This window comes from Cupressus sempervirens, chromosome 9 (assembly GCF_028749045.1).
Source record: "Cupressus sempervirens isolate cs-2001-9-10 chromosome 9, ASM2874904v1, whole genome shotgun sequence".
Lineage (NCBI taxonomy): Eukaryota > Viridiplantae > Streptophyta > Pinopsida > Cupressales > Cupressaceae > Cupressus > Cupressus sempervirens.
Window position 1 is genome coordinate 738,299,453 of NC_143126.1, and position 72,089 is coordinate 738,371,541.

General features: G+C 32.9%; 1 pseudogene; it reads right to left on the reverse strand.

The window, feature by feature from the left end:
- Positions 1-24,960: 24,960 nt before the first annotated feature.
- LOC149540836 (transcriptional activator hap3 pseudogene) lies at positions 24,961-25,548 on the reverse strand (annotated as a pseudogene).
- Between the last annotated feature and the right edge of the window lie 46,541 nt (positions 25,549-72,089).

Here is a 72,089-nt window from a genome sequence, read left to right on the forward strand (position 1 = left end):
TTGGTGTCATTCCAATCAAGCGAAAAATGTAGATGGGCATTGAAGAACTAGCCCTGGTGGTGTGTCATGGACAAACAAAACTATTAGGAAGTACTGTGGGGGGAATATGATTTTCTCAAATTTGAAAGCTGATTGTCGATGAAGGTCTCCTCTTTGAAATGGATGGTCCAGATGCTACAAGAAATCTGCCAAAGGAGATATTAAAATGTAGTTATCAATGCAGATCCTCCTTATTTCTAGTGGATGACTAAGATCTAGCAAAGAGACCCTAAGATGTACTAGATCTAATAGTTGTTGTGTCATTTTGGGCTTTGGAGTCTTGCAAAGACTCGACACTATAAATAATCTCTAGAATAGTTCTTGGGCTTTGGAGTCTTGTAGAGACACCACAATATGAAGGATCATTGGAATAGTGACATGTCGGAGGATCTCACAAACTTTTGTTTGACAAAATGAATGACAATCTTTTAATATTTCAATAAAATTCCACCATCAATTTGTGCATGTACATTGGGCCAATTTAAGTGCCAAAAATGGGACCTTGTACCACATGGCCTAATTCTAGACTATGGAGCCTCATGGAGGTATTGTCGCATGAGGAATCTCCAGAATGGAGATACATTATAGTATCACATGCTTTTGAGAAAATGAGTAGGTAGCTTACAAAAATATGGGAACCATCAAATCCAAATGCTAGTTAACCCAACCAAGAACAAATTGAACTAACATGAAATGTTAGCCAGTGACCTAGCATGATATTAACCCAAAACAAAGAATCTGGACTGCTAAATATCTATCAAGTTGGTTATTAATATCAGGATAGAAACTACAAATGGACACTTGATTAGTTGGAATTTGAGAAGGTAAATTAATTATTTAAATCATGTTTCAAGAGGAGAAGATAGTAATGGTTAAGTCTTTGAAGTGTGAGCAAAGACAAATCAAATGCATAGGATTGACTAAGAAACATAGAAGAAGACTAAAGAAATTTGAAATACATACCAAGTGATGCTAGTCTTAGTTGAGCCAATGTAAGTGATGAGAAAAATAAGTGTTGACTAAGAATCAATATTGATTGAGTGATAGTGTATGTGTTGAGAAAGAAATTGAATAGAGACCAAGTAACCCAATGATGACTGAGTGTAAGAACATAGTGTTGGTTGAGGAACAAAATTTCAACTCTTTGTGAGGCATCATAATTTCTAGTAGACTAAATATATTTCTTGGAATATGGAAAGCATGATGAAGATAGTGATCAATGATTTGGATCATTTAAAATCAAGAGGGGATTAGGTAAATGACCTAAGAGATGGATTCTGAGAGAATTTTCTAGAAAGGAAGAGAGAAATAGAATGGCATCACATACATTATATTTGATGGATCAAATCAGAAACCCTAAGATCTATAGTGGTTTTTAAGGAGAAAATGATCAAAACAACCTATTTAAGGAGGTAGAAGCGAAAATGTTGTATGGGTATAGAGGTTATGTGTGTATGAAGGCGTTCTAGAGAGTTGGAGTAGTTACTATTGTTATTCATTTGATAATCTAAGTAGAAGGCTGAAATTAGTTGAGAAGAAGAGGAGTGATTTCTTGAAGGGTTTCCAAGTGAATCAAACACGGAGAGATCACAATTAAAGCCTGCTAGTGAATCAACTCACAAACTAAACATGAAAAGTGAGTTTTACTTGACATATCAAAACCCTTTTGTTACATTCTAAGCATTGTGAGTAGTATTTGAAATCCTTTGATCAAGGTTGACCTAATAGTCATATTGACCAAAAATTCATATGTAAACCCTTTAACTGGTGAAATTCTAATAGAATGTTCAAAAGTCCTCTAACAAGGATACTTTAGATAGGGTGATTAAATCCTTAATAGGGTCACATTCTAAAATCCTTAAGAATAAATCCTTAAATCCTTGTTACATTCTAAGCATTGTGAGTAGTATTTGAAATCCTTTGATCAAGGTTGACCTAATAGTAATATTGACCAAACATTCATATGTAAACCCTTTAACTGGTGAAATTCTAATAGAATGTTCAAAAGTCCTCTAACAAGGATACTTTAGATAGGATGATTAAATCCTTAATAGGGTCACATTTAATAGTTTGTTTTGTAACCTTTAATAGGGTTGGCTCCTAACAGAGATGACATCAAAAGAGTGAAAATTTGTGACATGTTTCTCATGGTTTTTTTCAAATTGGATTTCCATGTTAAATCCTAGTGTAAAACTTTTGTGCATGTTACTATGGTGTTTTACTGATTAATGTTTATATTCTACAAGTCTATTATTTTCGAGTAGTGGATAATTAGCTAATGTTATTGAAAGTTCACAATAGAGATCAAGTAATCAAATGATGAAATTTGAAGTTATTTAAGTGTTTTTATTTTTTATTGGTATATTTGAACCTTGGATAACTAATTCAATCCCTCTGCCCCCCACTGCCCCCGCCCTCTTAGTTTTTCTAAATACTCTAACAATTTCATCATTATTCTATGTCATCAACCATTGATTTTGTCCCTACATTACTTTGTATTCAGTTCAACATTTTGATCATGTCTAATCTCATTAGTTTTAATCATTAATGATTAATTAATTCATCCTTCCATGGGTACATAATCTTTGATATATCCCCTATTCCTATGTCAAAAGTATCCCCTATTCCATTTTCTCTAAGTTTCATAATTAATTAATATAGCATTAATTATTTGGCTAATTCTTAATTTATGAAGTTCTTTTAATTTCATAATCTTAGTTTCTTTATTTCTAGGAAGAAATGAATTTTCAAATTCAAAAATTTCTTCCCTTTTCCAAATGGTATGTTATCACTTAATTTGTTCTTCACTTTCTCTTTTCTATGAACTAATGAAAATTTTCTTCACTTTCATAAATTTTCATAGCTAATGAAAATTTCCTTGTTTATTCCTTCATAATATTCATAGTTTATGACAATTTTCCTTCTTCTTTTTTCGTCACATTTTTCATAGACTGTGATAATTATTTTTTAAATCTTCTATTTGCAAATGTGAATTCATCTTGTCATATGTTTTCAATTATTATGAATAATTTCATCTTTCAAATATCTCAATTTCCATAGTTAATAATTTTTTTTTTGCACTTAATTGCTAATTTGGAATTACTTTTACAAATTCTATAGATCAAAACCATCTTTGTCATTTTTTCTAATCATAATTTTTTGTATCTTCTATTCATTATTGCTAGTTTCTTTTACATTCATGAAATAGGTTCATTTTTTACAATAGGAGCGATAGAAAGATACTATAAGAAAAAACTAAAGACTTGGAATTCAAGCTAAGGGGGTGTCTTTAATCATTTTCTACTTTTGTGTACTTTGTCTCATTTTCTTAATCTTTAAGATAGGATTACTTGTGCACTCCTTTATAGTTTTAAAGATTACCTTACATGTAATATTTTCCCCATTTAACTCTCCTTTGTAAACTTAATCAATAATGACTATCACATGCTTAAAATTTGATATAGGAGAAATAATTTTTAATGATACTTTAAAGAATTTGAAGAAGAGATGCATAATAGGTACATAATTCATAGGGATATTGTTAAAATATAAAGACATAATTTTCTTAATACAATAAATTTACAACTATTAGTTGGCAATAGTTGAGTCAAGGGCATCATGGGTCATGCCAATGAGATGTATTGTATTATATATCATGTTCTTCTTCAAATATATGTAAATTTGGAAAACTTGAATGATCCTAATGAGAAGAGGTTAAATACATACAAATGTGTATTAAAGTTCATCTCAGGGTTACAAAAATTGCAAGGACTAGAAACTCATAAGATAAGTGGAACAAATGCGTTAGGTAATAAGATACAAAATTTAAATAATGAAAAAAAAGGGAGGAAACATCAAGAGGAATATAATTGGCATGTTCATCTCAAAAAGATTATGAATTGAGGAGTTTGAATATCAGGCAAAATAAATAATCATATGCCAATTCAGAGGATTGTGATCTTAAAAAAAAATTAATAGATTTATGGAAGATTACAAAATACAAAAAGGTGTCCAAGAATTTGTTTTGTTTTGTGAGATTTTAAAACATATGAGAAAATGAGCCTAACCATAGAAATATGTTTACTACAAGGAGACAATGGTAATTATTTATTACATGTTGGTCTTTATTTTTCTACTAGAATGAGATTGAGATTTATGACTTGAAATGGTGGTAGGTAACACAAATACATGCATATTGAAATAGGTTGGTGACCTATAAAACTTGTGAGGAATATAATAGTGATTGGTATATTTTATAGATGAAGGTTGATACTATAAGACATAGTATTGTGTGTTGTTGATAACATCACCAATAGTTTACTACATAAGGCTCCAACAGGATGAGTATATAAGTCTTGAAAAGTTTCATGTTATTCTTTAGGCTCATGTCACTACCAATCTATCCATTACATAAATAAAAATTGAAGGAACTCTATTTGTACTTATTCTATCACCATTTGATTGATCTCTTCTCATTAATTAAATGTTTTAATCTACTTAGGTATTGTTTATTTTAATTTTTTTGGTTACTAATTTTAATTTATTTTTATTACTAGAGTATGGATCGTATTAAATATAAACAAGTACATTCTATAATGTGTGCAATTTAAATTATAAATTTTTAATTTTTGAAATTTCTCAAATTGAAGAAATTTCTGCATTTTAAATGGGTCAAAGGTATTGTACTTGAATTCATTTTTCTGTTGATTTCCTTGAAGATACAATCGAGATGCAGTTTATTAAAAAATACAAAGATTGAGTGGTTGACAATGTGTAAAAACTAATAAAACATTTCAAAGTTTTAGTTGAATCAAGTATCCAAGTCAATGTATACTATAACTCTAATGGGAAGGTTCAAAAGTTAGATGCAACAAAGGAAATAAAAATAAAATAAAATGAAAAACAACAAATTTTTGAACCTACTTTTTTAGATATTTTATTACTTCTATTGGTAATATTTTCGAATGAAAGATTCAATTAAACATTTGAGATTTAGAGAATGGAAATTACAGTATGTTGGAGGAAATGGATGCACAAGGGAACCTACTCTCTCAAGCTAACTTAATTCTTAGAGATCATTATTGCATAAAAGAAAACTATTTTTGTCCTTGTAAAGCTTGGGCTTGGTAGATTTGTCCCTTAAAAGAAGAAAGAGTTAGACACCATGATTGTCCTTTTAAGGAGAAAGGGGGAATGAGTTTTTTTGTGATATGTTGGGCACTAGAGGAGGCATTATACATGCTTAGTAGAAATGTGGAGTTTCGTAGGGAAAATATCCTAGGAAATAACATATTGTTGTTTGCTATTTCCACAATAGTAGAGGAGATGTTAGAAAAACTCACAAGAGATGTGGAATGTTAGAGGAAAGGCATTTGAAATAATGGAGCATAAATTTGACACACTTAAAGGATATACTGAAATTTAGAGAGAATGTTTCTTATTGTGTAGAGAGGATAGGAGAACTCATATAATGAAGATAAATTCAAATTATGTATTTGAGACATAAACTAATTTGGTTAGTTTAGTGTTTCTTGAGTAAGAATAAAGGATTTGTGAAGGCACTTCATCAAAGTCTATAGAAGGTCCATGGTTTAGGTTTAGGTTGATTGTCTAGTGAATAAATAATAAGTTATTTTTATGTTAGTTTATGGGAAGTTACATCCTTCTTGATGGTTATTCATATGAATAATTACTTATAAGGCCAATAATATGCATTGTTAAAGACATCACATTCAATCAAATACAAATCAATGAATCACACATTTTCCCCTTATTTTATCTTAATTTTTAGCAAGAATATATATGTAATTTTAAGTTCAATACATTTATACCGATATAAAAGAGATAATTATTAAAATGTGAAAGTATAGGTATGATCATTTGTAATTTTAATAATATGATTCATTAATAATTTATACAAAAATATTTTCCCTTCATATAATTACATAAAGGGATGTTGAATTATTTATAAATTAGGATCATATCCTTTAATTCTTTAAATTAGTTCATTCTTTTCATTACATGAAGAAAGCTATACTACAAAATATCCATTTTTAATAGAATTTTACTTAATTATCGTGTTGCGAGATTTGTCTAAGTACAATACCAATTATTGAGTGTATTGTCCTATACAAATGTGGTTATTTAAAAAAATAAATTGCAAAATAAAGTTTAACTAAGCTGATAACCTATCACATTTACTTATCTTGGAGAACCAACATTGCAAATTCCTTTACATTTTAAATAAGTGCCACTGGTGGTGAGTACTTTATGTTATAGTTTTGTTTTATAATACTACATTAATAATAATGATAATTATTCACAATAAATAATTTGTAATATAATTTTAGTTTTATTTTATAATAATAGATTAGTTATAATAATAATAAATATTCATTCATTATTATGCTACCTCTTAATATAATATTTAAAATCAAGCATTCTAATATCTTTAAATATAGAATATAAATAATGAGAAATAATTTATTTTATGTGTAGAACTTATTGTAAAGATTAAGTAAATAAAATTTAGAAGTAAAGAATAATAATATTATAAGTTTACAATAATATTTAACTCTGCCAAAGTAAGGTTTTGGATTTTGTTTCCCTTTTGTTTTTCTTGTTTGAATATTTTGTATTTTAAAAAGGATTAGGGTTTTTATTTAGAATTCAAAATATAGCACAACATAATTAGTAGAAGTTGTTATATAATTTAGGATGACAAATCTAAGAGTACTCTATAGATGGTGAAAATATTAAATTATAAAATCTAAATAGAATTAGTGTTTCGTAAAGGTTATAATCTAGTGAAAAATTAATAATCGTATTAATTCAATATCCTATTTGATTCTGGGTAAAATACCAACTTCACAATTTGTATTAGAGATAAATTAAAATTTATACATCCATTCAATAAGTTCCAAGTAACTCAATTTTACCCTAATTTTAGCTGAAAATATTGGAATATGGAAAACCTCCTAAAAAAGGGCTCCTATAATGCAAAAGCAATTCAACCAATCATATATTTTCTATAAAATATAATAAAATTAAATGAATAGTAAGGATTTGCAAATATTTTAATAATTCAAAAATCATTATTTGGATTTGTGTTTTGATGCTAAACTAATTGAATAATACAACACATTATTTAGAATCCATTCATTGATTTAAATCCCCATATACTTGTGTAGAAAGACTTCTCATTAACTAAAAACCCTCATAATGGAAGCTTTCTACAGTGTTCTTTAATTCTTGAAAGACTTATATAATTTAGAGTAAGTAAAAACATGTGTACTTAAAAAGGGCATAGATACACTCAATAATGTAGGAAGAAATAAAGATAGGTTTAAGAGGGAAAATTAGGATAAATCTTATATTAGTTATTGGAAATAATTGATTGAAAAATAACACAAAAAATATTAGAATCCACATCAAATTAGACTTAAACTAAAGTATAGTTTTATCTCAATCCAATATCACAAGTAAAAAAATAAAACGCTACATTTTCCTAGAAACAAGTCATCACCCTCGTTTCAATATACATTATCTAGTGCTAATGATAATAATAAATTAAAACATATAATGAGTATGGAATTCAACTTGAAGAAAATGATCATCCTGATTGATAAATAAATTAGAATGTAATTGTAATTCTAGAAGTTGGTCCACATATTATAATAGTTTTTTGTCCCTCAACTCTATTCTAAGGATGTTATTTTGAGGGTCGAAACATGACATATCAATTATAGCTATCTAATTTCTAATCATTGAAAAGATTAATGACATTGGGATCATGTAAGTGATGGCAATGTAGGAGGATCCAATGGTGTTAGTGTAATTTTTCTTCCCCCAAAATATGGCTAATAATAGTCTCTCTTTTATATGTTTTTAGTTATAGATATCCATTTGGGTAAAGTAGAGAATCCAACTATCATATTTCTAAAGCTTCTTTTTGGGGTGAGATTTCAAAATTTTAGGTTGATATTCATAATGTATAAAAAATAAACTATTTTTTAGGATGGAAATATTAATAAATAATTGGAAGGTCTAACCTTAAGAGAATTTTCTAATTAAAATAGTAAACACTTGAGAAAAATATATGGGTCAAATTATAGACCTCTATTCTGGCTTGTACTTTATCCTTCTTGATTGAATATAGCTTTTCTGCTCCACAAGGATATTTTTATCACCCTTCAATTTTTCTTCCTCTTTTCATTATTAAATCTTCAATAACATTTTCATACTTGTATATCTACTCACACTTTGAAATCACAACTTGACATTGTACTTATATCCTTCATATTGTCAAGTCAGCTCAAATACAACTTAGAATAAGTAATATTCATCATCTTAGTTAGCTGGAATCAATAGATAAATCAATTGAGCTTAATATGCCAAATAAGAAAATTCTTCATTAGCCGACCTAGCTCAGTAGAAACTAACTCAAAAATGATTTCCTTTGTTAACCAATAGAAGCTTAGTTAACACTACAAGCTTGCAAAAATCCTCTGGCAACCAATTGACCTTAGTTAGCACTAGTTCCATCTAACTTTCCTTCATTAACCAAATGAGCTTAGTTAACACTCATCTTCTACATACTTTCCTTCGACGCCTGAGTGAACTTGATAGACACTACCTTCTAAATTAGGCAATCACAAGAACACTTGGTAGACATAGAAAACTGTCTTCGCTCCTTGAGTGAGCCCAACATATACTGATTGATAATAATGTGACATTTGTGTAACATCAAAGATAATACACAAGTAATCAATTGTATCCAATAATCTCCCTTTTTGGCATTGATGGTGACACAACATATCATAGCTCAATAAAATTATGGTTTTAGACTTGAGAACTCCCTCTATCAATATGAGATCTTCCTTTCATTAGATTCTTGTTCTATCTACAACAACTTTTGCCAAGTTCATTTAGAACTTTCTCCATCTTAGAGCAAGCTTCTCCTTCTTTGGAAAACTTATCCCTCTTTAGTTCCTTACTTTATTTTGGTTCCAAAAATTTATCAAAGATATGACAGTAAACTTCTCCCTCTTCGACAACACATGCCAGAGGAAACAATTCTATTAATACCAGTGTACCTTATGTTGGAAATATAGAAGGAGTAATTGAGGGGGGAGGAGAGGTGAATCAATTACCACTAAAATAAATCCCAAATCCCTTAGATGTCAATAATAAAATTTAGACTAAGAAAACTAATTACTGTTGTTACTTAATAAATACATAGAAAATGTTGTAACTTGGTAAATGTAGAGTGTGAATTCCTTTTAGCAGATCTTAAAATATTAATATTAATTAATTTGCAAGCATAAGAGAAATAACATGAACATATGAGACACTAGGATTTAACATGGAAACCCAATTTGGGAAAAACCACCAATGTAATTAGTTACTATTTGTCACTCTTCTGAAATGAGCCCTATTAGGAGCCAACCTTGTTAGAGGTTACAAAAGATATTGTTAGGTGTGACCTTGTTAGAGGATTTAATCACCCTACTAAGAGTGGTCTCGCAAGAGGTCTTAGAAAAATTCAATGGAGTTTCCACCTAGTTAGAGGATTTACAATTGGCTATTAAACCAACTTTGTTAAGAGATTTTACATTAGTACTACAATGGTTAAAGAGTAACAAAAAAATGACTTAATTGTGATGCAACTAAATTGCTGAATCTAGATCTGTTTTCTACTTAAACTTGATTCTTCTTGATCGAATATTAATTTTCTACTCCACAAGGATACCTACTTATCCTTCAAGTTTGCTTCTTCTCTTTTCTTCTCAATTCAATCAACACACTTGCACACACAAGAATTCTCAACTTGACCTTTCATTTATACCTTCTAGATTGTCATGTCAACCCAAATTAAAATTACAATCACCAATATTTATTATCATAGTCAGCTAGAAACAATACATAGAGTAATTAAGCTTCATATGCCAAAACAAGAAAAATCCTTTGAGAGCCAACCTTGCTCAGTAGAAACTAACTTTAGAATGAATCTTTGTGTTAACCAATAGAGGCTCAGTTAACACTACAAACTTGTAGAAATCCTTTGGAAACTGAGTGAACTTGGTGGACACTGACTCTATCCAAATTTCTCTTCATTAACTGAGTGAGCTCGGTCAACACTCTTTTTTGTCTCAATTCCTTCGATGCCCAAGTGAGCTCAGTAGACATTGTCATCTATTCAAAGTAAACTTGTTAATGCTTCGTAGATAAGGAAAACTATCTTCACTGATCAAGTGAGATTGGTAAACATTGTCTATCAACTAATATGACATTTTTGTAGCATCAAAGACAACACACAATTAATCAATTGTATCCAACAATCTCCCTCTTTGGCATTGATGGCAACACAGCATATCATAGAACAATTAAATTTTGAGAACAAGACTCCCTTTGAAAAAAAGTTTCTCCCTTTTTGGTTTTACACAAGAACTTCTTCTTTAAGCTATATTATCCCTTTGCATAACTTCTTTTCAAACTTCTTCTTCTACAAAATTTCAGAAAGATAAATAGTAAACTTCTCTTTCTTTGACAACACATGCCAAAGAAAACACATGCGAAATTTGTATTAATGTACCTTGAGTACTGTTTCATATGCAATATTTTGTTGGTTATGCTACCTCAAATGATTGATTTTTAACTTGGTTCTTGTTGATGCATCACTAAAATTTATTTAGTGAGCTTTAGATAGGGGAATGACCCCTAGCTTGCATCTTAGATACAAGGATGCATCCTTAAGCAATGGATTGGTGAATATGTCTATAATTTGTTCATTTATATGGACGTATTCTAATCTGATTTCTTTGTCCTATGCTAGTTCTTTGACAAAGTGATATTTTATAGCAATGTGCTTTATTTTGGAATGCATCACTGGGTTCTTTGATATGTTAATTGCCCTGGTGTTATCACTATACATGACTACTAGCTCTTTGATTTCAACCTTAATTCCTTCCATCAATTGTTTGAACCAAACAATGTTAGAACAATTTACTACTGTTGCTACATACTTTCCTTCTACTATAGATTGGGATGTGCAGTTTTGCTTCTTATTTGTTCAAGATACCAACCGTTTACCAAGAAAAAAGTTCCACTACTTGTACTTTTTGTCATCAAGATTTCCTGCCCAATCAGCATTAGTGAATACCTTTAGGTCTAGGTTTCCTCCAAATTTGTAACATAAGCCATAGTCCTAAGTACCTTTCAGATATCTCAAAATTCTCTTAATTGTCATCATATGATTTTCTCTAGGTTTAGGTAAGAATCCTTCCACTATCCCAACTATTAAAGCAATAACAGGTCTTGTGTGAACTAAATACTGCAATTTTCCAATCATTGATCTGTATAAGGTCTAATCTACTTCTTTGGAGTCATCAACTTTGGTATGCTTGAGTCTAGTACACATGGGGGTACCAACTGGTTTAGAATCTTCCATACCAAACTTCTAGAGTATCTCTTATACATACTTGGATTGGGTGATATAGATACCATTCTTATTCTATTGTATTTGCAATTCAACAAAGAATTTTATTTCACCAAACAAGGACATCTCAAACTCTTTGTTCATTTGTTCTGAAAATTCTTTGCATATATCATCATTTCCTATAAATAGAGTATCATCTAAAAATATCTCTGTTAACACAATTTTGTTATCTAGTCCTTCCTTGATGTACACACTGCTATTATCCTTTGTTCTCTAAAAACCAATCTGTATCAAGTAGCTATGTAGTTTTTCATACTAGGCTCTAGAAGCTTGTTTGAGACCATATAGTGCTTTGTCTAATTTACAGACCATGTCCCTTTTTTTCAAAATCAACAAAACCTTCTAGCTATTCAATGTAGACTTCTTCATCAATAATTCCATTCAAAAATGTAGATTTAACATCTATTTGATATACTTTGAATCCTTCATGAGCTGCATATACAAGTAGGGTCCTAACACCTTCTAATCTTGCAACAGGAGCAAAAGTCTCACCATAATCAATTCCTTCTTCTTGAGAATAGCCTTTAAATACTAATCTAGATGTGCCTTTTGATACTTGTCCATCTTCATTCAACTTATTTCTGAAGACCCATTTTGTTCCAATCACATTTTTATCTTTAGGCCTAGGAACAAGACTCCAAGTTTTGTTGTTTTCTATATGTTCTATTTATTTGTTCATTGCCTCAATCCAACTTCAATTTTCTATAGCATCCTTAATACTTCTAGATTCAAAATCAACAAGTAAACATGTACCTTTCAATTTTATTCTTTTCATAGTACCTTCTGATTTATCTCCAATAATCTAATCAGGTGCATGATGCCTTCTAACATATTTGGCCAATACAGTTCCTTTTCCTTTTGAATGAATTGCACTATCTTCATTTTGAATTTCAACTTTAGGCTCAAGTTGTTCAAATTTTGTAGGCATTGTCTCAATAGCTTCAGAATGTGACTCAGTTTGTACTTCTTGAAACTCGGTAGCTATGGAGGACTTGAGAGGTGAAGTCTTCTTATTTTTCGATGTACATGGAAATGTATCAAGTTCAAAGTAAACAAGTCTTTTGTAATCTTCTGGTTCCCTTTTGCTTTCTTCTTCAGTCTTTTCTACAAACTTATCAATTCTCACATGTGCACTTTCTATGAATTTATGAGTAGACAAATTCAAGCATTTATATGTTGTACTTCTATAGGAATATCCTAAGAATATACCATCATCACCTTTCACATCAAACTTTCCTTTTCTAGACTCTTTTAAGATATAACATTTACTGCAAAATACTTTCAAGTAAATTGCATTAGGTTTGTAGCCATACCATAATTCATAGGAAGTTTTATGTGAGTCCTTCTTCAACTAAACTCAGTTCAAAGTATGAAAAATAGTGCTGATGGCTTACTTCTAGTATTTGATAGTAACATTCTTTTCAATCATTAGATTCTTTGCACAATTTATGATGGATCTATTTCTTCTTTTAGCTATTCCATTCTACTCAAGAGTACTAGGGGTTGATACTTGCCTTTTGATTCATCTTTCAATGCAAAAATTATTGAATTCATTTCTTAAGCATTTCAATCTTTTTACTATTTCTTTTTCTACTCTTGCTAGATACCATTTGAATTTCTCAAATGCTTCTAACTTTTGTCTAAGATACATAACACTCATCATTCTAGAGTAGTCATCAAAAAAAAGAATAAATAATTTTTCTCCACTATAACTTTCTATTTCAATGGGTCCACATAGGTCAGTATGCATAATTTCCAAGACATCTTTAGATTGATAGTTTTTGCTTTTAAAATTAGTCTTTCCCATTTTGCCAATCTCACAATTTCTTGCATAATCCAACATCTAATTTCTTCAAACTAAGGATACCTCTTACTTTTTTGAATTTTCTTATCTTGACCATATTATCAATGTTTACATGACATAGTCATCTGTGTCATAATCAGCTTTCTTCCATTTGAGCAATAAAACATGAGCAATCACCAAGATCAAGATACAATAGGTTACCTCTTGCTTGTTTTCCTAATCCAATTAGATTCCATTTGTCATCTAGCAGTCTTGCCTTGCCATGCATGAATTCTACCTTGAATTCAATGTTGATTAGTTGTGCTACACTTAGTAGGTTATGTTATAGTCCTTCAACCCAATAGGCATTGTCACATACAAGTTCATTGGTTAATGATATGTGACCTTTCCCTTTTATGCAACAAGGTTCATTGTTTCCAAACCTTACAATACCTCCATCATAGTGTTCAAAGTGTTTAAATTTTGTTTTGTCTCCAATCATATGATGTAAACATCAACTATCTATGATACATGTGTCATTTTAATTAACATGTGAGATTGGTGCTATCTTATCTTCCTCTTCATCAAATTCATCTTTTACAATAATGTATACTATCTCATCTTTACTATTATTAGAATCTTTAGCCATAAAACAAGTCTTCTTACCTTTTTTTTTGAAGGATTTGCGACTTTTGGATTCCTTCATGCCTTTGTACTTGTGGCTATTCTTCTCATCCTTTCTTTCTCTATTTGGCCACTTGGTAGCAATATGACCAATCTCTTCACATGAAAAGTAGATTAAAGGAAGCTTAGCTTTGTACTTTCCTCTTCCTCTATAATATTTCTTTTTAAGTAAAGATTTAACAACTTCAAGATAACTATCAAAACTGTCCTCTATTTCCTCTTAACTTTGTGACTGAATGTCCTTTGTTTTCTTGCCTTTTTCTTTGAATGAAAGCTTAGCTTCAAATGCAGACTCATCATTTTTGGAAGCTAAAACATAATTGTCAAAGTTGTGTAGCTCAAAAGCTATCAATCTTCCTACTAAGGCATCCAAATTTAATTTTTGATTTGGATCACATCTCTTTTCTTGAATAGCAAATACTCTAACTTCATAGATAGGAAGCAATATTCTAAGAGCTTTACTTACAACAATTTCTTCCTTGATTTCTCCTCTAGAAGCTTTGATTTCATTGACACTAGCTTTGATTCTTTCCACATATTTGGTAACATTTTCATCTTCTCTCATTCTCATATGATCAAACTGTCCTCTAAGGATTTCTGCTTTGGCTCTCCTTACATTTTCATCACCACCATAGATGTCCTTTAGCTTGTTCCACATATCAAAAGTAGTTTTATAGTCTTTGATCTTATCAAATTCATCATAGTTAAAAGCAGATGCAATATCAATCATCATGATGTTATGGTTCTTTTTCTTAGGAAAATCTCAAATAGATAATGTACAAGCAGGAGTTTTGTATTCTTTATCAAGGTATTTGCAGCCCGAATCACCAATGGTGGCCATATGAAGTCTTATGAGTCCCTGCCATGCTGAAAAGTTGTCTTTGTTTAACTTTGGAATCTCTCTCTTGTAAGACATCTTGATCTTTAACTCAGGTCCTTGAAACCTTTCCTACAAGCACCGATATCTCTGATACCAATTGATAGAAATATAGGAGTAACTAAAGGGGGGCTACTAAATCAATTACCACTAAAATAAATCCCAGATCCCTTAAATGTCAACAATAAAATTTAAACTGAGAAAACTAGTTGTTGCTGTTACTCAGTAAACACACAAAAAAATGTTGCAACTTGGTAAATGCAGAGTGTGAGTTACTTTTAGTAGATCTTAAAATATTAATGGTAATTAATTTGCAAGCATAAGATAAATAACATGAATATATGAGAGACTAGGATTTAACATGAAAATCCAATTTGGGAAAATCCACCAATGTAACTACTTACTGTTTTTCATTCTTTTGAAGTAAGCCATGTTAGGAGTCAACCTTATTAAAGGTTAAAAAACACACTATTAGGTGTCACCTTATTAGAGGATTTAATCACCCTGCTAGGAGTGGCCTTTCAAGAGGTCTTAAAACAATTCAATGGAATTACCACCTTATTAGAGGATTTACAAATGGTTGTTAAACCAACTCTATTAATAGATTTTAGATCACTGCAACAATGGTTGGATAGTAACAATGAAATGACCTAATTGTGATGCAACTAAATTCTTGAATCTAGATCTCTTTTCTACATAAACTTGATCCTTCCTAATCGAATATTACTTTTCTGCTCAACAGGGATACCTACTTATCCTTCAATTTTTCTTCCTCCCTTTTCTTCTCAACTCAATCAACACACTTGCACACATCAGAAATCTCAACTTGACTTTTCATTTATACCTTCCAAATTGTTACGTCAACCCAAATTCAAATTACAATCACCAATATTCATTACCATAGTTGGCTAGAAACAATACATAAAGAAATTAATCTTCATATGCCAAATCAAGAAAAATCCTTCAAGAACCGACCCTACTTAGTAGAAACTAACTTTAGAGTGATTCTCTGTGTTAACCAATAGAGGCTTAGTTAACACTGCAAACTTGTAGAAATCCATTGGCAATCAAGTGAACTTGGCTAACACTTACTCTGTCCAACTTTCCATTTTTTAACCAAGTGAGCTTAGTTAAAAATCTTCTCTACCTCAGTTCCTTCAATGCTCGAGTGAGCTCAGTAGACACTATCATCTAATCAGAGTAAACTTGTGAATGCTCAGTAGATAAGGAAAACTATCTTAACTAACCACATGAGCTCAGTAAGCACTATCTCTCACTAATATGACATTTGTGTAACATCAAAGGCAAGACACAATTAATCAATTGTATCCAAAACCTTAAGTACTAATTCATTTTCAATATGCCCTTGCCAATTCTACACCAACTAATTGATCTTCAACTTAGTTCTTGTTGATGCATCAATAAACTTTATTTAGTGAGTTTCAGATAGGGGAATGAGCCCTAGCATACCTCTTAGATACATAAATGTATTGTTAGGTAATGACTTGGTGAATATGTCTGTAATCTATTCCTTTGGATTAACATATTCCAATATGACTTCTTTTTCTTGTACTAACTCTCTTAAGAAGTGATATTTTATAGCAATTTACTTTGTTTCAGTGTGCATTATTGAATTGTTTAATATGTTGATTGCACTGGTGTTATGATAGTATATGACTATTGGATCCTTGATTTCTATCTTCATTCCTTCCAACAATTGTTTGAACCAAATAATGTTAGAACAATTAACTGCTACTGCTACATATTCTGCCTTTGCTATAGATTGAGATGTATAATTCTACTTCTTTCTTGTCCAAGGCACTAGTCTTTTACCAAGAAAGAATGCTCCACCAATAGTGTTTTTTCTGTCATCAATAATTCCTACCCAATTAGCATCAGTAAATACTTTCAAATCCAAATTTCCACCAAGTTTGTATCATAAGCCACAGTCTTCAGTACCTTTTAGATTTCTCATGATTCTCTTGATTTCCATCATTGATTTTTCTTAGAATCTACTGAAAATCTCGCCACTATTCCAACTGCTAGAGTAATATCAAGCCTTGTATATACTACATACTATAATTTTCCAATCATTGATTTGTATATGGTTTGATCTACTTCTTTGGAATCATCATTTTTTGAGAGCTTATGTCCTATAGACATAGGGGTTCCAACTAGTGTTGAATCTTCCATTCCAAACTTCTTCAATATTTCCTTGATATACTTAGATTGAGTGATGTAGATACCATTTTTGTTCTATTGTATCTAAAATCTAGCAAAGAATTTTATCTCACCAAACATGGACATCTCAAATTCCTTACTCATTTCTTCTAAAAATGCTTTGCACAAGTCATCATTTTCTATAAATAGAATATTATCAATAAATATTTCTACCAACACAATCTTTTGGTCTGGTGCTTCCTTGATATACAAACTACTATTATCATTTGTCCTTTGAAAGCTAATTTGTACCAATGAATTATGAAGTCTATCATACCAAGCTCTGGGAGCTTGTTTGAGACAACATAATGCTTTGTGTGATTTGCAAGCAATGTCTCTTTTTCTAGGATCTATAAAACCTTCTAGTTGTTCAATGTAGACTTCCTCATCAAGAATTCCATTCAAGAATATATATTTAACATCTATTTGATACACTTTAAATCCTCTATGTACTGCATATGCTAGTAAAGTTATAACACCTTCTAGTCCTGCCACAAGAGCAAAAGTCTCACCATAACCAATACCTTCTTCATGAGAATAGCCTTTGCACACCAATCTTGTTTTATTTCTTGAAACTTTTCCATCTTCATTCAGCTTATTTCTAAATACCCACTTTGTACCAATTACATTTTTATCCTTGGGTCTAGGAACAAGAGTCCAAGTTTTGTTCTTTTTTATTTTCTCTATCTCTTCATTCATTGCTTCAATCCAACTTTCATTTTCTAGAGCATCTTTAACATTTCTAGATTGAAATTCAGCAAGTAAACATGTATCATTTAATTTGCTTCTTGTCATTGTTCCATTAGATTTGTCTCTAATGATCTAATTAGGTGCATGATGTCTTCTGACATATTTTGCTAACACAGGCTCTTTAGGCTTTGAATGAGTTCCACCATCTTAATCATGAATTTTAGTTTCAAGCTCGAGTCCATTTGTCTATGACTCGGGTCCTTCATACTTGGTTTGAACTAGTTAAGTAGCCTCTATCTACGACTCGAGTCCTTTACACTGTGACTCGAGTTGCACTATCTACCACTTGGTAACTATTGGGGATTTTGAAGACTTGGGAGATAAAGCTTTCTTTCTTTTAGATAGATTTTGTAGGTACCAAGTTCATAGTAAACAAATCTTCTATAATCCTCTAGCTCTTTGCTACTTTCTTCTTCACTCTTTTCTACAAACTCATCAATTCTAACACGTACAATTTCTTATTATTTTATGAGTAGACAAATTCTAACATTTGTATGCTTTACTTCTATAGGTGTATCCTAGAAATATGCTTTCATCACCTTTTATATCAAATTTTCCTTTTCTAGATTCTTTCAAGATATAACATTTGCTGCCAAATACTTTTAATTAACTTATATTAAGTTTGTAGCTATACCATAGTTGATAAGGAGTTTCTCTTGAATCTTTCTTCAATTGTACTTTGTTCAAGGTATGAACTAAAGTGTTGATAGCTTCCTTCCAGTGTTTGAGAGAAACATTCTTTTCAATCATCACAATTTTTGCATGATCCATGATATATTTGTTTCTTCTTTCAGCTATACCATTATGTTGTGGTGTACCGAGTACTGATACTTGTCTTTTGATTCCTCTTTCAATGAAAAAATTATTGAATTCATTGGAGATGAATTCACCACCTCTATCTAATCTTGAGCATTTCAACCTCTTTCTAGTTTCTTTTTCTACTCTTGCTAGATATGACTTGAATTTTTGAAAGGCTTCTGATTTTCCTTTTAGATACATTACAACCATTATTCTAGAATTGTCATCAATGAAAAGAATGAAAAAAATTTCTCCACTATAACTCTTTATTCCAATGGGTCCACATAAGTCTATATGAACAATTTCCAAGATTTGTTCTGACTAATAATTTTTTCTTTTGAAACTAGTCTTTCCCTTCTTACCAATTTGGCATTTCTTGCATAGTCCCATATCAAGTTTTTTCAAATTAGGAATATCTCTTACTCTTTTATGTTTTCTTATCTTAACGATATTATCAAAGTTTACATGATATAGACTTTTGTGCCATTACCAAATTTCTTCTTCTTAAGCAATAAAACATGAAAAATTACTAAGATCAAGATAAAAAAAAATACCTTTTGTTTGCTTGCCAAGTCCAACTAGATTTTCCTTTCCATTCAGTTGTTTGGCCTATCCATTAATAAATTCTACCTTGAATCCAATGTTATTCAACTATGCCACACTCAGTCGATTAAGCTTTACTCCTTCAACCAAATAAGCATTGTCACATACAAGTTCTTTAGTCAATGAAATCCATCCTTTTCCTTTTATGTTATAAGGTTCATTATTTCAAAATCTCACACTACCTCCATCATAATATTCCATGTGCTCAAATTTTGTTTTGTCTCTAGTCATATGATGTGAATAGCCACTATCAATAATCCATATATCATTTTTGCTAACATGAGAGATAAATGCCATCTTATCTCCCTCATCATAAAATTCATCTTTCAAAGCAAAATATACTATTTCATCTTCATTGTTATTAGAATATTTAGCTATAAAATAATATTTCTTACCTTTTTGTTTGTAGTTCTTGTAGTTCTTAGAATCTTTCTTGCCTTTGTGCTTATTGCCTTTCTTTTCATCTTTGATTTCCTTATTTGCACACCTAACAACAATATGACCAGCTTCTTCATAGGAAAAGAAAATTAGAAGAACTTTACTTTTTCACTTTCCTCTTCCTTTGGAATAGTTTCTTGCAAGTAGGGCTTCAACAACTTCAAGATCGCTATCAAAACTTTCTTCTGATATTCCCGTCGTCTTCACTTCCTAATTGACTAGATTTTGATTTCTTACCCTTTTCTTTGAGTGAGAGTTTAGCTTTAAAGGCAGATTCACTAACCTTTGAACTAGGAACATAGTTATCAAAGTTATCTAACTCAAAAGCTGTCAATCTTCCAACTAGAGCATCCAAAGATATTTTATTATTTGGATCACATCTCATTTATTGAATAGTAGACACTCTAATTGCATAAATAGGAAGAATAGTTCTAAATACCTTGCTTACAACTAATTTCTCTTCAATATCTCTTCCAGATGCTTTGATTACACTTACCCTTGCTTTGATCCTTTCCACATATTTTGCAATGTTCTCATCTTCTCTCATTTTCATCTGATCAAAATGACCTCTAAGACTTTCAGCCTTAGCTCTTCTTACATTTTCATCTCCTCCATATATGTCCTTTAATTTGATCCACATTTCATGAGTTGTTTTGAAATCTTTGACTTCATCAAATTCAACATAACCAAAAGCTGATGCAATATTAATCATCATGATGTTATGATTCTTCTTTTCAACAATATCTTCAGTAGATAATGTTCCAATGGGAGTCTTGTATTCAATATCAAGATACTTGCATCCTGAGTCACTAATGGTAGCCAAGTGTAACATCATAAGTCCTTGCCATGCTGCAAAATTATTTCTATTCAGCTTGGGGATCTCTCTTCTATAACACATTTTGATTTTTAGCTTAGGTCCCTGAAAACTTCTCTTCAAGAACCAAAAGCTTTGATACCAATTGTTGAAAATATAAGATGGGTAACTGAAAGGGGAGGGGTGAATCAGTTACTACTAAAATAAATCTCAGACCCCATAGATATCAATACAAATTCCAATCTAAAAACTGAATATTGTTGAAGTTTGGTAAACACATATAAAATGTTGTAACTTGGTAAATGCTTAACATATAAACTTTAGATGTTGTATGTGATTACCATTATTTTAGCTTAGTTGCAAACACATAAAATAAAATAGCATGAACACATTTGACACCAAGATTTAACATGGAAACCCAATTTGGGAAAAACCACCAATTGCAACTAGTTAATGTTTTCTCTCTTCCGAATTGAGCTCTATTAAGAGCCAACCTTGTTAAAGGTTACAAAACACATTGTTAGGTGTGACTAGGTTAGAGGATTTAATCACCCTGTTAGGAGTGGCCTTGTTAGAGGTCTTTAGACAATTCAATAGAACTGCCAACTTATTAGAGGATTTGCAAATATCTGTTAAGCTAACTCTATTAAGAGATTTAGATCACTGCTACAGTGGTTAGAGAGTAACAATGAGATGACCTAATTTGAATACAACTAAATTGCTGATTACAGATCTCTATTCTAGATTGTACTTGATCCTTCTTGATCAAATATAGCTTTTCTAGTCCACAAGGATATTTTTCTTATCCTTCAAATTTGCTTCCTCTTCTCATTATTAAATCTTGAATAACATTTTCCATACTTGCATATCCACTCACACTTTGAATTCACAACTTAACCTTATACTTATATCCTTCATATTGTCAAGTCAACTCAAATACAACTTAGAATAATTAATATTCATCACCTTAGTCTATCGTAATCAATAGATAAATCAATTGAGCTCAATATGCCAAAATAAGAAAATCCTTTGTTAGCCAACCCAGCTTGGTAGAAACTAACTCAGAAATAATTTCCTTTGTTAACCAACAGATGCTTAGTTAACACTGCAAACTTGTGAAAATCCTTTGGAACCGAGTGAGCTCAATTAGCACTGGTTCCATTCAACTTTGCTTCATTAACCGAGTGAGCTCAGTTAACACTCATCTTCTGCATAGTTTCCTTTGACACTTGAGTGAACTTAGTAGACATTGCTTTCTGAATTAGGCAATCACAAGAACACTCAGTAGACATAGAAAACTATCTTCATTGCTCGAGTGAGCTGGACATATACTGACTAATAATGATGTGACATGTGTAACATTAAAGACAATACACAACTAATCAATTGTATCCAACAATTAGTTCATTAAAAACTATTATTTAAGAAATAATTTTTTTTGAACAATAATTTGAACTCTTTGAAACTTTTTTTTGTCTTCTATTATTTGTGTAGTTGCTATAATTTTATAGTGGTTATACATTCCATTAGTGGAGTGAATTATATTTAGGATCAGAAGAACTTGGTCTAGATGGAAGGTGCTATGGGTTGGACTATGTGGGTGGACACCTCTGAAGTTGTGCTACAATAGTTGCTATTTCTGATTTAGTCATGTTTTGTTATGCTCTAGTTGTATGTAATTTTTGGTTTTTTTGTTTTGTGAGGCATGTCCTCTGATACCTTGACTCTCGGTAGTCTTTGTTGTTTTCGTAAACTCCTTATGCTTAGTACAAAAATAATATTTCAAGGCACTTTTATAACTCTACTACATTGAAGAAAGAATTGTAAACCAAGATTCAAAGCATTCTAAGAATTGAAGAAAAAGTTATAATTTTTGAAAAAAAAAACAATACTATGATGGATGTTACATCCAAAATGTTAACATTTGATTGCATTTTTAATCTCCATTATTTTTAAGCAAGTATGGAATGTGAATATAGTCATTTCACATTTCATTAAAATTACATTGTTAGTTGATTTTAAAAGGTATTCCATGAGTTCGTTAAAAATACAATGTTCCTAATCACCTCGCTTAAAATTGCTAGAGAGAAATCCATTACATGTCACGACTACATAAAAAACTATTGTCTTAAGTTTGATTGTGGAATGGTATGCTTATTTTATTTGAAACTTAGATTTTTTACACTAATGTGCTCATCTTGAAATTACATTGCTAATAGTCAACCACTTAGCCGTAGGTTATTCAAAATACACGTAGTTACAATTGAAATGATTGTATTTCTCCTGTCTTTGAATTCGATTTCTATTAACTAATTGAATCATCACGCATCTTTAGCTTGGTAATTCATATGAGAAAAAATTATAATCCCGGCCGCTCCTTTGTCTTAGCCTTTTATTTGCTGCTAATTTTCAAGGTAGCTCTTCTAGCACTCGTTCTATGGGTAGCCAAATCTGTTGATAATATTCTCGCAAAGAAATTTAGCCATAAATTGAATAAAACATTCAATAGTGTATTTTAAATTAGCTAAATTTTCAATATCAATTATGATTTTAAAATGTTTTATTAATTAATCTATGGACACTATAAAGTCTATGTTCCATTTTTCCAGCTTCATCTAGTTAAGGAAAAGAAAACGAAGTGTACATTTTATAGTAGTCTATGTTTATCCATCCAAAGGTATAAGTATAAATCTTACATTCTTGAGACTGTTAAGTGTTTAATTCATTATAATATGAAATTGATTCAAATTAACCACTTTTCATGAAACATGGGTCAATAGTGTGATATGAATATCAGGATTTAACTCTGTGATTTTGAGTCAAACTCGATGACCCATGTTTCATGAGTAGTGATTCAACATGAATCCATCTCTCATGAGAATAAATGGAACACTTAGCACTCATTGGATCTAGGTAATGCTCACAGGGGTGAAGCACTGAGACTTCCCGAGAGGTCGCCCATCCCAGTACTACTCCAGCCTGAGCGCACTTAACTACAGAGTTTCCTCCATAGTTAAACCCAAAGCTTGCAACCCCATTTGCAAAACCTTCACCACGTGTTGTGCCTTACGAACCATTCATCAGAAAGCCCCTTAAGCTCATCAATTGATAAGTAGGAGATAATTTCCACAGCTAGTCAAATTGTGATATGAATATCAGGATTTAACTGTGTGATTTTGAGTCAAACTCAATGACCCATGTTTCATGAGTAGTGATTCAACATGAATCCATCTCTCATGAGAATAAATGGAACACTTAGCACTCATTGGATCTAGGTGATGCTCACAGGGGTGAAGCACCGAGACTTCCCGGGAGGTCACCCATCCCAGTACTACTCTAGCCTGAGCGCGCTTAACTACAGAGTTTCCTCCATAGTTAAATCCAAAGCTTGCAACCCCATTTGCAAAACCTTCACCAAGTGTTGTGCCTTATGAACCATTCATTAGAAAGCCCCTTAAGCTCATCAATTGATAAGTAGGAGATAATTTCCACAGCTAGTCAAATTGTGATATGAATATCACGATTTAACTGTGTGATTTTGAGTCAAACTCGATGACCCATGTTTCATGAGTAGTGATTCAACATGAATCCATCTCTCATGAGAATAAATGGAACACTTAGCACTCACTGGATCTAGGTGATGCTCATAGGGGTGAAGCATTGGGACTTCCCGAGAGGTCACCCATCCCAGTACTACTCCAGTCAATAGGTTTTTCTCAAATATCTTACCCTGGGATATTGCTATTGGGATTCAACTATGTAATTTTTTGAATCAAACTCATTGACTCATGTTTCATGAGTAATGGTTGACACTAACCTATCTCTCATTAGAATAAATATTACACTTATCACTCATTAGATCTAGAAGATACTCGTAGAAATGAAGTATTGAAACATCCCAGAAGATTTTTTATACTAGTAATATTTTACCTTAAGTTCTACACTATCAATTTGAAGTTATAGTAACGAACAGTCCACTCATAAAAATCTTAAAAGTATAGAAATAACAAGATAATGTAAATAAAGAAACAAGTCAATTTAATTTAATTTTTCTTTTTAAAAGATAGTGTAGAAAAAATAGAGATTTAATACAAGAACATGAAGTTATACTCAATAACCTATGCATCATCAGAGAGTATGCATGATAGGAACAAATTTTACTTTTGAACGCCTATGCCCCTGGGACTACTGGGTGGCATTAACAACTAGAGATTTTACTGTCACGGATAACCAATCAGTCAAACTTCAAACGCAGATACACACAAATACTATATAGCAACAAGATCCCTACTAGGTAGGACATAACTCTCATATAAAGTAACAATAAGTAGACTATAGAACCCTTACTTAGCATACAAAGACTTCTACGCTATCCTCTAAGTCATTCCTAGAAGGATTCTAAGACATAAATCCTACACAAGAATACACACAATAGTACTTGTAAACATAATGGATTTCTAACCCCTGCGGCCACCTCCCGTTGGATCTGTTGAAGGGCCTGTCCCATGCTTCCTTAAGAGCTGTAGGAAAGGAGGGTTTTGGCTATTTGATCCAACCAAGAGGCTCCCATGCTCATTGACATAATACTGGTGTAGATCCTCTTTTGTAACCCACTTTTCTATCTTGTCATTACAACTAGTGGACTGATCTGCTAAGCCTTGTTTTGTTACAGAGAATTTGTCGCTCTCGCTTTCTCTGTACTTTAGTAGGTAACTTTTGAGCTTCTCGGCATGATGTTCGAATCCAAGAGAAGCCATCGCAGATAGCAGATCTTCACCATTGATGGTCTTCCGTTTCTGCTTTTGACACTTGAGAGACGCCTCCGCAGTAACAAAGGCTACGAACTCGGAAGCACATTCTTGCATGGTATCTTTGGCATCCTTAGAGACTTTGGCATTTGGAGGGAGGACTTTACGCATGATTTTGCTGACATTTGCTACAGGCAGCAGCAGCGTCTCTCCTTGCTCGCCAGCACTACCATTAAGCGCAGTGCCAGGAGGAGGAGAAACCCTAAGACTCCTCAAATACAGGTTTTGGTCTCCCATTTTCCCTCAATACCCACCACAGACATGAATGAGTGCCTGTTAAATATCCAATCGTACCCTTAAAAAGGGTTTTTTGCGGGGGACAGTATATGCTAAAAAGAAAGTAAACGACAATTAGGCCCACGCTGCTGTACAATTATTTGCATTTGTCACTTTCGTATTAGAGACTGCGCTTGTCCAAAGAATCTCTTTTTTCCTCTTTCATTCATCATTCACTTTCAGCACCTGGCAATTAGGCTGAGAAAAATACTACGAATAGATAGAGCAAAGGATAGAATTTTTTGAATATACGGCTGATTTCAACTTGGTGGCCGGCAGGCCTTGTCAGTTTCTACAGACCATTTAGCAAGTTTGTTAAACAACCTAGTTAGGGTTTGTGTCGTTGTCATGCTTGAGCTGTATAAAAGAACAGATTCTAAGGTGGATATCACGTAGAATTTTCAAAAGTAAGATAGGAATAAATATATATTAGTTTTAAAATATGACGGGCGGATTTATAACTTAACATGGTTAGAGGATACTTCATTGATCGAAAAGGAATGTACGATTGAATAAAGTTGAGAAATCTCGAGTTGTCCTCTATATATACTGTTATGTTGTTTTAAATGTTAAATAATGTTAAATCTTATCAAGGGTTCTTTAAAGATTTTATTTTTATTTTTTTAATGATTAAAATATGTTTTTAAGTGAATTGTTTAATATATTGGAGATTAAATATTTGATGGGTGATATTTTGGGAATATAGGATTGTCTTGCGAAAGTCTACTGGCATCTAGACTAGAAACCATTTAATTATTAATTAAAAACATAGAAATAATCTTTTATGCTGCCAGAGTAGTACTAGGAGAGAGAGGTTGATCATGGTGGTCATCAAAACCCCATAAATCAACAAGGTTGGGAGGTTGGTTTGGAAGAGACCACCCATCACCATCATTTTTATCTTTTTCTTCTTCCTCCCTCGTAGAAGGTGAAACGGTGAGCGTCAAATGAGGAAACCAAGAGTTCTAGGAGCAGCATCAAGGGACCAATTAGAACCATGCCACGAAGGAGAGGTAGAGTCATGCTATCACCCATCACGTTCTCCATCAAAGGAGTAATAACAGGTCTGGGACAGTGGAGTCTATGACAGGTAGACATAGGAGCTCTGATTGTGATGATGTCCTTGTCACAGAGTGTGATCAATAGAAGAAGAGGTTAGCGAATCTTGAGTCATTGTAAAAATGATGTTTCCCCAATGCTAAAGGAGCTCCTGAGGTTGGATCGCCTCATGAGCCACTTTTTTTGGTTGAACATGAATATACAACATAACACTATTACAAATATAAGCTTCGCTCTACATAAAAATATGAATATGGTCATGACTATGATTGACAATTAAAACGTTTGTACCTTTCCAAATTCTGGCAAGAATCTCCCTCCTAAAAGCATGCTTTCTAGAAAACTATTTTGCATCCACTTTAGGATTCTTGATAGGGGATTAACCACCTCCTATGTTCTATAAGTTGAATGGTTGTATCGAGCACTAATAGATCAATCTTCTAGCACAATGGCAACCCCAATCTAACAAGTGGTATAAGATCTTGGTCACAGATTCCAATCCTTAGACCCTCAGGTAATGCTAAGTGGTAGATTTTTGGCAAAATGTTGGGCTCTCCCATTTTAATTCATGACAATAGATTATCTGCCTCCTATATACTATGAATGAAATGGTTTTGAGTATTGACAAATCAACTTTTTGGTGCAACATGATTCCGCTCTAACATTGAGAAACTAGAGAAATCTTCTAAGGAAGCTTGCAAGAATCCCCTCATGAGACCATGTGCCAAGATAATTTTTCAAGTTGGAATGGCTTATAAAAATCATATATCCAGCCCCACAAATGTTGAGCTCTATAGTAATACCAAAAATAATGCACAAAAGTATGAGGGTAACTACAAAAGGGCATTTGGGATCTTGAATTCCCAAATGTATGACTCAAGATCCCAATAGGAACCTCTATTAAAGAGAACATCAATAAAAAATAGTAGTTTTATGTTTTGTAGTTAGCAGAAAACATAGTACGAAAATGATGAAGCCAAGTTTTCTAAGAGGAATTCGAATGCTAACACAAGTTGAGAATGGTGACCATATGCAAATGGGGGACCAACCAATGATATCCAAACTTGGGTTTATAGTTTGAAAGAGGAGCACATCGATACCATTTATAGTCCTTCAATAAAATGTGCCAAACCATTGGGTGACAATAGTTCATATTTGAATTAAAAGAGCCCAATTTATCAATATCTTTTCCTCCTTTATGGGGTTTATGCCCAATGTTGCTATGTCATCAGGCCTCCTTGCTTACATGTTTTGGTAGATCATTTCAAATATCTTATGGTTTAATATTCTAAAGGAATATAAAAATCCCTGTACAATCAAAAGGGTTGGCTCGAGCTTCATATAACACCCCTTTATATGTCATCTCCTTAAATATTTATAACTCATTCCCCAATGCATGAATTCTTATGCCCCAGTAATGCCCCCCCTGAATGTCTTATATTCCTTGAATGTTCCAACCATTCACCTTATCAATCAACATGTCCCATATATGTGGAATTTTCTAATGTAGAGAGACTTACATCCTGCTTGGTATTAATAATCATTATTATTATTTTTAAAAATTGAAATATTTTTTTTTATCAATATTAAATGTTTTACTTTTTGTAATCAATATTATTTGTTAATGTTTCAATACTTGTTTATTTTTATTAATATTATTCAAATAATATTAAACACTATTGATATTAAATAATATATTAGTTGCTAATATTGATATAATACTAATATATCATTCTAGTATTGTTTTTCCTTCTAAGGTTTGCATCTTTATCCTTCTCTGTCTTGTCATCACCAACCTTGTAGACATCATTGTTATAATGTAAATCTAGTGTTACATAGGAGCATTTATAATACATATTCCATACATCTATATCCTACATATTTATCGATGTTTAATTGTCATCATACCTAATTACCTATTTTAATTATCATCCATTGTCTTATAGTTTAGTACTCAATTGAGAAATATAGTTTTTTTACAAAGAAAGTTGTGATATAATTTTGAGGAGTATAATACTTCAGTATTAATATTTAAATTTAGATATTAAACTATTATTTATCTCTTATTTATTGTTATTAAATATTTTTCTCAATAGAGACCTTTATCTATATGTTTTTATAGGGATACACAAATCCTTCCCTCCCAAAAATTCCTTGTCCTAGAAAACTTCCAAAATTATAAGAAACTTTCTAATGCAGGTGACCTTTAATGGGCAACATTGACATTAACTAACCTATTTAGATAATTTTCCTCATGTTGTCTCATAATGATTTTACCAATATGTGTTGGGATCATTCTTTTTATAAAGTTATTATATATTTATTTTTAAATTAAAAAGAAGTCACAAATGAAGCTAACCTAGGAACAAAATGTTGAATAACTGCAAAAAGTTAGAAATAGAAAATATTAATCCTACCTTATTATTTAATTTGAAAAATCTCTTAACCATAGTATTCCTATTGTGCATAACCAATTCACAAGTTTCTGATGGAATAAAAAAAAGCTATGAAATATATTATTCACTATTTAGATTATTTGTCATTGATGTCAAACAATTAGCATATTATTTCATGTTGTTACAATATATTTAGCAAGGTGGTTAAAGAAACAAGGAACCAAGAACCAAATAACAGATGCACCTTATCAAGTATCATCTGGAATGCTAAATGGAAATGGTTTTAAGTGATGAATTATCATATCAGGTTATCAGAGACAAGAGGCTTATTGGTGAAGCTAGAAAGGAAAGTTAAATTTTTAGGTTAAGTAATGCAAGATTGTTTGACAAGTTTCTACATGAGTTCAGGGATATCTTTGTGATTCTAAGAGCTAGATTTAGGGTTTGTGAATCACATAAAGGATAATATAATGCAGGGAGATAAAGATAAGAAAATAAAAGCTTGAATCAGATGAGATTTATTAGAGAAAAGAAATGAAATAGGAGAACAATGAATGCTATGTTATTATATTGAAGAGCTTTATTTATTTGATATAGAAAGGTGGTAAAAATCTCTTTTTACTTATGTTAATTTTGTACCATTATAGCAATTAAATCCCTTGGAAGGGTGACCTAAAAAAGTCTATTATAATACCTCTAGAAAAAAGTGTTGGAAATGGAAAGGAGTAATTGAGACAAGAAGGGTGAATTAGTTACTAAAAAAAAAATCCAAGTTCCCTTTAAGATGTCAATACAATATAAAACAAAATCTTGTTCTAACTTGGTTAACACTAAATATTCTATTGTAACTCGGTTAACACTGAATATTCTATTGTAATTTGGTTAACACTCAATATATTATTGTCACTTGGTTAGAATAGAGATAATTAGATCTTAAGATATTAATGTGGTTAGCCTTTGTTAACTTACTTGCAGAAACATAAAGGAAATAACATAAATAGAAGAGACACCAAGATTTAATGTTGAAACTTAATTTGGGAAAAACACCATTTGCAACTAGTTACTATTTTTCACTCTTATGAATTGATTCCTATTAGGATCGAATAGTGTTATAGGTTAACACTAAATATTCTATTGTAACTCGGTTAACACTGAATATTCTATTGTAATTTGGTTAACACTCAATATATTATTGTCACTTGGTTAGAATAGAGATAATTAGATCTTAAGATATTAATGTGGTTAGCCTTTGTTAACTTACTTGCAGAAACATAAAGGAAATAACATAAATAGAAGAGACACCAAGATTTAATGTTGAAACTTAATTTGGGAAAAACACCATTTGCAACTAGTTACTATTTTTCACTCTTATGAATTGATTCCTATTAGGATCGAATAGTGTTAAAGGTTACAAAACACACTATTAGGTGTGATCTTGTAAGATGATTTATTTCACCTTCTTAGGAGTGGCCTTATTGGAGGTCTTTAGACATTTCAATCTAGAAATGCCACCTTGTTAGAGGATTTATTGAATAGCTATTATGCTCACTCTAATAGGAGATTTGATTCATTGCTACAATGATCAAAGAGTGAAAATGACTTGATGTGATTGTCTACACAATTGACTTTGCTAATTCATATCTTTCTTCTATCTTAATTACTTGATCCTCCTTGATCATAATGTTCTTTGTAGCTTAGTTTACTTAGATACTCAGCCCTCTACAAATATCCTTCAAATTCACTTCATTAATTAATCTTCTTCAATTTCAAACTTCAATCCTTAACATGACCTTTCATATATATGTTTCACCTTGTCAAGTCTATTTGAATACTATTTTAATCAAATAATTATCATCTCTTAAGTTGGCTTGTATTAAGCAATAAAATTATTAGACTAAATATGTTGATAGTCAGTTAATACAAAATTTAATACTCGGTCAATGTAGAGGATCCCTTCATTAATAGACCCAACTCAGTTAGAATGAGAGTTCTAATGTTAACAGACCCAACTTAGTCAATACTAACTTTATGTTGACTTTCCTTTGATATCTAACTAAACCCAGTCAATAAAAGTTCACTTCATTAACCAACTGAGCTCAGTCAATAATGCCTTTGAACTTGGTTATAATTGAATGCTTGACATATAGAGGGAACTACCTTCGATCCCCAAGTGAGCTTCACTATCATTGACTTATCAATAAAGGGTTCACATTTTGTGTATCATCAAAGACATCATACAATTGAATAATTTTTTCGACAAAAAGGTCTCATTCTTAGATTGGAGTGAAAAAGTACTTTAGCAATTTTACTTCTAGTGAAGTAATGCTCCTAATAGATCTAGGGGAAAATCATATAACAAGTTACACTCAAAATTGTTTGTAACCCTTAATCAAGTCAGCTGCTAATTGAGAATGTTATAGAAGAGTAATATATTTGTGAGCACCATTCTCACATAGTAGTTTTCACCCCAATCAAGTTTCCATAAGATAAATCTTGGCATTATAATTGTGTGGACACTTATAGTATCTATTTTAACTATATTTTTCATTTAACCGATAAGAACACTATAGGTATAAAAGTGTCTTATCGGTAAACTATGTTAAAAAAAACAATAAGGAAGAAATATTTAAGTTTGGTGATTACTATCTCATTCCCATCTTAGTAATCAATCCTACACCTAGAATTGGTATCTTAGATTTAATCCTTAACTAGAAGCATAATTTCTTGGGGAAAAGATCTCAAGATGTATAGGAAGGAGACAAAGCTATTACAAAAAATAATAATGATGGAATTGGCTACTGCTTTAAAGAACTTAGAGAATTTTTATATTTAGGGTCTGATGACAACTAGAGAAATATAGGATAAATTGTTAAAAGTACATGGTGGAGATAGGCATATTCTGAAAGCAAAATTGGAATGAATGAAAGGAAATTTGAATGCAATGAAAATGAATGAGAATGAGAGTATTGCACAATATGGAACAAAAATCAAGGACATTATTTGTGTAATAAAAGGAGTTGGGAGAACTATTGAAGAAAGTGAATTTGTAAGTAAGATGTTGAGAAATTTACCTAACCAATACCCAATTAGAGTTTCATCTATATAATAACTAAGAAATATTGATAAAAGTAAGATTTTTGTTAATTCACTTATTAGTAGGCTAACAATATTTGAGTTAAGAAACTATGACAATAGTCAACCAACTAGTAAAATTGAACTTAGAGCTTTAGGAAGTGAAGATATACACAAAAGAATAAGATTTTTTGATGATGGATAATATGAAGGTGTTTTATAAGAAGAAAACAAGGTAGAAGCCCTGATCGAAAAAAAAAATTCCCAAAGGGAAAGGTATATAAAAAGGAAAGATTCCATTGCATGCTTGAATTTTAGAAAAATTAATGATTTTGCACATAGGTGTCCCAACAAACCAAAGAAGGAAAAAAGTGAAGAAAAGATGAACGAAAGTAGGAAGAACATATACTATGGATAGAAGGGAAGAAAGCATGTTATATAGATGAGGATGATGATAATGAGGATGATGCAGATGGTGGTGATGAGGAGATAGTTTTTGTTGTTCTAAAAGAAGAATCAAATATTGACAAAGAATTTATCAAAGAGGTAAATGCAAAAGGTTGAATACCAAAACTACAGAAGTTCATGAGAATGAAACTTTGCTTGAATTGTAGAAAAATTAATGATTTTGCACATAGGTGTCCCAACAAACCAAAGAAAGAAAAAAGTGAAGAAAAGATGAATGAAAATAGGAAGAACATATAATATGGATAAAAGGGAAGAAAGCATGTTATATAGTTGAGGATGATGATAATGAGGATGATGCAGATGGTGGTGATGAGGAGATAGTTTTTGTTGTTGTAAAAGAAGAATCAAATATTGACAAAGAATTTATCAAAGAGGTAAATGCAAAAGGTTGAATACCAAAACTATAGAAGCTCATGAGAATGAAACATTTTTACTAGAAATGTGTACCCATTTATTAAAAAATGGGTACCTAGTTTAGGCTTGGATGCTTCATCTTAAATTCAAAAAATGGGTACCCAATTTTTTCAAAATGGGTACTCCTTATTTCTAAGATAGGTGCCAATTTCAAAATAGGTACCCATTATTTCAAAATGGATAGCCGTTCGGAAAAAAATTAAGAAACTCATTCTTTTACCACTTGAAATCTTATTTTTTCCCCATTTAAAATTCCATTTTTCCTGCTTTTAGAAATGGGTAACCATTTTGAAATTCATACATGTTTCTTCAAATTATAATTTCACAAGCCATGGGTTGCATTGCATTTTGACATGGGATATACTTGGTCCTGCTAAGCTTACACTTGTGCCAGCAAAAATTTGGGTAAGATACAAGAACATGAAATTTCTACCTTACTATGATTTTTTCGAAGAACTTTCTAAAATAAATTATTCAATGAAACAAAAACATTTTATACTTCTCTTTTTCTGGATTCTAAAAATGTAAACTTTATAGTGATATGATTTCTTTTAGTATTTTTAGCATATTTATCATGCCAAATTATTACCTCAAATTCAAATAGCATGGTTAATTAAAATTTTAATAACTTTTTAAATTTTTTTCTAAACATGAATTATATCTCATCATTCTACATAAAATATACTTCAATATAAGAATTTTCTTTTTGAAAAATGGTTAAGTTTTAATGAAATTATTGCTAATCTTAGATTGGTTTTGACAAGGTAGTGATAAAACACTTAGTCATTTTCTATCAGCATTATACTGCAAGTTAACTAATGAGAGCAAGCTAGGGAATCAATACAAGTTGAGTGATCAAAGCATGCTGATAATTAGTTGGCACACAATACATGTCGAGCAATATACCTAGTTAGTGTTGAGCACCAGTATGTGGTGAGTAGATAGTATGTGTCAAGTCACTCAAGAGCCAAGTAGTCTATACATGCCGAGGGATTAAGGTGCTAAGATAAACAATGTATGCTCAGCTATTCTAAAGCCGAGATATAGCATTGAGAATGTAGAAATGGTTGAGCATTAGAGCCTTTAGTTGTTGAGTAAACAATTTTGGACATAGTTGTTTGTAATGGCACAAACTTCTATGTAAACCATTTTTGATCTAACATAATGATTGATTTAAGATTCTAGAAGATAAGTATGAAGGTATATTATGAATCCATATAGAGTACATGCAACCAATCAAATTAATGATCTAAATTAAGTGAAAATATAAATCAACCATAGGTGTTGATTCCTACCTAACCCATTCCAACTATGTTTATTTAACATAGAAAACCCTAAAGAGTTTCTATGTGTGTAAGAAGATGAATTATAAGTGCACAGAGAGGATTCATGGTGGCTATGTAGATTATGAGAGTGTTCAAACTACACAATCAGTTAGAGATAATTTCTAGGAAAGAAGAGATTGGACAAAGGAGATATATCATATTAGAAGGATTAAGGATTTATAAGAAAAGAGAAGATCTAACATCTAGAAATCGTGTGTTAACTAAAGGATCATGGCAATGAATAATTTTAATAGGTGATGTAGAGAAAATTTCCTAATAGAGTAGTCTTAACAAACTTTTGTAAATCTATTAACCGAGTGCTTTCTTTATTGTAAGTTTAAGTCCTCTAACACGACACACTTATATCAGGGTATTGAAATCCTCTAACAATGAGAGACCTAATAGTCTCTCTAAGCCTTTAGCAAGGCAATATTGCCATAGGGTCGATCATAGTTAATGGTCAATATAGAGATAATATGCAACACTTTACAACTATAGTATTGAAGATTTCTAGGTGTCATCCCCACCCTAGTTTTAACTTCTCATTGGAGGGTTTCTAGGTAACCAATTTATTGTGTCATGTGTCATTTATTTTATACTATAGATTAAAATGTGTAGTTAGATATTTAAGTTTATATTCTAAATTATGAGATGGATATGTGGTGAATACTTTTGAACAATTGGTATTAGAAATTTGTTCTCTTGAAGGAAAGTTTGAAAGCATTGGAGGCAAGATCTTGAAAATGAAAGTCTACAAGTTGGGAAAGATTGTTGAATACTAGAAGAATGAAATATATAATTATATACATCAACATAAGGAGGCAAGAGATGAATGGATACATTTATTAAAGAGAAGAAAGCAACTAGCTATTCAGCATAATGAAAGTCAATACCAAGAAGAAAGCACCACTAGGTTTTTTGAGAATGAAAACTCAAGTGAATTTTATCTAGTAGTTGCAGATATGATGGAAAAGAATAATATCATAATGGAGGAGGTCAAAAATCTTAAGATAGAACAAAAATTTCAATTTGTATTACTATGTGGGCTGACTAAATAGAAAAATAAAGATGAAGAAGACAAAGTCATGATTAAAGATGACAAAAGAACACTGACTAATAGATTGGAAGAGAATACTTTAGATGTGTAAAATCTTGCTAACATGCAAATTGATACAATGAATCAATTGATTCTTGTGAGCCATGAATTGAATGTAAAGGACATTGAGATTAAAACTCTAAAGTTACAAAATGATCAATTGAAAAATGAGCTAAGAGGAGTGAAGGAATTCGTTGAAAGATTCAAAATACCAACTAAAGCCATCAAACACTTTGAGAAATTGATGAAATCTCCGAGACCTTATAATGATACTACCAGATTGTGGTAAACTAGTACTAAGGAAGGAGAATCCTCTAAAAGTGGTGAGAAAATAAGCCACAAAGTTAAGAACTACAATCTTACTTGTCATAATTGTGGAAAGCTAACATCATACAACAAATGTCTGCAGAAGCAACAAATAAAATCAAAACCCAAAGAAGAAATTTAAGGGTTACTATCTTAAGTGCAACAAGAAAGGACATTAGGTACATAAATGTAGGTCCAAGATCATGACCACTCAGAGATTTGAAGGATACTATCACAATTGTCAAAAGCATGGACATAAAACATATGAACGTAGATCTCATTCTAAGTGAACATTAAACAAGTAGACAAAGTTATAAAAAAATAGAAAATCCTATGATTAGGATTACAACACAAGGCACATTAGTCACTATTATCAAGAATATGGACATGTTCCTTTGAATTGCATTAGAAATTTGTTTAGAGGAAACTAAAATAGATGATTTGAGTGGGACTACATGCTTTAGTTGTCTTGAGAGTGGTCATGTCAACAGAAACTATCCAACTAGGTCACAAGCACCGAGAAATAAAACCAAAAAAGGCAAAGAAAAGGTCAATGTTGAGAAGGTAAAGGTGTAGATGAACAAGACATGCAAGAAGAAGGAAGATTGTAGTAGATCAATCTCAGATGAGGTGGTCATGTCACCCCCAACTATGCAATCAAGAGATATGTATGTAACCGATATTTTAAAGTATATATTGTACATCAGTTCCATGACTTTAAGATCTGAAATGATCATATATTGCATGAATTAAGATCCAATGTAATGATAAGAACCTAGAGGAAATCTATAGTTTTGATATTAACTATATCGTTCCTAAGCATGGAAAATTTCATAGTTGTTATCGAGTATGAATGATAATATAGTTATTGCTGAGGATATTGGAAATATTGTTCTAGCTGAGTTAATTAAAAATCCTATGATAGTTGATCTTATAGCTATGCAAGAACTGAGTATTTATTGCCAATTATCAAGGGTTATATAGTCAATTTTTGACTCATTTTCACTTACTAGATTTTATAAGGTACATGAAGAGCATGAAGGTGAATTGAGAAAGAATTTTTGAGTATTTTTGAACTAGATTCAGTTGCAACTTGACAATTCATCACATTAGAAAGGTATTTAATCATTGCTGAGTTTTATCATTTGAATTTTATCAAACCCTAGATATTTGAAATGGCATCTAGCTCTTTTGCAAAAGTTAGGAAAGTGGGGAAAGAAATTTTCAATGTTTAATTGATAAGTAATGATGTTAGACACCACCCTTACTAAGCTATACCTAAGATAACATATAAATAAAACCTATTTGGTGCATTATTGATGATACCACTAGATGTATTGATGATCCAAGATATTAGATGTTGTTATATGGGAAATATTAGAGAAGTAGGAGATATGGAGATAATAGATATCTACAAATTTTTTTTTGATAATGGAGTCTTGTAGGAACAATATAAAATCATTGAATGAAAAGGGTTAAACCATGTCCTAGATTTTTCTTGAATGTTAAAGAAAGAATGTATTAGAATTACTCTAAACTGCATACATGAAAACTATATTTGGATGGAAGGTGGACCAATTGAGCTCACTAAGAGGTTCATAGACTAAGTATTAGGGTACCCTACCCTTGATCGACCTAAGAGCTTGTGAAGCGATGCAGAGGAAACTACTGAAAATAATACAAGTGTCATGTGGAACAAAAGAGGGATATCTATTGACACAATTTTAGATCCCCTAATTGCCTTTGTAGTGAGAGTGATTTCTTAGAAGTTTTTTTAGTCTAGCTGACTGAATAATGTATAATTTATGGCTATTGATTTTGGTTACAATATAGTAAAGAGGGACCATTCCTATGACCTTGTCGAGTTTCAACTACAATAACTATCAAAGAACATGGAGGCCATTAGGAAAGAAAAAAGTGAATCATGAAAATTTGGTTCTTTACTTCATATTCTTTTATGTGAAAAACACCTTCCCCACCTTTGGCATAGTTTCTTGGAAGAACAATAGGAAAATTGCACAAGCTAGGAGATAATTTTGAGTCAATCATGACTAGCTACTTTGAGGATTTCAAGAAATTTATGAAATAGAAATTGAGGATCCATGTATCCCTAGCAGAAAAACATTATGATTATGTTTATTTCCTAGTGGATGTAGACCATACACGTGCAAGAAGCTATACCAAGAGTCAAATTTCTAAAACCCTTGCAATATGAGATAAATACAGATGAGGCCTCTACAACTATTACAACTTTACTAGTAGAAGATATTGACAAGGGTGCTACCTCATTTCATAATTATGAGGAAGCCAAATCAAGGATCACAATAGACCTTAACATAGCTACATTTCTTAGGAAGAAGAACAAGTTGTTGAAAAAGATGAAGGAGAGATTTGGTGAAGGAGACGAAGAAGAAGAAGAAGATGAAGAGGAAGAACAAGGCCAAGCCCCATTGACATTAACTCAAGGTCTATGAGAATATCAAGGATATGAAGTAGAAGGTGTCAAGGGAGAAGAAGTTGAGGAAGAACCCAAGGTTACTAAGGCCAAGAAGAGGAAAGCTAAAGAAAAAATTGAGGAGAAAATAGAGAAGCTTGTGAAGAAACCACAACAAAAGACTATTTTACCTATTACTAGGTCAAGCACAAGGGTAATCATAGTTCACACTATAGATGTTGTGAAACCTAAGGGAAAGAGGACACTTTACACAATAGAGCTGAGTGAGACTATTAAGAAGACATACAAAAGATTGAAAAAGAAGTCAGCACCTCAACAAAATCCAAATGAGGAGAAGAACGATTCAGATGACTTGACTCAATTTGCAAGGTGGTAAGCTACAATCCAATGAAAATATTATTACAAATGAAGATTTTTATAGGTTCACACCTGTTGATTTTGATAAGTTGGGGAGTATAAAAAAAAACAAGGTTGAAGAAGCTATATATATGAGATGATGGCTATATTTAAATCTACTCTACTAGATATTTCCAACACTTTACCTAGGATTCTATATGACCAAGTTGAGAAAAAGTTGAAATATAGTTTGACCATTGAGAGGAAAATTAGAGAGGGTCAATTAGCCCAAGTTAGGCCTACTTTGGACAATTAGATGATGGCTTAAGCCGTGAACAAATTAAGGGGGAGATTTTCCCCCAAGTATAGAGCTTTCAAGATTTTGAGGAATAAGATAGAAGATTTGGTAACTCAAAGCACATTGCTTTGGAAGGACATTTATGGTCTATCCACCAAGGCCACAACAAAGAAAGAAGATGAGGAGATAAAGGAATCTGAGAAAGGTGAACAAGAGGGAGTAAATACTACAAAAGAGGTCCAAATCAAGGATGGTAAGGCCACAATTGATGAAGAGAAACAAGATGTACAAGATATAGGTACTGAGTGCTAGGCCTCCACATATAGATCAAGTGAGTCAATAATACTCACTACAAATAAAGGATGTACCTGGTAATTTAGCTTAGAACATCGTTCCCTTGTCTAAAGAAGATTTGAAAAAGATATTGAAGGACTCCACCACTACAACACAACTATGCCCAAATCACATATTGGTGAGAGTCGATGGGATTAGAATGTAGAAATTGCATTAGCAGGAGAGAAACCAAAGACACATCTAATATGCCCCCTCAATCCACTAAAGAAAAGGAGAAATAAAAACAAGATCTACAAACATAGCAAAGTGCAAACATAGAATAGATAGTTGTTATAACTGAGACACGATCTGTAATGCCTATTGTTACATTTTAGATAAAAGAAATAGAGGTACAAGAGATAGATACATCATTACCCAGCCTAAATAGTTCAAGTATACCAACTATATTATCCATTGAGAAATATGGAACTAAAGTTCACATGGGTTTGGAAGAAAGCCCTACACCTATTCCACAAACACAAGGTGAAGCGTGCAATATAAATTGAATCAAGATGATAAGATTGAAGAGTTGAGGGTGAGTACTACACTAGAAGAAAAAAATTTCATATAGACTTTAATTAACTTACAAATTTTAGGTACTCTTCCTAGTAGTCAAGCTTTTTTGAGGCCAAGCACATATGCCACACCTTTGCAAATATCAAGGTCAAGTGATAGTATATCAAGGAGTACAGATGGCAAGTCATATGAGGATGTTAGTTTAGATGAGGTGATTGATTTTCCAAAGTTTAAAAAAAAAAAAAAATCACTATAGAGAATATGAGAATTCTATAGGAAGCTCTACAATGAAATAAGATGCAAGAGTTGCTAAGAAGGGAGCAAAAGAAAAAGAAAGTTTTGCATGACATCAAATATATATTTCTTGATGCTTTTAGCCTTTGTGAGCTACATGAAACCAAACTTATCATTAAGAAACTTTTTGATATGGTTGATAAGATCAGGGATGAAGACCTATATTCTAATGTTAAACTCTTACAATGGTCTAAAAGAAAATTTCATTCAAAGGTACTTGAAAAGATATCTAAGTCTATTGCACTTAGAAAGGTTGATCTAGCAACCATAGTGGAGAGTGTGAAGAAGGTGTTAGAGAATATTTTCTCTCTCTACACCAAGCTATGTGATGGAAGTCTATTCACATAGGGCTATTGACCAAATATAGGGAGACCTGCAACTTGTAGGTAATACCTTACAACTATCTTTTGGTCAAAGTCAGTCTCATTTTCAGTGGTTACTATCCACATAAGGTAGGCTTGCTGAGCTAAAAGCATAAGATGCTACTATTAGAGATTGATGCCACACATGGAAGTGTTGCATAAGGGACTAGCCTATGTTGAGACATTGATGATGAAAGATAAGAAACTTTCAACTCATGATGGCTTAGTCGAACTTGCTTCCCAACTAGACATTTAATATCAATCTCCAAAGGTGGCATGGAATAATTTGAATGTATAATTATAAATTATCATGGAGATCTATAAATAATTTTTGGAAAATTACACTATCAATGTACCACCTAGGACATAAGTGTCCAAAAGGGGGAAATCTATATAAGTGGGATATGAAAATGAGTAAGGGGAAATGAGAAATAAGAATAACATAGTTTTGAGTAAGGGGGAGTAAAAATGTAGAAATAGGGGACATCATATTTACTCGGTAGGAGTATTAGATTTAGATATAGAAAGGAAAAATTTACTTAGGGGGAGTAATGGAGAAATAAGGTATGATAGTTAGTTATAAGTTTTGTAATTTTGAAAATTTTGAAAATTTGTATGAGAGTCGAGTAATGTATACATATTGTCTGGTTTATGCTCATAATAAGGATTGTATATGCATGACAAAGTATTTTTTTCCACTCATTTCAAAGAGAGAGATTGTTAATCTTAGATTGGTTTTAACAAGGTAGTGACAAAACATTTAGTCATTTTCTATTATCATTATGAAAGCTGAGTGGTCAGATCAAGCCAAGAAATCAGCTAAGTGATCAAAGCATGCTAAGAATAAGTTGTCATACAATACATGCCAAGCAATATACCTAGTTAGTGTCAACCACCAGTATGTGCCAAGTCAATCATGAGCTGAGAAGTCTATACATTGCAAGTGATTTAGGTCCCAAGTAAATAGTGTATGCAAAGCCATTTTGAAGTTGAGCTACAACATTGAGAATGTAGTGATGGTTGAGCATCAGGGCCTTCAAATACAAAGTGAATAGTTTTGGACATAATTGTTTGTAATGGAAAAAAGTTCTATGTAAAACATATTTGGGCCAACATAATGATTTATTTACAATTCTAGAAGATAAGTATGAAAATATATTATCAATCCCTATGAAGTACACGCGAACAATCAAATTAAGTGATGGATTTAGTGGCAATATGGATCAACTACATGCCTAGATTCCTTCCTAACCCATTTTAGCTATGCTTATTTAACAAGGAAAATGCTAAAGAGTTTCTATGTGTGTAAGGAGACCAATTCTAAGTGTAGAGAGTGTATTCATGGTGCAATGTAGGTTATAAAAATGTTCTAAATTGTAGAATTAGGTATAGAGAACATAGGACAGAAAAGATGGGATAGAGGAGACATATTGGCTCAAAAGGATCAATGATTTATCAGAAAAGAGAAGATATGGCATCTAGAAATAGTGTACAAACCAAAGGATTAGAGTGTTAAATCATTTTAATACTTTTGATGTACAGAAAATTTGCTAACTGAGTAGTCTTAACAGACTTTTATAAATCTCTTAACTGAGTGCTTTCTTTATTGTAAGTTTCAATCCTCTAATAAGGTGAGACCTAATATTCTTTGTAAGCCTTTAATAGGGTAGACCCCTCACAAGATAGATCATAAGTTAGAGTCAAACTCATTGTAGCTATAATAAGCTACACTTTATAACTATAGTATTGAAGATTTGTGGGTGTCACCCCCAACATAGTTTTACCTTCTCATTGGTCAGTTTTTGGGTAACCAATTTATTGTTTCATGTGTTATTTTTTTTATACTTTGGATACTAATGTATAGCTAGCTATTTTAGTTTATACGATAAATTATGAGATGGATGTGTGAATATTTATGGTTAAATTTTTGATGTGTCGATTCACCCCCCTCCCCCCTCACTCTCAGAGTTTACTTTCCCATTATCATTTCTAAAAATTATGGTGGTTGTACATTAGAGGTTTTCAAGATCCATTTTATGGTCAAATATTTTTTTTATAAAAAACCAATATTTAGTCAAAAATTAAAGAAAAATATTCTCAACAATATTTATTTGGTTAAGTACCTTTCCTCAAAAGGAATCACGCAACTAAAAACTTGTTTGAGTGGGGTTTTCATTGCAACAAAAGACTAATGTATCAATGCTTGATACAACCACTCAACTTATAGTACACAGGAGGTAGTTAAGCCCCTATCACAAATCTCAAGGGGAGCACTAAACAAATTTCCAATAATCTCCCCCTCAGTGTTACCTAAGGGTCTGAGTATTTGAACCCATGACCAGGGTTTGATACCACTTGTTAGAGTGGGGTTTCCATTGCACCAAAAGGTTGATTTTTCAATGCCCGATACAACCACTCAACTTATAGTACATAGGAGATAGTTAAGCCATTTTCACAAATCCTGAGGAGAGCATTGAACAAATTTCCAACAAAAGTTTTCTCCAAAAATGTGTGGTCACACATGTGTGTGGTTGTGATCCTAAATTTTTTTTTTTTGAAAATTACGTGTTTGAACATGCCTACCAAAATATAATTTATAACATGTTGGTATTTCCAAAAATTATAGATTAGGAAACTAGACTCCAAGCACTATATCTTCCTTTTGTGAATTTTTCCAAGATTCAATCATAATGTGCCTCAAGTTTGGACATAAAGTGACAAGAAATTTTAAAAATTGGAAAAAAAATCCAAAGTGGGAGTCAAATTCTTGCACCCCTCTAGAGAAAAGAATGCATTAATCTCATGAGTGGAAAAAATTTTAATGACTAGATTACTAATAGTGGGTGTATACATTGCATGATTGGAGACACAAATAAATTTGGAAAGAAAGAAGTATGTGATAGAGGGTTAGTAAAATTTGGAAATTGATCACCCTGTATGCTCGAAGGAAAGTGCACAATTAATTTAACCTATGGTTTCAAATATGTTGAGTTTTGTTGGATTGAGGGTATATAGTATAATTTTTTGAGTGTTTCAGAGTTGAACAATAAAGGCTTGAAGTTTGAGTTTAGTAATAGGAAATGAAAAATATATGAAAATAATGGAAGACTACTTGATACTATTGAATGAACAAAATAAACCTTTTCAATTTGCATACATCACTAGGACATTGTTTGATTAGTAAAATTGAAGAAGTCTAGTTATGGCAGAGAAGATTATGTCATATAAATTTTGACAATCTAGAAAAAATAAGCAAGAAGAAAAGTGTAATAGGAATGTTGATATTAACTAATCAAGATGATGATGTATTTAGTGAATTTCAGCTTGGAAACATGACCTTTACAAGATTTTCAAGAAAAGAATGCTCAGCAAAAAATTTGTTACATTTATTTTACATAGATCTTTGTGGCCCTATTGGTCCATAGAACTATCATGGAGATAAATTGTTTATACTTTTTGTTGATGATTACTCAAGGATGAAGTTTTTTATGTTTTTGAAAGTAAAATCAAAAGCATTTGATAGGTTTAGAAAGTACTAGGCTTGAGTAGAAAAGGAAAGTAGAAGAACCTTGAACTGTCTTAGACTAGACAAAGGAGGTGAGTCTATATGAAATGAATTCAATCACCATTGTGAAGGGAAAACAATCAAAAGGTAGATAACAATACCAAGAAAATCCCAACAAATGGTATTTCACAATAGAGGAAAATATCCATAGTTGAATATGCAAGAACATTACTAATTCAGAAGAATGTGTTACATAAATTCTAGAGAGAAGCTATCAGTCCAATAGTCTATACTCTTAATTGAGTTCAACTCAAGAAAGTAGTACAAATGACCACTTATGAAATTTGTTACAAAAGAACATCAAATGTAGGCTATTTTAGAGTATTTCTCTATAAATTCTACATAAAGGAAGATGAATGGAATTGAAAGTTTTAGGCCAAATTTGAAGAAACAATATTTCTAGGTTACTCAACTTAAGGAAAGTAATATAAGTGTCTAAATTTGAAGACAAAAAAAACAATTGAGAATGGAAATGTGAAATAGATAAATTCTCTAAATAGAAGGAGGAATATAGTAGAAGAAAACTGTAAGAATATATAATGAGTTAATAAATCTTGAACTTGAGAAAATAGGCACTAATTAAAAAAAATATAGGAACTAATAACACTCCACCAATAACACCACACCTAGATTAAACCAAGTAGAAAAATGCAAACACAAAAATTATTACAGCAAAGAGGAGACTAATTAACTAGATACTGTTAGACATAATTTGAGATATAAATGAAGGAGTACTTAACTGAAGTTAGCTAAGAGAAATAAATATTACATGTTTGATATCAGAGATAGAACCCAAAATGGTGAAATATGCTCTAAAAGATGAGGATTCAAAACAAGATATGAAGGAAGAACATGATAAAATATAGAATGGCAAAACTTGGCCACTGGTTCGTAGACCTAAGGTAAAAAGATTATTGTAACTAAGTAGGTATTTAGGAATAAGTTGAATGAAAGTTGATAAGTGATTAGAAACAAAGAAATATTTGTTTGCAAACTGTTGGTGTAAATAAGTATTTACTTATTACACTTTACTTAAGTTAGTCAGGTCAATGCATAATTTTATTATTTCTTAGGTGAGACACTTAGTATTTTGTGTACTCTTATGAGTTTTTATGTTGACAACACTAGAGTAAGCAACTCTAATTTAACAAATGGTGTCTACAACACTAGAGTTTGCATAACTAACCGAGTTGTTATGTAGAAAACATAGTTATTCGCACTCCTATTTTAGCACATGATGTCTACAACATAATTTTGCATGCTAAACCTTTGTAGGCTTATCTTCTCATCATTGCACTTACTCTTGTACTTAATGGAGGATAACCCACACCTAGTGAACATGTGCCTAGTTGTATGATTTATCATGATGCTAATTTCTAGGCATTCTACAAGCATTCTAGAGGTCTTTATATAGAGGAACTCCTAGTGTACTTTCATATGGAATTGAATGGAATATCATATCATCAATCTAATCATACTCTATTAGTCTACTATTGTGCTTGTGCTTGAGTTCCTTCGTCTTGGGTTATTTTTCCCTAAAGAAAATCCTTACATGGTATCAAAGCTTGGGGACATTCTCTTCACATAGCCATTTGAGACCATTCTTGCTTTAGGACCTTGACCTGGGTCTAGAGAATCCACAAAAATTGGGAGTGTATAAAGCCAAAATGAACCTCAACATTGTGTCAGGAACATCAATTCGGTGAAAATCGACTATAAATTTTCCTATATTGGGCCAAAGTCAATTTTGAGTCAAATTTTTTTGCAAACTAGCACCAGAAGTCCTAATTTGCAAGTACGGTATGATCTTTTATAGATCTATGAATTTTATTTTCATATATGAATTTTATATTTCTCTATTAGTATCTTCAAATTTCTATTTTCAGAAAATTTTCAGCCAGTAGGGCCTATAGATAATTTTTTTTTTGCAGGAACTAGGTGGTTAAATATTGGCCCTTGAAGGAGGAACATTCTTGGGTATCAACATATTCCATTATTATTAGGCAGACACCAATTCAACATTTCTGGCATTATCTCTGACATTTATAACAAATTTGACAGTTGACTGCATAATTCCCAGTGACCAAATTATACACATCAACCAACAACCAAGTCCATAACATAGTCGACTTGTTTGTAATATATCCTAGCATCAAGTCTTTTAAATGTGTCAAAGGTTTTTTTTCCCACAAATGTGGGACTAAGTGCTCCCTACTAACATTACTTTAATAACCCCTACAAGCTATTGAGTGCTCCCGCCGACCCTTTTTAAGCAACAACCCTGGCCACTAACCATCTTGCATTTTGTTAACTCTACCACATGTCCACTAGACTATTAGCCAGAGTACACTGACTTAGTGCCCTATTAGTGCCATCAAGCAAATAGATTGTTCCATGTAGGCATACAACACCTAAGCAACATCAATCCTCATTAGCAAGAAATAGAAGTGCCACATCATAAGACATGAATGCAAACATAGTTAGCCTTTCCAAAAAGGATCCATACTTTGTACATCAATTTGTTTCGTATAGACTATCCATGCTAAGATTAGCATGAAATCATCTACGGGGAATTTTTTGTTGATGTCATCATTTTGCTATCTTAAAATTGACATTTGTATGACTAGCATTCCCAAGAAAATTTGAACTACTATGAAGACTGTTTTAACATAAAATTTAACCTCATATTTTTTTGTTTAGACCCTTCTTTAGATTCATTTTTTATTTGACAATCTAACTTTGGGAGGCCATATCTCAATCATCCAGGCTGCAAGTCAAGTGCAATTTTCTTTTGATTTTGGCTAAAATTTCCTAAAAATTTTATTGGTGCAGTTCCTTTCTGGTTTCAGTGCATGGATTTGTCAAAAATTACATCTTTTGGTGACTGCACCTATCCAATCCTACATTTTGTAACTTTGATTGCTCCATACAGGGTCATTTGGACTCAAAAATAGGTTCCATATTTTCTAAAAGTGTGTTATTTTATTTTCTACTTTCTATATATGTAATTAGATTATAGGGTTATATGGACAAATGTCTCACTTTCAGAATTAGGTCCTTTTCTACATTGTAATGCTTTGATATAACTTCAGAATTGTAGTATATCAGAGATACATTATAATTTTCTAGTTTTGAACTCTAAAAGATCTTGTAACAAGGCAAAATCAGAAGTCCACTAATGCCAAAATTGGCAAGTGGCTATTGTAAACATATTACATATAAAGTGCCAAAAGCATTTTTTTTGGGGTTGTTTCTTGATTGAGTGAAAGAGGGTGTGTTTATTGGTGTTGTGTTCCTCTTTTACTACTATTTTCTTTCATTTCTTGCATCATGGGAAATTTCAAGTTTCCAAAATTAACACCACATAACTATGCTACATGGTCTATTAAAATGTGGTGTCACTTAATGCATAATGAATTTTCTCAATATGTAGATGGTACCCTTCCTAAACCAATAGGTGATCATTTATCTAGAACTGAAATCTCTACTTGGGAATCTATAGATAGGAAAGCCCTAGGTAATGAAGTCAAGATCATCTATCAGATCCAAAAGTCTAATGCATCCAAGGAAGCTTGGGTTATCCTAAAAAACCTATATGGTAAAGTGTCTTAGGAGAATATTTACAAAATTTAAGATGAGCTTGTCTCCCTAGATGTTAAGACATTTGATTCTATAGAAGATTTCATGATAAAGGTGAATGAATTATGAACAAAACTTGATGATTGTGGGAGTCCTATTAAAGATGACAGGTTAATCTATCTCATTCGTAATAAGCTTCCATCTAAGTACTCCACATTTGTTTCTTCTTACAACACCACAAAGACTACATTAGGGGCTACCTATCAAAAACTCACTTTTGATTATTATGCTAAACTATTGGATGAAGAAGAAAATAAGTTGCAATCAATGGGGATTCTCCAATCATTCAATTCTAAGGCATTGGTGGCCAATAATGAAGGTTCTCAAACTTCAAATAAAGGAAATGAAAAGAAGAGGAAGTGGAAAAATAACACATAAGAGGATATAGAAAAGCCGATACCATCATCAAATCAACAAGAATTGTCTTTCTTGAATTCAAACAAGAAGGGGGACACTAATAATGAGTGTTATCATAAAAAGATTGATGGGTTAACGAACATCATAAAGAAACACAATGTTCCACTACCTAATGCTTATAAGGAGAAAGGATCTTCATCTTCATATTCAAAAGGCAAAGGGCAAGCACTTATGGAAAACTCAAGTTCTTTAGTAGAGTGGATTCTTGACTCAGGTGCCTCATATCATATGGGTTCTTCAAAAGGATACTTTTCTTCATTGAAGTAGTCTAAGGTACCACATATCTTTGTAGGAGATAATAAAAAAATGGAAGTTGAAGGGAAAGGACATGTGGAGATGGAAAATGGAGAGTTCAAAGATGTTCTCTATGTTCCTAACATTAGCTCTAATCTCCTCTCAGTTTACCAAATCACTCACCTTGGAGAAGGCAATAAAGTTGAGTTCCTTCTAGATTCAGTAATGGTGCACACTCTCAAAGATGATTCATTGGTTGTAATGGGGAAAGTTAATCATCACACAAGGTTGTATTCTTTGTTCAAATGCTTTGTTGACTCAATTTTACCCACCAATCAAATTATGGCATGAGTGGTATGGTCGTCTTTCCTTCTTCTATCTTCATCAACTTTTCTTAGAAAACATGGTCAAAGGTCTACCTACAATCAAATTTTCTAACGGTGAATGTTCAACATGTTTCATGGATATGCATGTAGTGGAGAATTTTTATGAAGGGAAATCTTCAAGAGAACCAGTTGTTATTTAGTTGTTTCACATGCTACTAGTAGGTCCTTTTGTAGTCACATCAATCAGCTAGGGTTTCTACATACCCACTTTCATTGATGACTTTTCATGCTACACATGGGTCTACTTTTTGCATCATAAGAATGAATGTTGGACAATTTTCTAGCCTTTAGGGCTCATTTTGAGTAGGAATCATGGAATGCCATCAAAGTTCCGAGGATGGACAATGAAAGAAGATATGTGAATGCAAGATTTAAAGACTTTTGCAAACTTGAGGGTATTGAACTTTAGAATTCACCAACATTTAGTCCACATAAGATAGATGTTGTAGCACTAAGGTTACAAACTCTTAAGTCTATGGCAAGTTGCATGATATAATCCAAGTCTCTAGATCCATCAGTTGAAGTCGAAGCTATAAGTAGTACTAATCACATACTTAATAGGTCTCCTCAAAATGCCTTAAATGGGAAGACTCCTTTTGAGGCATGGTGTGGCAGAAAACTACTTGTGAAACACTTCAAAGTCATTGATTATCTAGCATGGGCAAACATATCTTCCAGGGAATGTAAGGCACCACCACCTCGCCCTTGTAATTTCATTGGATATGAAGATGGTGTTAAGGCATATAGACTTATGGATCCTAGGACACATCAAATTTTTATACAGAGGAATGTTCACTTTGAGGAAAGTTCACCTGACTTATCCTCTAATCCTCTTCGCACTTCATACATTGTGGAAACTAATAGTGACACCAAAAATAGTGATTCAATAGACTCAGATATGTGGGATTCTATTAATAGAGGTAGCGAGAGGTCACATTAGTAGTACATTCCACATCCATATATAGCGACAGTGATAGGTCCAACACAATAGGGTACACGTAGTCTTCCAGCTCCAACATCAGAGGATGATAACATAGTAGATATTTTAGGTTTTGATTGTAGAGTCATACATAACAGATTTGGGAGACATCATTGGTGATATACATCTCTTTGATGAAGAATATCCTTCTTTAGTTGTTGTGAGGGCTCACTCTGACCCTCATGTCCATTCTCTACATGATCGATCTTCACAGGTTGATATGATTGTGGATTCTTATGTGCAATAGTTGTAGGAGGTATTTTTATCATTTGAGGAGACAGTAGGTTCTTTGGGACAAGTTCTACATCCATCCTTTCTAGATCTAACATTGTTCTTTTTAGTAGCATTGGAAGGGGTGATAGTTAGTATGGACATAGGGAAAGTTGAGCAGGTTTCAGAGGCATCATTGATCATCGAGATTCTTTCTACACATAGAGGAAGCATCTGATATGTACCTATGATATTGTTTCTTCCAAAGGGGAGGAACATTATTCAGTAGTCCTAGATCAGATTCTACATTGGAGCAACTATCATTGATTAGCATTCTTCATTTGGGGGGGGGGACTACCTTGTCTCTCTTCTTCTTCTCTTTTATGGGGGGCCTTTTTCCTCTTATGGTGTTTTGTCCTTCTCATTCTTCTCTTTTTTATATACTTTTTGTATGTCATAATGTGGGAGGGGGGGGGGGGGGGGGGGGGGGTAGCAACGGGGGTGGTCTTGATTACTCCATCCATCCATGCATCTTTTCTTTTCATCTCTCTTTTTGTGGGAAGGTTTTTCCCATGAGGTTTTCCCTCTTTCTCCACTTTATGAGAGATTGTGTTGCATTAATTACATGGGTACCTAACATGGACTAGTAGTTGGGATCCATTTTACATTTCATCCTAGCTTTTGTAAGCTTAAGTGCATTTCCTTAAGTTTCACTTAATGGGGGGTGTTGGTGTAAATAAGTATTTACTTATTACACTTCACTTAAGTTCACTTAGGTCAATACACTATTTTATTACTATGCATTATTTTATTATTTCTTAGGTGAGACACTTAGGTGTTTGCGTACCCTTATGAGTTGTTATGTTGACAACACTAGAGTAAGAAACTCTAATTCAGCACATGGTTTCTACAACACTAGAGTTTCCATAATTAACTAAGTTGTCATGTAGAAAACATAGTTATTCACACTCCTATTTTAGCACATGGTGTCTACAACATAATTTTTCATGCTACACCTTTGTAGTCTTATCCTCTCATCATCACACTCACTCCTATGCTTAATGAAGGATAAACTACACCTTGTGGACATGTACCTAGTTGTATGTCTTATCATTATTCTAATTTCTAGGCATTCTAGAAGAATTCCAAAGGCCTTTATATGCAGGCACTCCTAGTGTACTTCCATATGGAATTGAATGGAATATCATATAGTCATTCTAATCATACTCTATTGGTCTACTTGTTGTGCTTGTGCTTGAGTTCCTTCGGCTTGAGTGATTTTTCCCTAAGGCAAATTCTTACACAAAGGATATGTACAAGAAGAAGGATTATATCATGGAAAAACATTTTCCATAGTGGGAAAAATTGGAGTAAAAATACTACTAGCATATGCTTCTTATAAAGGATTTTGTGTCTATCAAATGGATGTTAAATCATTATTTTTAAATAGAGTATCAGAAGAAGAAGTATACACTGAGAAACCAGAAGGATTTTCTAGTCAACTAGTAGAAGGTTTTGTATGTAGATTAGACAAAGCTTTATATGGATTAAACAAGTAAAAAAATTATGGTATGAAACACTATACACTTATTTAATCAAAATAAGATCTTATGAAACAAGTGATAATTGTAATATATACCTTAAGACATAAAGTCAAGAAAAAGTTATAATTGGTTAAATCTTTGTGAATGACATAATATTTGAAAGAGATGATGCATTAAGCATGTCATTTGCAGAAGATATGAGGAATGAATTTGAAATGTCTATGATTGGAAAAATATAGTTTTTCATTAGAATTCAAGTACAAAAAATGACATGGTATTTGTGTTATGTAGTTGAAATACATAAAATAATTATTGAAGACATTTAGAATGAAAGAATCTAAACCTATTAGTATATCAATGGTTATATATGGTAGAATACTTAGAATAATTGAGAGGCAGGGTTAATATTTTATCTAAGGTCCAAATATACCAATTGTACAAACAAACATTTAATCAACTTTAGATATTATCATTCCATAACTCAATCACTACAATTATTTATTACTAACACTAGCTAGTTGTCCACTATCATAAAATAATGGGCTTGGAAAATGTAAGAATTAATGAGTAAAACTCCATAAATAACATCAACACAAGTTTGGCACTATGATTTCATGTGGAAACCCAATTTGGGAAAAACCACCATCTACATGTCACCAATTTTTCACTCTCCTAAAGTGAGCTTTATTATGAGACAACCATATTAAAGGTTACAAAACACATTGTTAAATGTGACCTTGTTAAAGGATTTAATCACCTTCTTAAGAGTGGTCTTTTTAGAGGACTTTAGAACATTCTCTAATAACATCACCCTTTTAAAGGATTTACATATGATTATTAGGTCAATATGACTATTAGGTCAACCTTGATTAAAGGATTTTAAATATTGTTTACAATGGTTAGAAAGTAACTCTAGCTTTTGATATGTCAAGTAAAACTCATTTTGCATCGATAGATCTTAGGCTAACTCTTAAAATGATTCAAAATCTGGCTTCCATTGTTATCTATGTTAATTCACTCAAAAACCCTTCAAGAAATCACTATCCTTCTCTTCTTAACTCTTATCTTTCTACTGAGATTCATCAGTCAATAACATCAACAATTGTTCCAACCTTTCAACTTTTTAGAACATATCTCACACACACTATAACTTTTTCCATGTACCTGCTTAAATAGGTAATTCTGATCTTTTGTCTTTTAATCATCAATGTAGATCTTAGGGTTTACAATTCAATTCACTACATACAACGAATATGATCATACCGTATTGATCCTCTTCTTTTCTAGAAACTTGTCTCATAATCCACTCCTTAGGTTGCTTAACTAATCCTCCTCTTATATTAAATGATCAAACTCATCATTCCTTATATTCAAAATGTTTTTAATATTCCAAGAAATCAAATTCGTTAGCTAGAAATTCTAATTTCTCATAAGTTGTTAAAATGTTGTTCCTCGAAAAACACTAAGTTGATGCAGGAACTTCCTGGGTTGCCTTGTAATCCTACACTATTGTTCATTCTTCTAGTTGTTACTGACCTCCAGTTATTCCTAAGTGTAAGTTTTCTTTGGTTTTTGAGTTCTTAGTTACTTCTGAGTGATTCCTTTAGTTACCAAAAGATCCTTTGGTTGTTGAGTGCTTCCTTTGGTTGCAGAGTGTTCTTTTGGTTATTGAGTGGTCTTTCAGTTACCAAGTCCTCCATAGTTACCGAGGGTTGGATGATGCCAAGTTCATAGTTGTTATCATGTAATTCTTTGGATGCTGAGCTTGTGTGGATGCCGAGTGCTAGTTTTGGAAAATCTTTTTTGTTTAATGAGTAGACTGTGTTTGTTTCTAGTTTGAGCTAACTTTTCTCACATTTAATTTGGTATTGGTAGTTGATATTTGTTGTGAGCTGACTTGTGGCTTTCCTATGTTCTAGAATCTTCTATAAATCATTTTGTCACGTATATAAGGAGGTTTGGGATTGAGTTTTGGACAAAGAAAAAGGGAACTGAGAATAGTATGAAGATGAATGCAAAGTAGGATAATCAAGTACTGTAATTGATTTTGTATTTGGTCATAACCCAAAAGGCCTTATAGTTGGGAAGGTATGCCAATAATTTCCTAAATCAATAAAAGTATCTTGTTCCTCTCTGTGGTGTTGTTCTCTTCACATGTTTGTGTTTTTGCTATGTTAAACTCTACAAGGTTGGTTTGGATTGCTAGGTGTGCCATTTGCCCTAGTTTTTCCCCCCTCCTTGCATCATGTTGTATTAGAGCTTGAGGTTAATCCTTATGGTGATTGGATCATGTAGAACCCTAAGTGAATTTCTTTGAGTGGTAGAAGATTTATGAATTTGACCTATAATTTGTAGAGGGTTACGATCTTGCAAGAACCTGATTCGTTAAGATGGTTTGAGGTAGAGGAAATTCTAATAATACAATATTGGATACATTAAGACAAATTGTGGCCAAATTAGATGTTTTGGAGATAGCCCATAGGATAGGAGAACATCTTTATGATGTAAGTGATGATGAAGCAATAACATCGAACCATAATCAAGAACTTGAAGAAGATCAAGATGAAGCAATGTTGTTGAGAGTGTTGTCTAGGGAAAATTCAAAGCCTACTATAGAAGTTGTTCCTTATGATGGAAAATTGGATACCAATATTGTGTTAGATCTGATCTTAGGTATGGAGAAGTTCTTTAAGTATGAAAACACTCTTGATAATAGGAAAGTGAAAATTGCAGTTACTAGGTTGAAAGGTTATCCTTCACTATGGTGGGGGCATTTGCAAATTGATAGACAAAGGAGAGGAAAGGAGAAGATCAGAACTTGGACAAGGATGATGAACAAGGTAAAGAAAAAATTCCTTCCTACTGATTACCAAGTTAGCTTGCTAAGAAAGATGCAAAATTTAAGACAAAGGGTCATGACTATGAAGTGTATACCAAGGAATTCTATAGATTGGACATTAGATCTAGACATGTGGATGATGTAGTTGAGAAAATTGTAAGGTACATAAATGGATTAAGATCTAGAATTCAAGATGAAATGAGTTTTGTGAAGTTAGAAAGTGTGAAAGAAGCATATCAATATGCCTTGAAAGTTGAGGAGATCTTGACAAAGAAGCATGAACAAATATTAAGAGATAGAGGTGCTAGATTCTAGAGAGGTAGAGGTAGATCTTATGGTGAAGGTGGAAGATCTAACAATTATGTGCAAGATAAAGGCAAATATGAATAGAAGAATGATGAAAAAGAAAAGATTGAGTGGAGAGGTGGTAGTTCATACTGAGGAGGTATTGGTTCTTACCAAGGAAGAGGTAATTCTTATCCTAGAAGTGGTTTTCATGGTAATTGTTTTAGATGTGGTAAAGAAGGGAATAAATATTTTGAATGTAGATCCTCTTAAAGTAGGTAGAATAATAGAAATGTTGTGATCCAAGGAGACATTAAAAGTTCACCAAGTGAACTTGAGGCTGGTGAAAATCTGATGATAAGAAGAACCTTATGTAATAAGGGAAATGATGATGAACCTGTTCTTAGAAGAAGTATTTTCAAAACCAGATGCAAAATGGCTAGAAAATGTTGCAAAGTGATAATTGATAGTTGAAGTTCAACAAACTTGGTATCAAAAGATTTGGTTACCAAGTTACAATTGTAGAGGCTAAAGCATCCTAAACCCTATCATGTTTCACGGATCAAAGATGTGTTGACATTAAGTCAAGTTTTTTATTAGTGAAAATAGTTATTTAGATTCTGTATGACTACCAAGCTCATCAAATAGTCTACAGTGTTTTCCATGTAATTCAATAGCCACCAAGCTTCACAGTTCCTACTAAGCACTCCAGTGGTTACCAAGTAAATTCAAGCAGGGTGAAGTCCTATAGTTCTTACCAATTAGTTCAATGGTTACCAAGCTTCACAGTTTCTACTGAGCCATCAGTTCATGTGAAGAAATGTTAGTTTTTAACCGAGTGATGAGATGATTAGTGTTTACTGAGTCTAGGTATGGTAAACATGGAATTTAGTTTCTACCAAGTTACATAGCATCTACCAAGTTGCCAGTGTAGACCAAGTTTAAGACTACTCTAAGATGATTAGTATGAACTGAGCTTCCACTTTTACCTAGATGCATGATGATGCCTAGTAATGATAGTGGATGCTATGTATCAGAACTTCACCAAGTTAGTCTTTCAAATCCAGGGGTCTTCATTCAAGCCGACTTTGTAATTTTGTAAATTGGATTGATATATATATATATATATAGACACACACACACTCACACACACACACACATAATTTATTGTATCATTTCCATATAAATGTGTGTATGCATGACTGAAAAGCAAGAATGAAGAATATGTAAGAAGAATGCAAGTGTGAATTAGCAGCAAGTATATTGTGAGGCCATATCAGCAAGGAGCAGCAAAGTCATGTCTATCACATAAAGGCGATTAGTACTTCAAGGAATCTCTATTAGAAAATTAGTTGTAAGATAGAGATCTACTATTTCATTGTAATAGGTGAACTAGTCCAAAATCCTCTAACAAGGTAGACTTAATAGTCTTTTGTCAAATCTCTTTACCATGTGCATACTTCATTGTATGTTTGTAAATCCTCTAACAAAGTGGACCTAGTAGTCCTAATTGCTCCTAATAGTGTAGATCATCAGAAGTGATCATTGTAAGCCTTAATAGGCCTACTTTATGTTGTAGTCTTGAATTTTTGTGGGTATCATCCCCACCCCAATATTACTTTCTATTTGGAAGGTTTCTAGGTCACCAAATGATTGTGTTCATGTGCCATGAATGTTTATGTTTTTAGTTTCTCATGCATGTAGTTAGATCTAATTTAATGATTTAAATGATTATTAGGTTATTACAATTAAGATCTAAATTTGATAAAGTTTTTAAGCTTATTGATTCACTCCTCCCCTTTCAGTAACCTAGCATAGTCTTGAATATTTCCAACAATTGGTATTAGAGCTTTGTGGTGCTTAGGATAAAGTTTGATAGCTTGAGAAAAAATAAAGAATAATGGAGATTTTTAGACTTGATAAAGCAATTGACAATGAAAAGTTAGATCTTGAAATGGCCATTGCACAACTCAAGAAAGCTAAAGAGAAACTTTCCCAATACCTAAAAAGAAGGAAGTAACTTGCAAATTAGATGAATGATCACTAGAACATTGAAGATATTTTCCCTTCAAGTAGTTTAGATGAAGAAAATAATGAATCAAAGAACTCTCAGAGAAGAATGGTTCATTGCAAGAAGAAATAAAAAAGCTCAAAAGAGAACAAAAAATTTAGAATTAGCAAGGCTATGTGAAATCTTGGAGCAAAGGAACAAGATGAAAGAAGAAATAGATAAAAGAAACAATGAGTCTCGAACCAATCCCTTCATCATGAAGATCTTATAGATCAAATATCTAATGCAAATGAAGAAATCATGAGTCAAAGATAGATCAATGAAAGATTAAGAAATGATCAAAATTCAGAAAACAAACTCAGTGGAAGATTGGAAAATGACCTAAACATTGAAAAACAACTCAATGAGAGAATGATGAAATCCCAAGCAGACATGAATCAATTGAATCAACTAAATGAGTAGAATCTATATAGACAAAAGAGTAAATTCTATAGAAAAAAGGGTAAATCAGGAATTAGATACAAAGAAGAAGGTGAACCCTCCAAAAAAGGTGCTCAAAGTAATTAAAGACCTACTTGCAATCACTATGGTAAGATAGGTCATACATCAAATAAATGTTGGAGTAATGGAAAGGAAAAATTCAATGGTAAATTTTATAATTGCAATCAGTATGGTCACAAGGCTAATGAATGCAAAGAGAAACCAAAATTTGAAGGCAAATGTCAGAAATGCAAGAAATAAGGTCACAAGGCATCAAACTACAAGACCAAGTCATTCAATCTATTAGAGAAAATTGTGAAAGTGTTATTTTGTTGGGAGTATCACACCTGGTGTAGATGTCATTATTGTGGAGATTATGGACACATTGGCATGAACTATGTTAAACATCACACAAGGAAGAGAGATACCACCATAAGATGTTTCACTTGTACAAAACTTGGTCATCTAGCCAAAAATTGCATGAATATAGGTAGAATTGAAGATGAAAAGAAAACAAAAGGAGATAACATCAGAAAGAAAATGAGGTAGCAATGGATTCCTAAATCCACCAAGGAAGCTAGTCCAAAAAAGGATGGTCATGTCATGAAAGAAGTGGGCGACTCCAACATTTACAACTAAGTTCTTATGTAAGAACTCAAACTATGTTATCATGGTCACATCCAAACAGTTCCAAAATTGAAAAGAAAAATTAAAGATCCAAATCAATATTCATGATACAAAGGGATCACACAAGATCAATATTAGTTATCACCAAGTAAGGTTGGTTCATGGACTCTATTGAGCAAGGTTGGGAGTAACTAGTCACACGTGTTTAGTTATCGAGTTATGAAGTATTCATCAAGTGATCTGAATAGATAGTGGATGATAGCCTATCATGCATGATGATGTCAACATAGCCACTTTTGTACAGAGCATTAATGGAAAAATTTTATCGAAAGGTAGGAAATTGAATTCGTTTTTCACCAAAATCTTGAAGTTTTACTACAATCAAGAAAATTGTAGAGCCATCAAGCGATTTCAAGTAGAATTTGTAGTAAACATTTGGAAGTTTTTTGTAACCTACTAAGTAGCAATGGTTGCATCAAGCAAAAATAGCAAGGCAAAGAAAGGGTCAAAAATGTTGGTCTGAGGAGTTGAATGGAAACCACCAAATTTCAAACTTGTACCAGCAATTACAGAAACCCTTGATCCAAATAGAAGGCAGTCACAAATCCATCCTAATGTACTACTCATTAATGATATCCACACTCATTTTAAGTGTGCAATTCAATAAATTGGAACCCTAGAGATGGATGATTACGTAGGTGAATTATGTGTAAATGGTGTTCTTAAACCCAAACATAAGCACTTGGAAGATCAGGGTTTAACCCACATTCCCCACCTGCCCAAAAGTTTCTAAATCAAATGGATCAATAACATCCTAAGACAACTTCATAGTGGTCAATTATGGCTTGAGCAACCAGTTTTGATCACTAAGAAGATGATTTATCTCATAAAGATCAAGCTTGAAGATAATTGAGACTATTATTAATGTAAAAAATACTACATTGGTAGCTAAATTTGTATGTTGTACGCATCTCAAGCTAGGGAAGCCTTTTGGAGTATTTTTAAAATTTTGCACTCCAAAGCCAAAACTATTAAAACCCTAGGTTAGGTGGAGTTAGAGAAGAAAAACCTAGCTGAGTGGGATGGCAGAGGCATGAAGATTAGAAGTGTAACTGATGCAGAATTGAAATTTGGCATACATGTGATAGCACACAAAATTTATAGTTCAAGTCATCTCAATAGTGTGTCATGTGAAGCAATAGACTTGACATTCAAAGTCATGAAAAACAATTTGTCATATGATCTTGCAGACTTATTATTGAAACAATTCAACAAAAACATGGAAAGTATAAGGACATCGAAGAATAATCCATGTAAATTTAGTTCATTGTTGACATGTCTATTTTTCTATGTTCAAAAGTTTTTCCGTTCTAAAGGTATAGTCATATGGAGAAATGATGTGCCAATTTTGTATCAAATTAATGAGTACATTGAAAAACTAGGCGAGAATTTTGTTAGCATAATGGATAATTAATTTGATGTCTTCAAGGAGAAAATGAATAACAGATTTAGGATTCCCAAGAAATTGGTTAAATATTACAAAGATGCTGTTTGTTTCATGGTAGATAGTGACAAATTCTACATTCATGTAGTAATTTCAAGACTTGTATGGGTAAAACCTCTTCCTTATGAGGTGAACATTAATGAAGTAAAAGCATAATTGAAGCCTTGTTAAAAAAACTTGTTGATCCAAAGGCACCACACTTTGGAACATATGATGAGGCCAAGGCAAGAATAGAGCTTGGAATCAAGCTTCCATAGGTTGTTAACAAAGGCAAGAGGAGAATAGAAAAACTCAAATCTAGCACACCTCTTTCGTTGAATGGAGGTAAAGGAGAAGATGATGATGATGAAGTAGAGGATGAAGATGAGTCAGAGAAGGAAGAAGAGTCAATGAAGAAGAAAGGCATGATTATCATCACCAAGCAACCAAAGCCATTCACTGCAGTGTTAACCATAAGATCAAAGAAGAAAGGTAGTGAAGTTGCATTCAACAAGCCTCTTCTCACCTTCTACGAAAGACTAAAAAAAATGGAAGAAGGTGCAGGCATAACCAACTTAAAATCATTAAAGTATGAGACTAGGATAGAGGCTGAGAAGAAATAGATTGAGGAATTGGTGCTAACAAAGATGGGTAAATGGAAGTATTCCCTTGATTAGATAGCTTCTTAGATTTCTAATGATCTATTAGAGAGATTGAATCCAAGATGGGACTTAGCCATGTAGATAGGAAAATATATCTATGAATAAACCCTAAGGCAATTGTTACCAAGCTTTACCAATGCTGAGGTAAAAGAGTCTATGAAGAAATTTGAAGATATAATAACTCTTAGATTCAATACTTGTTTAATCTTGTTAAAAGATATGGAACATGTAGTCAAGAATGCTATAGGCATGTGGAAGAATATCTATCACTTGCATAAATAAAGTGACTCTCTATTAGAAGTCAAGGATGATGATAGTGATGATGATGTTGGAAATGATTAAAAAGATCATGAATGAAGAATAATGGAACTGGAAAATATTTTTTTTCAATCATTGTTTTGTCATTGATGTAAAACTCGCTACTTGCAAGAATGACAATTGCATAAGTGATCCAAATGCTATCAATTGGTTGATAGACAAGGAGGTGGCAATAAATAGGATGTAACCAGAGCACCTAGAGAAAGGTTGAAGTTATGACGTTGTAATGAAGTATAAGGATTAGCTAAGCCATTGATGAAATAGTGTATTGATGACATACTCTAAGACATAGAGAATGGACACATGAAGACACATCAAACATGTAAGATTTAACTAAGTTCATTTGTGAGTGTCGAGCAAACTAGTTGAAGCCAAAAAAATTCTCAATTGAACTCGAACAAGTTCAACTTCAGTGTGTGCTGAGCAAGACCATTCAAGTGTCGAGTAACACACGATTCTTCAAGTGTTGATTAACATAGGATTGTTCAAATGCCGAGTAAATTAGGAAATTTTTTTAGGTGCCGAGCATCAGTAAATAGTAGTAGAAGCTAACTAACCCAATTAATGTCGAGCATCAGTAAACCAATGATGCCGAGTTGCTGCATTATTTGTTAAGTCAAAAGATTTTCCAGATCAGTAATGATAAGTTTGTTACATTAAATTTTTTGAATTAGTTGGATGATAAGGATGATGACTAGATGTCACAAAATTTCATGTAAACCATGCAAACCAGTTTTGAGAAAATACTGATGGACTTATCATGAAGTTTCTGGAAGAAACAATTTGGAGAAAAAATAATATCATTCTCTCAGATCAAATCAAATTGATGAGTGGGAAGATTTGAGCAGGAAATGAAGAACATAACTTCTTTATAAGGAGTTACAGGTCAGAGACCAAAAGTGTGTGTGGGTTGGTCATAAGTATGGTCGTGCGAAGAAGCCAAGAGAAGGATAGTGTGAAGTGTCAAACAGAGGACACACTAAGGAGTAAGTAGAGAGGATTAAGACTCTGAGTTGATCAAGTGACCATAGAGTGCATTGGCATAATGAGTGGAAGAACTCAAGGATGTTAGCTTAAAGAATAAATTTGACAACTGAGTGTCAATACACTTAACCAAGATCAAGAATAGGTGTCGAGTGCAATAGATGCCGAGTAATCTTCAGGTGCCAAGTAAAGTGTAGGTGCTGAGTAAAGTGTAAATGCCGAGTGAAGATCAGGTGCCGAGTAAAGTTTAGATGCCGAGTAACACAATTTTGTGTAAGTGTCGAGTAACTCAGTAGAATAGCATGTGCCAAGCAACAAAAATATTTTAGGAGCCGACTAATCCAAGATATCAGCATAAGAGTTTGGAATCGCACAAACTATGATGAAAATAGTCTTTACAGCCAACATAAGGAAATCTCAAAGGATTTAATGATCAGATCGAATCTTTTATATTTCCTATGTAATTTGCATGCAACCAATAAGAAAAATGATAAAAGCATGCAACCAATCAGCAAAAGATAAGTATTAAGTGGAAATGAAGATTGAATATGGATCGTAGATCCAGACCTAACCCTAAATCCTCGAATGTCTTTATAAGGAAGATGATATCTCATAGAGAAGATATGATAGAGAAGGAGATGATGAAGATGATGATATAGAGGAGAAGATATAGAGTGGTTGATATACTATTTTTAGAAGCGAAAGATATCAGATCACAAAGGATCAAGATCAGACGAAGCAGAATAGAGCCAGCATTCAACAATCAAGGATTGTAAACTATCAGGTTCATTTTACCTAATACTTTCTAGCCATTGTATTAGCATGGAAATCCTATGGTGATAGGTTAGCTTAACAACAATTTTATTGATCCTAGAGATAGGTGATTAAATCCTTTAACAGGGTGACACTTCATGTTAAGTGTTTGTAAATCCTCTAACCAAGTCACTATTGACATAGTGTAAAGCCTTTAACAGGGTAGGCCTTTAACAGGAAAAACCATCAGAAGTGGTTAAACAATATTGCTGTAGTAATTTTTGTGGGTATCATCCCCACCCCAGTTTTACCTTCTTATTCCTGGAGGGTTTCTGGGTTACCAATTTCAGGTGTTATGTGTTATTGATGCATGTGTTAGTTTCATGTTTACTTAATGTATTTACATGCATGTAATTTATTTCCACATAAAAGTTTTATAGGACAAATTTTAGTACTTCTGATTCACCCCCCCCCCCCCCATCCCCCACTCTCATAAGTACTCTTTCCACATTTGAATATTCCAACAATTGGTATCAGAGCATTACCAGGGTCTCATAAGGAAAAGTTTAACAGCTTGGAGGAAAAGATCTAGAGATGGAAGCTTTCAAACTTGGAAAGATCATTGAAAATCAGGTGATAGACGTGCAACTTGCTCTGCATAGCTTGGAGGAATTTAGAATCAATTTGAGAAACTCATTAAAAAAAAGTAAAGATCTGGCCATAGCTGAAAATGATATACAATACAAGGAAATTGATACCACCAACATATTTTCCAACAGAGATACCAAAGAGTTTGATGCAGCAATAGCAGAGCTGATGGAGAAAAAAAAATTCAAGCAGAAGAGATTAGATCTCTCAAGATGGAACATGAATCATAGGCCATAATGATATGTGAAATTATAGAACAAAAGAAAAGAGCAGTTGATGATAAGGTCATGATGGAAAATGACAAAAGGAATCTTGCAAACAGACTTGAAGAAAAATGTACTAAGCCGAGAAGGATCTCAAACATGCAGATGGATACACTTGCTCAAATGATGAACCTTCATCATGAACTCAATGTGAAGGACATTGAGATCTCTACTCTGAATATGCAGAATGAACAAATGTAGAATGAATTGAATAGAGAAAAAGAGGTAGCAAAAAATCTCAACAAGTCAAGTGAAGCCATCAAGTATTTTGAACACTTGTTGAAAACTCCAAGATCTGCCCATGATACATCAGGACTTGGTTACAATAGCACTGAAGTTGGAGAATCATCAAAAAGTGCTGAACAAAGAAGTGACAAAGGTAAGAATACTAAACCCACTTGTCATTATTGTAATAAGAAGGGCCATACTGCTAATGTGTGCAGGAGCAGAAGATTCAATCAACCAAACACACCAAAGAGTAAGAGTTTCTGTCACAAGTGCAACATGCAAGGACATATGACACAAGATTGCAGATCCAATTTCACAAGGACTCAGAGATTTGATGGACATTGTTATAATTGCAATAAGTATGGACATAGGGCATTTGAATGCAGATCAAAACCTATGTGGACATCAAATCAACCAGCAAAAACAAAAGGAAAAGAAAGTCATCATCATTGGGATTACAATACCAGGTACAATTGTCATTATTGTCAAGAATATGGACATACACCACAGAACTGCATAAGAACACATTTCAGAGGGAACTACAAAAGATGGTTGAACCAAACCACATGTTTCAGTTGTCTGAAAATTGGTCATATCAGCAAAAACTGTCCTACAAGATCAAAGGCACCCAAGTCTGAAGAGAATAAAGGCAAAGAAAAGATTGATATTGAAAAGATAAGGGGGCAAATGAACAAGACTTGGAAAAAGAGAGATGAGTGCAATACATCAAGTGAAGGGATCACTTCACCCAATGGGTCAAGTGATCACACTTCATCAAACTAAGCATGAGAAGTGTATGGGACTGATATACAAAGTTATATCAGACATCAGTCCCAAGACAAAGAAGCAATTCAAAGTATAAATCTACATGAAACAAGATGTCAAGACGAAAACTAAATGTTGATGCCGAGCTACCTTTGGATATCGAGTCAAAACTCAAAATAGATGTCAAGCTCCCAACAACAACCGAGCTGATAACCAATGCCGAGTTAAAAAAACTCCAATGGAAGCCAAGTAGAAAGGAAATTTAGTAGATGCCGAGTTAGGTTGAAATTTCTTCAGAAGCCAAGTTGGCAGTTGAGCATTTAATGCAATGAAATCAGGGTATATTATCGTGATTTCAATCAATTTTTTGCATCACGATCAAGAAGCAAAGCCGAAAAATGAGCAGGGAAGATCAAGAAAAGTTCAAAAGTAATTCGTGAAAGATTCCAACAATGATCTCGTCGATTCAAGGTATTTCTCTTAAGTGTCAATCTATGTAGGTCTCACAAACTTGTTTGAATTATAAAACCCTAGTTTGAAAAACAATGGCATCCAGGTTAGGAACCACCAAGGGTTTAGAAAGCCATGAAGTTTAGTTGGTCAGCAACGAAGTAAAACAACCTGAATTTAAGCCCATACCTGAAGTAGCATACAAGAATGATCCTGCAAGTGCATTATCAGTTATTCCGGATAAAGTTGTTATGGTAGAAGATGTTCGCAGATGCTACAATTGTAAAATTGGTGCCATAGGAGACTTCGAAATTCATAATGCATATGATAAATTATGTGAAAACAAAGTACTGAAAAATGAGTTTTCCATTGTAGAAAGAAAAGGATTAACCAAAACCCTAGCATTTTCGACTATCTTCAAAACAGAATGGGTACGGATAGTTTTGAGCCGAATACATAACAGAGCTTTTTGGTTAGAGTCAGGGCCAGTAAAATTTGCCAAGAAAATCATTCATAGGGTTACTGGTATTCCAACCCTAGATCGGCCAAAGACCCTGCGAAGTGACAAAAGGGAAGTAATTGAGAGAAATACAGGTGCAAAATGGAACAATAGAGGGATGACTATCGACACAGTCACGTATCCTCTACTAGACTTTGCTGTAAGAATTATTTCACACAAATTCTATCAATCAAGCAAATTAAATAGTGTACCTTGTATAGCAGTTGATGTTGCATACAAGATAATAAAAAGGGATCATACTTATGATCTGGCAGAGCTCATGTTTCAACAGATTAATGAAAATCTGGGAGCTATAAGGAAGAGCAAAGGAGCTCAATGTAAATTTGGATCAATTTTGATATGTATGTGTTTCTATCTGATGAAAGAATTTCCTTCTATAGGGAAAGTTAAATGGAATCCAGACAAAACAATTGTTGAACAAATTAATGGATACATTGAACAGATGGGTGAAAATTTTTATGCCCAAATGACTGGTTATTTTGAGGACTTCAAAAAGTCCATGAAACAAAGAATGAGAATTCCAGTTTCAATGACTAAGAAATATGAAAAAGGTATTTTCTTTCTTGTAGATATAGATTATACTTATGTGCAAGCAGTTATACCTAGAATAAGATGGCTTAGGCCACTAGGATATGAACTTCATGCTGATCAAGCCTCTGCAGCAATAACAACCTTACTTGCAGAAGAAGTAGACAAAAATGCAAAAGTCTTTGGAACTTATGATGTTGTCAAATCAAAGATAATAACAGAGTTGAAGACTGCTTCAACAGTAAAGAAGAAAGAGAAAATGGTAAGACAAATCAAAAGAAAGTTTGGTGTAGAAGAAGAAGGAGATGACATTAAAAAAGAAGAAGAAGACAAACTTCAGGATCAGACTCAAGGGTCAGAAGGAGATAAAGAGGAAAGTGCTGAGGTTGAAGTAGCCAAGGAAGCACAGTCAAGAAAAAGACCACAAATCCATCTGCTCCTAAATCCAAGGGGAGGAAAGTAGCTGCCCCAGCACCAAAAAGACCAACCACAAGGGCCACAACTCAAAAAGAAAAAGAAGAGGCTAAAGGGAAGAAATACTCAAAGAAGACTGCTGCTGAGTCAAAGAAGAGGAAGTTCATTCCCTAGCCTAAAAAAAATGAGGAGGAAACCAAGTCAGAAGACAACAGTCAATCTCAAGAGGTAAGACAAATACCCCAGATTGATGTTGATAAATTATGTACAGAAATTAGAAATAATGATTTGAAAGGATTAAAGAATCTGAATTTTTCTAAGCTCACCAAAGGAGAGCAAAATAAATTAGAGGAGTCTGTGTATGCTATGATGGCTAAATATAAGCACACACCTCTAGAATTAGATGACTCTATGCCGAAAGAACTGTATACAATCATAGAGGATAAATGGCATTTTTGTTTACAAATGGAAAAAGAAATAAGGGAGCCAACATTGGCAAGATTGATGCCTGATTTGACTAGAGATCAAATAATAAATGCCATAAAAAGGCATAATAACAGATTCACTCCCAAGTATAGAGCATTCATTATTCTACAGAATAAAATTGAAGAGGTAGTTACCAAATCCACAAGATTGTGGAAAATAGTTTACAAGAAGATTGAAGATGTATATAATGAGGAATATAAGGCAGAAGCAATTGCCAAGATAAAAGAAAAGGGAGCATCAGAAATAAAAGAGAAGAAACTAGTGGAGAAGGAGAGTAAAGGAGAAAAGGAAGGAGAGGCACTCAATTAGGAGAAAGAGGAAGAGAAAGATACAGCTGAGCCACAAGATCAAAGTATGCAAGACATATAGGTATCTCCTCCTAGTCCTCCTCATGCCACCATCACACCTACAGATTTCATAAAAATAAAGGATGTTACAGAAATTTCAGTTCAAAACATCAATCCATTAACTGCAGAGGATTTGGAAATCCTTGACCAATCATTTTTAGTAGCAAAATTAAGTTCAAATCCTATATTTGTTAGTGTTGATGAATTACAGAATCCAGAAGTCAAAGCAAAAGCAAGGGTAAAATCACAAATGCCACCTTTGATCACACAAACTACTGGTATTCTATTCCTTCCACCACCACCTTCACCAAGTGCCAAGTACAGCAGAAGGGGAAACAAAAGAAAAATCTGAATAGCCACCAAGTTCAACCCCATCTAGCATTCAAAAAGGGGATACTCAAGTTGAAGAAAAAGAAACACAAAAAAAGAAGGAGACTGCAATACAAACACTGGTTGCATTACCCAAATCTGGGACTCCAACACAAACTCTTCAGCAATCGAGCACAGATGGATTACAGTTGAAAATCAGAACACTAGGCTCGAGTTCATCAAAAGCAGTCAGGAGACTTCACTATGGAGTTCTTGAGCTTGATGAAGAAATTAAAATCCCATATTATGAATCTAGCACTCTTACAGAAGAAAAGATTAATGAAATTCAGAGTGCACTAGACAAAATAAGGAGACAAGAAGCACTAAGAAAGGAATACAAGCATAAGCGTACATTGAATGAAATTAAGGACATATTCACGAAGGCTTTTTGCATACAATCTCCAGATGAGTCAATACTAATCATGGAACAACTTTTAGATATAGTTGACTAGGTGACTAATGAAGACCAGGAAACAAATGTAAAATTACTTGAATGGTCAAAAAAGAAGTTCCAAGGAAAAGTAAATAGTAAAATATCCAGTGATATAGCACTAGCACAAGAAGAACTGGAAAAGAAAGTTACAACAGTTAAAATTGTACTAGGAAACATCTTTTCCCTGTCCAACAAGTTGTGTGATTTTTCAACATTCACACAAGACACTAGCCAGAAAATACTAAGTTTGGAAAGCAATCTGAAAACTTCTAGTATGCAACTCCCTACAGATCCAGCTCAGAGTGAGAATCATTTTGTCCAATCGCTTCACACACAAAGAGAGCTAGCCATTTTGGCAGCAGAGGAGGTGACTACAAAAGCCAAATTGATACAAATGCAATCATCAATTACTCCTCATTTGGGATTACTTTATATGGAGCAAATAAATGCAGAGACAGTCCTCAGGAAAGACCCCAATCTTTCTTCATTTGATGGACTTGTACACCTAGCAGCAAAGATTGCCATCCAGCATAAGACACTAGATGTTGCATTAGCAAATTGGGATGCAGCTCTGAAGATACTCCTTGAAGTAAATAGCACATTTTTGGCCAAATATGGCATTTCATTGTAAAGACCCTTGACATAAGTGTCAAAAAAGGGGGAGAATAAGTAATTAAAGAAAGAAGTTGAGTACAGGAATGAAATGATAAGTATAATAAAAGGGGGAGATAGCAGAGATAGCCAATTTTGAAATTTTGATAGGGAGATAGCAGAGAAAAGAAAATTTTGGAATTTTGGGGGAGAAAGCAAATTTTGGGAAGCAAAGTTTGAATGAAGGATTAATTACTAAGTCACATGGGTTAAGTGTTTTTGCCACTCATGTCAAAGGGGGAGATTGTTAGCTTAAAGAATAAATTTGACAACTAAGTGTCAATAAACTTCACCAAGATCAAGAATAGGTGCCGAGTGCAATAGATGCCGAGTAATCTTCAGGTGCCGAGTAAAGTGTAGGTGCCGAGTAAAGTGTAAATGCCGAGTGAAGATCAGGTGCCGAGTAAAGTTTAGATGCCGAGTAACATAGTTTTGTGTAAGTGCTGAGTAACTCAGTAGAACAACATGTGTCGAGCAACAAAAATATTTCAGGAGCCAACTAATCCAGGATATCAGCATAAGAGTTTGGAATTGTACAAACTATGATGAAAACAGTCTTTATAGCCGACATAAGGAAATCTCGAAGGATTTAATGATCAGATCAAATCTTTTATATTTCCTATGTAATTTACATGTACCCAATAAGAAAAATGATAAAAGCATGCAACCAATCAGCAAAAGATAAGTATTAAGTGGAAATGAAGATTGAATATGGATCGTAGATCCAGACCTAACCCTAAATCCTCGAATGTCTTTATAAGGAAGATGATATCTCATAGAGAAGATATGATAGAGAAGGAGATGATGAAGATGATGATATAGAGGAGAAGATATAGAGTGGTTGATATACTATTTTCAGAAGTGAAAGATATCAGATCACAAAGGATCAAGATCAGACAAAGCAGAACAGAGCCAGCATTCAGCAATCAAGGATTGTAAACTATCAGGTTCATTTTACCTAATACTTTCTAGCCATTGTATTAGCATGGAAATCCTATGGTGATAGGTTAGCTTAACAGCTATTTCATTGATCCTAGAGATAGGTGATTAAATCCTTTAACAGGGTGACACTTCATGTTAAGTGTTTGTAAATCCTCTAACCAGGTCACTATTGACACAGTGTAAAGCCTTTAATAGGGCAGGCCTTTAACAGGGAAAACCATCAAAAGTGGTTAAACAATATTGCTACAGTAATTTTTGTGGGTATCATCCCCACCCTAGTTTTACCTTCTTATTCCTGGAGGGTTTCTGGGTTACCAATTTCAGGTGTTATGTGTTATTGATGCATGTGTTAGTTTCATGTTTACTTAATGTATTTACATGCATGCAATTTATTTCCACATAAAAGTTTTATAGGACAAATTTTAGTACTTCTGATTCACCCCCCCCTCTCATAAGTACTCTTTCCACATTTGAATATTCCAACAAAGGAGATAGATCTTGAAGGGTGGACAAGCTATTAGCACTGCAAGGAAGAAAAGACAAGCAAAGAAAAGAACTGAAGAGAGATATGAAATCTGCAAGGTTAGAGTTGCAATCTTTATTAGGTCAAAACCTTTCTAATACTTTCTTACCATTGTATTAGACATTGAAATCCTACATTGCTAGATTAGCTTAATAGCTAGGTGGAGAAGCATCAAGAAAAGGATAGAAGATCCCTAGGAGAAGGATAAGAGATCCTTAGGAGGAGGATAAAAAATCCTTAGAGAGGGATAAAAGATTCTTTTGAGAAGGTGACTATAAATCCCATGGACATTCTAAGTTGAATGTTCTTAAGTCCTCTAACAGGGCACACTCGTAACAAGGTGTAGAAATCCTTTAATAGGGTCACATCTAACAGTGTGTACAACCTTTAACAGGGAAAACCATCATAAGTGGTTGAAATCTATTGTGCAATAATTTTGTGGGTATCATCCCCACCTGAATTTTACCTTCTTATTCTTGGAGGGTTTCTAGGTCATCAAAATCCTTTGTGTTATGTGGTGATGCATGTTTACTTTACATGATTGTTTAATGTTTAACTGCATCCATGATAATTTCAATTATATGTCATTAAGGATTTGACAAAAAAATTGTATTAGACATTATTGGACTTTGGATAACTGATTCAGCCCCCCTCTTAGTTATTCTAAAAGAATTCTAAAAATTGGTATCAGAGCCCACTACTGATTTGTTTTAGGGTACTAGTAGTAGGAAGATCAAGATGTCGAAAAGAGAAGTTCCCAAGCTAAACAAAGATAACTTTGTTGCATGGAAAAGTTTGATGAAGTTACACCTTGAATTGATAGGTGACTATGCATAGACCTTAATCACAATTGATCATGTAGACCCTACAGGACCCCTCACTGCAAAAGACATGAGCAAGAAGAAGGAGCACAATCAAGCGATGTTAGATTTTCTCTAGCACTAAGCTATGTCAAGTATGATGACATCAAAGAATGTGATACTGCACATCAGATGTGGAAAAAATTATTAAACATCTATGGAGGAGATGATAATGTTAAGAGAACCAAAATAGAGAGCCTAAGAGGAAAGTTTGATGACATGAAAATGGAAGAAGGAGAGAATGCTGCTCAATACAGTGCAAGAATTAAAGAAGTGGTAAGTGCCATAAGAAGCCTAGGATGACAGTTATAAGAAGAAATAACATGTAGCAAATACTTGAAAACTTTGCTTCCTATCTATGCTATAAGAGTATCAGCCATCTAAGAGCTAAGGTGTGTACCAGGCAACACATTGTCATTTGAAGGAATAATTGGAAGAGTCACTACCTTTGAGCTATCCAACTTTGACAACTACAACCCAGAAAACTTTGAATCTGCATTTAAGGCCAAGATTACAATAAAAGACAATTAGGAGGTGCAAACAAAGAAAAAGAGTGGAAAAGGAAAGTATGTATCTAGTAATAGCAACACTGATGAAGATGATGTATACCAATTGGAGGCATTACTAGCAAGAAGATTTGACAGAGGAAGAGCCAAATTCAAAGGTAAGCTACCAACCATTTGTTTCAATTGTAATGAAGTTGGTCACATTGCAGCCAGATGCACACAAAAGAAAAATTACAAGGATGGAGGCAACTTCAAGAACAAGAGAGAGGATAACAATGACTATAGAGGTAAAGGCAAAAGATGCTACATTGTTGAAGAAAACTCTAACGAGAATGATAATGAAGTAGTCTATGTGGCTATGAAAGATGAATTAGATGAAGATGAAGCAACTGCCCTGGTATCCTACATGAACAAGAATAAAAAATGGATCATAGACAGTGGATGCTCTCATCACATGACTGGAGATAAAAGTAAGTTCATTACCTTCAATCAATATGAAGGAAACAGTGTTAGATTTGGTAACAATGCACCATGTTAGATCAAAGGGAAAGGTAGCATCAAGCTTACTAAAAATATATCATGTGATAATGTATACTATGTTGAAGGCCTAAATTGTAACTTGTTAAGTGTCTCATAGTTAGGCAACATAGGATGTAAGGTTGAATTTGAAAATGGAGTTGCCAAGATCTATTATTTTGAAGGAAGTCTAATAGGAAAAGGTGACCAAACTAGGAGTAATCTATTCTACCTAGACATGGAAGATACTTCTTGTCTCATTGTTCAAATTGGTGATGTATGGTTATGGCACAAGAGGCTATGTCATGTAAATTTTGACAATCTGATAAGCATTAGTAAAATGAAGAAAGCCAGAGGTCTACCAAAATTGAAGAAGCTTGATAATACCATGTGCAAACAATGCCAACTAGGGAAGATGACCAAGTCAACTTTCAAAAGCAAGGTTTATACTTCTAATGAAGTATTAGAGCTAGTTCATATTGACTTGTGTGGTCCTATTGAAGTGCAAAGCTACAAAGGTGACAGATACATAATGCTATTTGTAGATGACTATTCAAGGATGATGATAGTCATGTTCCTGAAACAAAAATTAGATGCACTCCAAATGTTCAAATGGTACTTGGTCCAAGTTGAGAAAGAGACTAGGAAGAGCCTAAAATTTCTTAGATCTGATAGAGGAGGTGAATTCACATCAAGAGAATTTGAAGAATTCTACAATGAAAGAGGAATCAAAAGGTAGACATCAACACCTTGGACTCCACCTCAAAATGGTATAGCAAAAAGAAGGAATAGATCAGTCATTGACTATGCCAAGACCTTAATGATGGAGAAAAATTGTTGTACTCAAGTACTAGAGAGAAGTTGTAAGTACTGCAGTCTACATACTCAACAGAGTTCAAGTCAAGAA